The sequence below is a fragment of the Benincasa hispida genome, chromosome 11 (genome assembly GCF_027475165.1).
Source record: "Benincasa hispida cultivar pf3 chromosome 11, pf3_genome.v1.1, whole genome shotgun sequence".
Classification (NCBI taxonomy): domain Eukaryota; kingdom Viridiplantae; phylum Streptophyta; class Magnoliopsida; order Cucurbitales; family Cucurbitaceae; genus Benincasa; species Benincasa hispida.
In genome coordinates, this window is record NC_143488.1 from 26,145,275 (window position 1) to 26,217,363 (window position 72,089).

Below are 72,089 nucleotides of genomic sequence, written 5' to 3' on the forward strand. Positions count from 1 at the left end.
CCGCTCACTTTCGGTGCTAGAGTTCCGCCCTAAAGCGCTTACCATAGGGAAAAGACATATTAGGACAAGAGACTAAGTTACCTTATCCTTTTACAGGAGATCAAATAAAGAAACATGCAAAACTGCCATCTTTTAGGGGGACACTCCCATGGTGCCTCGAGGCGATGTGCAGTAACATTATTCAACCTAACGAGGGAGATCGAGGGATATGTTGTCGCACTTCCCACTCCCCTTACTATGAACACTCTCTCCATCCACCTTAATATTGACCGATCCAAACACCATCAGTTGGGGGGACACGCCAAAGGTGCCGCGAGGCCAAGGATAGATCTCATGGTGTGGACTATTTAGGAGAAAAGTGAAACGTTTAAGTGAAGCATCTCATGCCCCAAGTACCTCCCACTGAATGTTCTACCTAGGGATTCATTAACTTAGACAATCCTGCTACTGATTTTAGTCTAAGTGATCTTTTTAAAGTCTGCTCATAAACAACGTTTGTTTATGAAATATAAACAAGTTCAAGTAGTCACATTTAAACACTTTAATGGACTGTCCTTAACTTGCATGCATGCATCAAATCTATCTATTCACCTTTCCAGGTAAGTTCCCAGTTAAGGGTGTTACGTTTCCGTCAATTTAAATACCCCAGCCTAGACAGAACTCGCCTTAGACAAAAGGTCCCTTATAAATAGATTTGCTATACTTTAACCTTTTATTAGCCAATTTAATCCTATTAAACTGATTAAAAGATTAAAGCCTTAGGGTTGCTAATCATATTAGAACCGTGATCTTAGGTCTATGTGATCCAAGTTTTAAACATTTTAAAACCATGAATTAAACCTAAGTGAGCATGCATGTCTTTCTTATTCTTTTAGTTCTAATTTCTCGTTAACTCTTAAAAAGAAACAACTAAAAAACATTGCGCATAACGAGGCATTTATAACATTTATAAAATTAACCTATGTGTCATGCTTCATGCAATCTCCGGTCATTACTATATATAACTTTTATATAATGCGTAACAACCAAGCAAACATGCTATCATTCACCCTTATACTATAATAATTATAATATAAAGATGATGCATGTCAATGCTTTTTATGCATGCATAAATATAACTCTTATATTATACGATGCATGAGTATGCTCTTACATAATTAAATCATGCTTCTCTAAATTATAACAATTACAATAAAGAGATGATGCATGATTAATGCATAACCTAAGGTGGGATTTACTATATGTACATACCATATGACATATAAAAAATACATCGCATGTATTAAACAAAGAGATTAACAGACTGAGATGAGCCTTTACAAAACCAGAATGAAAAAACCCTATCTATTACATTTTTCATTGAGCAAACCGGTTCACAGGCGAACCAGGTCTTGAACCGCCAGGAGGTCTTCATCGTGTAGCAAACTCCAGCAAGTAGACGATCGTTCAGTGCGCACTAGATGATAGGAACAATAGCAAACAATCGCGTAGACGACGACGAGGCTGCGAAGCCGGATCGTCCATGCGATTGTGTAATGCGACGATAGGTAAACGATTTACCTTGAGTTACTAAGCGGTCGTTTAGTCAGTTACTAAGCGATGAAGCTTGCTAACCTAAACTATCGTCTAGTGCGCTTTAAACGATATGTGAGCATCTCATCGTCTAACCGATGCGTGCAACATGGTAAGCGATTTACCTTGCGATGCTAAGCGATCGTTTAGTTAGTTACTAAGCGATGAAGCTTGTTGACTTAAATGATCGTCTAGTACGCGCGCATTAAATGATACTCAGCGATCGCATGCCCGATCGTCAACCCGATACGACCAACTCTTGATCGCATACCCCATCGTTTAAATGATGCGTTCAACCAGACCATGTACTCTTTCATCTTTATGATGCAATGGACAACGATCGTGTAGAACTTCTTCTACACGATGCGATCAACCCTAAATCATCTCCTTCCTCGAAGAGCCGCAACCTTTACCCATAACTTCGACGAACAACACAAGACTTCAAACACTCTTTGAATATAGACTCGATAATGATTATTTATGCCCAAAAACGCAGGGGCTTTTACAAATAACCGCAAATGTAAAAGGATCTTAAACAAACCAAGGAAAATCATCCCGAAAACATCCACAGCATAGAAATGCACCCACCATGAATGTATATGTCATTTCGTTGCCACAGATAAAATCAGAGTATCAAAAACCTGTCTCTAATACCAATTGAAGGATCACATATCGAGAGTTCCATGAGCGAGCTTAGATCACTCCGATTTCACAATGACCGAAACATAAACGACATACATTCAACACGTACAGTTATGAATATAAATCTAATTATCGGCATGCTCAGAATACAATAAAACACAAGGAAAAAGGGTTCATACCAAATGAAGACTGTCTTCGTATGTCTAAACCCTTAGCAACGGAAAACCTCCCATCGATCTATTGACATCCGGCGAGTACGTCGACTGCAATAGCACGATCCAAACGTACACTAACAATGCCGCGGGACGACACCACCACAAGAGAAACCCGGGTATCCTCGGCATAAAAAATTCAAAGAGTGGGCTTTGGTGAGTTTGGTAGAGGACGAAAGAGAAGGCGTCGTGTAGATGATAAGCAAGTGGGAGATGAACTCTGTTATCGTATAACAGAAATGCTTATCATATAGTAGAGCTATACGATCGTTTAGGAAAAACTGAATGATCGTTTAGGAAAGATGTATACGATCCTTTAGAGATCGCGTGAAGTAGACGATCGTTTAGACGAATGAGCTTCTATCGTATAGGCTCTCGCGATCACTTTCACGGATTCTTTTGGGCGCGGGCAAAAAAGAATGCACGATTGTGAAGAATGAAAATGATTTTCATTTCTTTAACCCACTGGTTATCATAACCATCGCAACCCACTTCCCACGTCCGAACGTGGACAATTAGTTAATTATCATATAATTAATTAATTAATATAATCATATTATATTTATATCCTATAGTTTGATATCACATATCTACTATAGTATTTTCTCCTCTACTTGATATAAATCATATTTATATCTAGTTTCCTCCAAATTAATGTATCTCATACATTTAGCCAATTATATCATATATAAATAACTAGTCCAATTATATCATATATAATTGAACTTCCTCTTATCAATTTGAACATTTCAAATTAACCCAAACACTGGTTCTCGACTTTATCCAAGCTACCCAGGTGACCTAATGGACCTGTGGCTCGAAGCTCCAATGGTACGTGAATAGCTGACTAAACTCTTTATTCACGAGATCCACCATCCGTTAACTGTTAGTGATTCCACTAAAGACCAACAACTGAACTCTTCTTACCACATATATATTTCTGTGTCCATCGGATATAACCAATCATGAGTATGATGACCCTTCACAGATGCTCGTAAGTACAGCTGGGCCAATTTACTGTTTTGCCCCTGTAGTTACATCTCACTCCTTAAGTACCACTGATTCCTCTAATAAACAATACAACATAGTCCAACTATGTGTGAACACCTCTCAGGCCAGGAGAAGGTGTGTGGTGCCACATTGTTCAAGCCCTAGAATCAGCCCTTAAGGGAGCCATCTATCTACTTACCTCTGCCTCGGGAAAGAAGTGAATTCCATCTTGTGTAGCTTAGTTCCCAACTCCCAAATCAGACGAATCCCCAAAATGGTAGGTTTGAATCGGCGACCTGGCCACTTGCATCCATACAAATCAAAGGACCGCCCTCAATGGCAGGAGTTCCCAACTCACTCAGAATTGAGGTCATGTTACCTATGGTCATCCTAGTGAAGTGAAGTCTCTATCATGAACAGTGTTATATAACGAGACGTTAACACTTCGTGGTCAGGTCTAATACCAACTCTTTGTATCAGATGTCCTCGCTCACATGTCCCCAATACAAATGATCAGGATCAGACCATCTGTAACAAGTCACAACACTTGTGACCATTCAACAAAGCGGGCCACATCCGTAGCGTTACCAGGATAAGGTTTTCCTCCTTTATCCATTTACTCTAGACCATTTTGGTTATCACTCAAGAATGAATCACTTGTATGTCACCATATACATGCTTGAGTCACATACAGATAACCAGGGATTTTATGCCGAATAATTTTATTACTGATAATACAGGGTAAAGTAAACATAACTGGGTCATGACACTTTTTAGGCATATTTCATTTTAACAAGGTCGAAACATTTTTACTTACCACCATGCGGTCTTTGTCCTACCTATCCTCTTTTTTGTGCAAAGCTCCTTAAGAAACTTAGCATACCTTGGAATTTGTTGAATTGCATTTAAGAAGGGGATGTTTATCTAAACCTTCTTAAACCCCTTTATCAGTTCTTCATCCTTATTTTCCTGCTTCGGTTTCACCAACATACTAGGAAAAGAAGCCCTTTCCCTAGATTTCTCAAGGATACTTCGTTCAAATCCTATATGCCAGAATTTCCTTAAGTCTTATTCAAATCTCTTCCTAAAATACTTCTAAGACTTGGGGATTGCAAGCTTAACTTTCAAAAGGTCTTTACTAAATTCTAGAACATCGCATGATTTATTTCAAAAAGAAAATTTTCCATCGGGGTGTCAAATGATTTATCCTTGCACAAAAATTTTCTTCATTGCTATTTTTTTCTGACCTTGCGCCAATCCGAGTGCCTTACCTTCATTTTGGCTTGCCCCCACGGGTGTCATGCGGATATCCAACTATGAGTAATGCACTCTTTCTCAGACTAAACTCATACCAACTTGACAGTGAAGTTGCGGTCATTTATTTATGCGTTGATCCTGGTGACTTACTTTCATTTTGGCTTGCCCCCAAGTGTGTCATGCGGACAACCAACTACGAGTAAATTCCTTTCACAACTTACTCTTATCAACATGGGTTTCCTATTGCGTTGACAGTGGAGTTATTATTTAATTTTTTTTTTTGTAGCAAGGTCGGAAACAAATACCTCACGCCCAAATTTAAAATACGACAATGTCCTCATTGCCAAAAGATTAAAATAAGTCATGTGATGGTCATAGAATGCGTTGTAAAGAAATGTTGAAAGAAAGCTAGCAAATCCCTGACTTCGAGAAATATTTCATGAGGTGACTATCCTAATATTTACACTAACTCTAGTATAGACGAAAGAGATAGAAGCATAATTTTCATCATTGAAATCATACTTGGCAAAGAATACATGCAGTAAACTACTAAAGTTATCTACTTGTGATATGTTTGTAGTAGTCAAGGAGGATACGGTGATAAAACTTTGAAAAGTAATATGCAATGCGATAACGCAAAATTTGAAGTAAGGATAAGGAAGAGTACACCACCAAATTTAGTGTTGTCGCCCACATTTTATTGACCCATCCATCTTGTGGCGATCATTCTTCATTGGGTTGCGGTGATGGAATAAGATAAGTGCTGCTTTACATAACATTTTGGCAATTCAGCGCCTCGATCGTTGTAAGGAAAACAAAGGGAGGTTCAATTTATTTTAAACAAAATAAAAGGCCTTTTTTTTTTTTGTAGCAATAGAAGTGAAAAATGAAAAGATTTTCCAAAACTTTGCGTCCCTGATAAATTGCGATTTTCCAAAACTTGAGATTTTCCAAAACTTTGCGTCCCTGATAAATTGCGATCATCTGATAATGTAGGGACCACCTACTTCCTTCTTCATTCAAGTTTCTTAATTCTATGGAGTCGACTTGGCGATGCCAGTCTTCTCCATGGTATGCCTTTAGTCGCTGCCCATTGACCTTGAATATGTTGGTTCCATCATTAATTGATAATTCCACCGTGCCATGTGGAAGTACTTGTCGAATTATGAACGGTCCGGACCAATGAGACTTTAGCTTTCCCAGGAAGAGTTGCAGACGTGAATTGAAAAGAAAGACTTTCTACCTAACTTGGAGGTTCTTGTTACATATGCGTTGATCATGACAGCGCTTGGTGCGCTCTTTATAAATTTTTGCATTTTCATATGCGCTGTTCCTCCATTCTTCTAGCTCGACCAGTTGCACTTTTCACGCTTCCCCTACTTTCTTCAAATCGAAATTCAGTTTCTTGACCACCCACAATGCTTTATATTCCAGCTCCAAAGGCAAGTGACGCACCTTGCCGAATACCAATGCATAAGAGGACATACCTATAGGTGTTTTAAATGCGATCCGGTATGCCCATAACACATCATCAAGCTTCATTGCTCAATCCTTCCGTGAAGGTTTGACTACCTTCTCAAGTATCAATTTAATTTCCCGATTGGACACTTCAGCTTGGCCATTTGTTTACAGATGGTATGTGGTGGCCACTTTGTGGAGGATATTGTACTTGCGCAACAACTTCTTTATATTGTGGTTGAAAAAGTGTGATCCTTCATCACTTATGATGGCACGAGGATTGCCAAAACGCATGAAAATATTTTTCTTCAGGAACTGGGAGACTACTACCGCATCACTTGTGACGCATGCAATTGGCCCTACCCACTTGGAGACATAGTCAACGGCTAATAGAATATAGTGCTTACCATTTGAAGGAGGGAATGGTCCCATGAAATCAATCTCCCATACGTCAAATAGTTCCAATTTCAAGATAGTATTCATTGGCATTGTGTTCTTCTATGAAATATTGCCGGTGCGTTGACATTGATCACATTTCATTGTGTAGTCAGCAGCATCCTTAAATAATGAAGGCCAGAAGAATCCACTTTGTAAAACTTTGGCTGCAGTACGTTGTCCTCCAAAATGCCCTCCATATAGCGAATCATGGCACTGCGATAATATGTGTTGTTGAGCAGCATCTGGGATGCATAATCAAATGATTTGGTCTGCACTCTTTTATACAGATTTGGCTCATCCCAACAATAGTGTCTGTATTCATTCTTGAGCTTTTTCTGTTGATGGTAGGTGTAATCTTCAGGAAATTGTTCACAAACCAAATAATTAACGATGTCCGCATACCAAGGTAGTTCTTCTATGCGAAACAGCTGCTCGTCCGGGAACATGACACTTACTTCAGATTCATTGTGGTCAACCTCAGGATTTTCTAATCTGGACTAGTGATCCACAACTTGATTCTCTATTCCCTTCTGATCAATTATCTCGATATCAAATTCTTTAAGGAGGAGAACCCATCTGATCAACCTCGGCTTTGCGTCCTTCTTTGTCATCAAATATTTGATTGTCGAGTGATTAGTGTGAATGAGTACCTTGGTTCCCAATAGATATGCCAGGAATTTTTCCAATGCAAAAATCACAGTCAGGAGCTCTTTTTCAATGGTGATATAATTAAGTTGAGCAGGGTTCAGATTTTTACTCGCATATGCGATGGGGTGCAAAATAGTTTTCTTCTTTTGCGCTAATGCAGCTCCCATCGCATACCCGCTAGCATCGCACATGAGTTCGAATGGAAGTGTCCAATCCGGCGTAATCAAGACAGGTGGGGTAATCAGCGCATCTTTTAAAATTTTGAATGCGTTGAGGCAATTGTTGTCAAATTCAAACTTCTTATCTGCCTCTAACAACGCACTCAGTGGTCTTACTATTTTAGAAAAGTCCTTGATGAATCGTCTATAGAATCCGACATGCCCTAAGAAGCTTCACACAACCTTCACGTTGGTTGGAGATGGAAGCTTTTCAATTGTGTCAATATTTACTTTGTCCACCTCCAACCTTTCTCGGTAGACCTTGTGTCCCAACACTATTCCCTCCTTCACCATGAAATGACATTTTTCCCAATTGAGCACCAGGTTCGTCTCTTCACATCTTTTCAGAATTTTCTCCAAATTGGCCAGGCAGACTTTATAAGTGTTCCCATAAACAGAGAAGTTATTCATAAATACTTCTACATCATGCACCTCTGGAACATACTTGGCGAAAAGCAGCGAAAAGCAAATGTCCCATATGGGTATGTGAATGTGGTCTTGTCTTGGTCTTCAGGAGCTATCATGATCTGATTATGCCCGGCATATCCATCCAAGAAGCAATAAAAATTGTTCCCTGCTAATTTGTGCAGCATTTGATGGATGAATGGCAAATTGAAGTGATCTTTCTTTATGGTCGCATTCAATTTGCGGTAGTCCATGTAGATGCACCATCCAGTGATGGTCCTTTTCGGTATTAATTCATTGTTCTCATTTGGGACTACCGTCATTCCTCCCTTCTTCGACACACATTGCACGAGGCTGACCCATGTGCTATCTGCAATGGGATAGATAATGCCCACATCCAGCCACTTGATAATCTCCTTTTTTACGACCTCTTTCATCGCAGGGCTAAGTTTGCGTTGATTTTCAATGGTTTTTTTATGGTCGTCCTCAAGACGAATGTGGTGCATGCAGTAGCAGGGCTAATTCCTCTAATATCAGTGAGCGTCCAGCCAATTGCTCGCACATGCTTTTTGAGAATGCTCATCAACGAATTCTCTTGATCTGCGTTAAGTGTGGAGGAAATTATCACTGGCAACTTTTCATTCTGTCCTAGGAATGCGTACTTCAAATGTGTTGGTAGGGTTTTCAATTTAAGTGTTAGTGGTTCCACGAGAGAAGGATCCGTTATTTTTCTTTCTTCTTTCAGCTCTTCTTCTTGTGTTGAGATCAATCCTTCTTCTTTGTTTGTTTTTGCTACGATCACATTGTAGGCAGCTATGGATGCATTGGCATCCTCTTCTTCACACTCTTCATCAGACTTTTCTTCTTCAATCAAATTTAGGTTATCTTCAGAATCTGGCAAGTCTTCTTTATCAAGAAATTTCATGGCACGAATTATGTTAAATTTGAGCTTCTGTCCATTTATGCTCAAAGTGATTTCTCCCTTGTGCACATCAATTTGAGCATGACCCATTGATAGGAAAGGTCTCCCCAAAATGATGGGCATATCTTTATCGGCCTCATAATCCAGGATGATGAAGTCAGCTGGCAAAATAAATTTATCAATCGTGATTAGCATGTTCTTCACCTTACCTTCTGAATGAACCAGAGATCTGTCGGCCAATTGAAGAGTCAAGGATGTGGGCACAAGTTGCCCCACATTTAATTGTCGAAAGATTGACAGCGACATCAAATTTATGTTGGCCCCCAAGTCACACAGGGCTTGCCCAATATAGAGTCCTCCTATGGAAAAAGGAATAGTGAAGCTCCCAGGATCGCTCATCTTCGGTGGGATAATAAATTTAGAACTTTGCGTTAGTACAACCGTGGAAAATTTTCCAACGCCTCTCTTCTTAGTTACCATGTCCTTCAGAAACTTGGGATAGGCAGGCATTTCCTTAATCGCTTCACTGAAAGGAATATTAACATGTAATTGTTTTAGCATAGACAGGAAGCTTGGTACTGTACCTCTTCGTTTTTCTTCTTCCTTAGCCTCTGAGAAAAGGGTGGTAACTGAACTTTCACAGTTCTCGTTTCATTTGACTTTGAGGTTGATGCAACCTCAAGTTCTACTGCTTCATTTTCCTTTTCTTTTTCTTGCATTGCTACTATCTCAGGCTCAGCTACGATCAAAGTTGCTCTACTCTGCTCCTTTCTTTCTCCCTCCATGGTCTTTCCATTGCGCAATGTCACAACCTGACATTGATCCTTATTTGATCCCCCTGGGTTGCGTGGAAGTTTGATTGAACTTGGCAACGCCCCTTGCAGTCTACTTTTGAGCTCATTTGCAATCTGGCCCATTTACAATTCAAGGTTGCGGATGGACATAGCCTGACTTTGAAGTACTGTCTCGTTTTTCTCTATGTATTGCTTCAATATGCTTTCTAGAGAAGAAGATTATCGTGGTTATTGTGAGCTACTTGCTTGGTTGCTCTGTTGACTGTTACTGCATTGAAAGAATCCTAGTGGTCCTTCTTTTTGCGCCACAGATTGAAAATTTTTTCGTTGATTCTTCCAAGCAAAATTGGGGTGGTTTTTCTACCCAGGGTTGTAGGTGTTTGAAAAGGGGTTGTTCTTTACAAAATATACAGACTGTGGATTTTGCGGGCAATCTTCCATTGCATGCCCATCACTGCAAGTCACACACCTTGCATTGTTTTGACTTATTGCGTCAATCTGCCCACCTTGCGGTGTTGGGCTGCTGATCGTCATTCCTTGAATCAAATTCATCATTGCGGTCATTTGGTTTTACAATGAGACAATAGCACTGTTATTTGCGTCAGAATCCTTGAGTCTTAATCTCTGGTCAATCTCCCTCCAGTCTTCATGATTCTTGGAGATGCGGTCTAGGATATTCTTCGCCTCATCATAAGTCTTGTCAAGCAGACCATCAACTGCTGCCACATTGGCAGCAGTCTGCGAAGCAAGGTTCAAACCATGGTAGAAAATTTCCATTTGCAGGCAATCTGGTAGCCTATTATGTGGACAATCTCAGACCAACCTTTTAAATCTCGCCCAAGCATCGTTGAGCGATTCGTCCATATCTTGTTCAAAATTAGTAATAAGCTTTCTTCGTCTCGCATTCTCAGTAGGTGGGAAATACTTCTTCATAAACTTCTCCACCACCTGCTCCTAAGAAGTGATCTCTCCTGGTTCGAGCAAATAAGTCAATTTTCTAGCCTGATCACAGAGAGAAAATGGGAACTACGTTAGTCGAACTTCTTCAGCAGAGATGTTCGGAACACAAAAGTATTGAAGATTTCAATAAAACTTCGGAGATGGGCGTGCGGATCCTCGCCACGCCTTCCTCCGAATTAACCTGCAGCCTGGATCATCTACAGCATCACTAGTTTCATTTCAAATCTACTTCTGTCTAAGGCAGGCCTCATGATTCCCGGAGAGAAATCATAGAGGTTTGGCGATGCATAGTCCCTAATGGGCCTATTGCGATCGTTTGCCAACAAAATCGGATTTGTCATGACATTGTTGTTATTTGGTGCTTCATTCCTAGGCTGCTCCACCATCTCTTCTTTATCGGATTGTGGTTGCTGTTGGTGGTCTCTTAATCTCCTTCGAAATGTTTTCTCAATCTCTGGGTCGTAGCTCGCCAGAGATCGAGAATTTTGCAAAGAAATCACAAAAATTACCGTTATCTATTTTGCCGAAGTCCCCAGCAACGGTGCGAAAAACTTGATGCTTGAATTTTATGAAGTGGAAATTATGGATGATATGTATTGGTGGATTGCATTGTGCACTCAAGTTTCCCCAAAGGAATCCAAGTGTAAATTCCTCTGAGTTTTCTGGTAAGTCTAGGATCGAACACAGGGACTTATGGAAATAGTTGCATTGGAGATTTTTATGAAAACTTGCGGTAACCAGTTGAATAAATAAGTGTTGGGTTGTTGTTGCGTTAATGAAAATAATAACGAATGCGGTAGAGTTTGAAAAGAGTTGGTAAATGAAAAATATGATGAAACAGGTTGAGAAGGGTTTCGGCTAACACTCCCTAGGATGCGTTCATGCCTTGCGATCATGCAACATGCATACAATAGTAAACCACCTCTCAGTGTGAATGCCACGGCTTCTAAGGGTAGAATGCATGCGATAAATATGCGATAAGTCTACAGGGTTTACACATAAACCTCAATCTCTATTTATGCGATGACAACATGACATTCATACAAATATGCGACCACATAATATCATTCCAATTCCTAGGATGCATGCGATGGAGTTGATAAACAGAGCTTATCTCTAAGTCCCTATCTCTTGTTTATGCAAGCCTAATCTTGCTCTTTCGAGTCCAGATTCTAACTTAGCTCTCTCGAGACATTAGGTTCTTTCTTTAGATTCTCTCTTGAGTAACTCTAAAGGGGTATTTTGCACAACATAAAATAAGATAATCACAAGTAATGAACTTCCTAGATCATGTTAAATTAGTTCTTCTCAACCCATTCAACTAGTTTAGCTACTCATGCGTATTAAGAAAGTGAGCAAATGTAGAAATAGAACTTTCATTGAATAGATATAAGATGATGTATAGAATAACAATGCAAGTATAGTAAAGAGCCTGGAGCAATTTCTTGCTACCAAGCGTTACACTGTTTCTACTTGTGCTCTAAAGATATTCTCGCTTTCGCAAGAGTCTGCCCGTTCTCTGCTCTTACGCCTTACACCCCAAGGTTCTCTCTCGAGCTACCTTGGACAATCTCCGGCATCACCACTCTTCTCTTACTCCACTGTAAAATGAAAAAGAAAACTATGAACAAAGGTATGAACTTGTAATGGTGATGAGGTAATTGACTGGTTAACCCTTTATCTGAAGAATGCACTTGGTATTTATAGGGCATCAAAGGTGAAAGGTGGCTTCTCTCTCCTGGTTGTACAGATGGGACAACTTTAATTCCTGACTGGTGCGCCGGATAATTGTCATCGATAAAGTTGGATGTACTTTGTGACTGTTATTGGCTGTCAACTTAATTTGGATCTGACTGCTGTCAGCTTTCTGTCCCATCGACCTTAATTGTCCTTTCGTTCGAATGCGTCCACCATGTTGCGGTGATTCTTCTTGGGTGAATGTTTGCGAGCATGATCAACGCAAGGTTTTATGGTGAAGTTGCGCTCGACCAATGTCTTCCATTGCGTTAACGCATTATTCTGCACAAAAATATAAAGATCAACTGCTCTAATGCATTGGACGCATGCGACCACAATATTATAGAATTTATGCTTAATGGACACTATTTAACATATTTCATCAATGCACTCCAACATTGTTTAAGGATTTAGCACTATGCTAATGTGCATTTCTGCCCGTTATCACACCCCCAAATTTAAACAATGCTTGCCCTCAAGCATAAGCTAAAGATTCCTTTAGCAAGTTAGCTGCAAAGTTCTTTCCCTAGATTTCTCAAAGATACTTCGTTCAAATCCTATATGCCAGAATACTTCTAAGACTTAGGGATTGTAAGCTTAAATTCAAAAGGACTTTACTGAATTCTGGAACATCGCATGATTTATTTCAAAAAGAAAATTTTCCACGGGGTGTCAAATGATTTATCCTTGCATAAAAATTTCCTTCATTGCTATTTTTTTCTGACCTTGCGCCAATCCGAGTGCCTTGCCTTTGTTTTGGCTTGCCCCCACGAGTGTCATGCGGATATCCAACTACGAGCAATGCACTCTTTCTCAAACTAAACTCATACCAACTTGGCAATGGAGTTGCGGTCACCTAATGACTTACTTTCGTTTTGGCTTGCCCCCACGTGTGTCATGCGGACATCCAACTACGGGTAAGTGCCTTTCACAACTTACTCTTATCAACATGGGTTTCCCATTGTGTTTACAGTGGAGTTGTTATTCATTTTTTTTTTTTGTAGCAAGATCGAAAACAAATACCCCACCCTCAAATTTAAAATATGGCAATGTCCTCATTGCCAAAAGATTAAAATAAGTCATGCGATGGTCATAGAATGCATTGTAAAGAAAATTTGAAAGAAAGCTAGCAAACCCCTAACTTCGAGAAATATTTCATGAGATGACTATCCTAAGATTTACGTTGAATTTAGTATATACGAAAGAGATAGAAGCATATTTTTCATCATTGAAATCATACTTGGCAAAGAATACATGCAGTAAATTACTAAAGTTATCTACTTGTGATATGTTTGCGATAGTCAAGGAGGATGCGGTGATAAAACTTTGAAAAGTAATATATAATGTGTAGTGCAAAATTTGAAGTAAGGATAAGGAAGAGTACACCCCCAAATTTAGTGTTGTCGGCAAGTTCTCTGCCGGCATAGTCTCACCGAAATTCTCACTCTTTAGGTAAAAATTTGCATCTGCGAAGTGAGACTCGGCCTCGAAAAACGGATTAGAATCTGCTTCAACCATCTTAATCCCGTCTTGGTAAAACTTGAAACACTGAGGTAGTGTTGATGTAATCACACCATTCCCATGAATCCAAGGCGTCCCAATCGCAGCTTGTAGGTGGTCTTTGAGTCTATCACATGAAACAGCGCGTCTGCCTTCAGATCGTCAATGAGGAGCTCTAAGCATATCATGCTTATCGCCCTTTGGCTACCTTGATTGAAACCCTGAATTACTAATTTGCTGTTTGATAGCTCTTCCATGAGTATGCCCAACTGTTTCATAGTCGTCTTAGGCATTATATTGACGGTGGATCCATTGTCGATGAGGATTCGACCCACTCTCTGTTCTCGAATGTATCCAGAGACGTACAAAGGCCTATTATGCAATTTAGATCCTAGTAGCAGATCTTCATCTGAGAAGCCTATGGATGTGCAACACAAGGCATAAACATGTGCTGTGGAGGTCGATACACCAGAGGCGTTGGATTCTAACAGTGCCTCAATGAGGGTCGTCTTAGCTTCTCGTGGGAATGAAAGCAGGTCGTCTATGTTGAATGGTGACAAACACTTTGGTTCTCCTATCGACTTTAATGGGCCTGTAATGGTATCTTCTTCCTCCCTGATACTGTCAGCATGACATGCAGCAGCCTTTGATATCTCTTTTGAACCCCAACTGCAGAAGTTCTTCGGGAGGAAATCTACTAACGTCATCTGTCGTCTGGGACGAGAAACATCCTCATCTCTCTTATCAACAGCCTTGGGCCTCCAAGCCTTTTTTCTATCCTTCCTTTTTTGTGTCTTGCTCCCTCTCTTGTAGCTTCTATGAGAGCGTAGCTCTTTTTGGGTAGAGTTTAGTCTTTCCTTCTTACGACACACCACAAGGATCCAGCCTTCATTATTGTCATCGTCAGCGCGCTCTCCTCCGTTTTGAGGATTTGTAGTTTGGACCTCCTGCTGAAACCGCACTACCACAGGTTCGAAGGTCCCAAACTGGACCAAACTCTCCTTTACTTCATAATATATGATTAGTGCCGCCACACTTGGAGTTACCGTCAACACAACATGATTCGTTTGGACCACCTCGTCTAGATCTAGCTCTATTTTCCTCTCACGGGCCAATTTGAGGATCAATTCCTTCAGTATAAAACATTTTTTGACTAGGTGGCCAACGACCCTGTGATACTTGCAGTAGTTAGGATCATCCACTTTGCCGGCCTGTTCCGGTCGTTTACATTCTGGTAGCTGGATAAGGTAGTTCTCTAGTAGTTGCTCAAGCATATCCGCAATGTCAAAGTCGGGGAACAGATATACTTTTTCCTGTCGCTCCTTCAAGGTTAAGCGACGTCTTTCGCCTCATTCGTATTTCTTTTCTATCTTCTTTCCTTTTCCTTTCAAGGAGAACTTCAATGGGGTCGTATTAACGACCATTGATTCCTTTGTGGCACCTTTCACAATTTTCTTGGCGCCCTTCACCTCGTTCTTGTCTTTCTTTGGTTCGTGGCTCAAGAAGTCGCTCGTTCCCCTGTTGGCGATACTTAGCTCCATGTCGTGAGTGCGGGTCGTCAATTCTTCAAATGCACGGGGCTTTATTCCCTGCAAGATATAGAGGAGTTCCTAATGCATACCCTGCGTGCATATTTCTACAGTAGATAATTCGGTGAGTCGATCTTTGCAATCCAGACTCAAAGCTCTCCATTGGTTGATATAGTCGACGACCGGCACCCCTTCTCGTTATTTGGCGTTTGTCAGCTCCATCAAGCTGACGGTGCACTTAGTGTTGTAGAAGCAATTCAAGAATTCTCTTTCAAGTTGCTCCCAGCTGTCAATCACCTCAGACTCTAAGTCTGTGTACCAGTCAAAGGCGTTTCTTTGAGGGTTCTGACGAACTGCTTGACTAGTAGATCTCCCCTTGTTCCCGATTTTCGCATGTTTCTACGAAGTGGCCGATATGTTACTTTGGGTTGCCCTTTCCGTCAAATTGCTGAAACTTTGGGGGTTGATACCCTGCAGGAATTCTCAGATTGTCGATCCTCTGGGTGTATGGCTTGGAATACATAAAGGAAGTTTGAGTCGACCCTTCATATTGAGCTCTTATGGAGGTCATGATCATGTCTTGCAGTTGTTGGACTGACGAGAGGCCACCGAGTCTGACTGTTGCCATTGGTTTTCTTGCAGCACGGTCTTCCCCTTGTCAGTTGCTTTGACTGTAGGTGCTTGGCTTGATTCATCAGCCTCTCGAGACTGCATTTGTTCTCTCAGGGTAGCGATCTCATGGTCTTGCTCCTCGACGGCTTTCATCAGAAAGTTAATCTTCCTTTCCATTTCTGCCATGGCCGCTTTTTCCATCACATCTGCCATCATGACAGAGATCACATTTGACAGTGAATCTCTTTTCAGCTTGCTGGAGGCAGAAATAGAGTTGTCAAACAGGGGGGTTTCCTTAATGACAATCCCGCCTTGTGGGGATTCCATCATTTGCCTCAAGATGTTATAGGCGATGAAGGAGCTCTGCTCTTGCTCCTGCATGACTTCTCTTGAGTGGCTGCGAGTGATAGGTCCCATGTATGAGCCGTTTGTGGAGGAACTTTGGATGTCATCTTTTTAGGTGCCATTTGCCTTGTTTGGATGTTGAGAAAGAGATGAGAGGTAGAGAGGTCCCACTGGGCGTGCCAATTTATTCACACGAGGTTTCCTGAGAAACTTGTTTCGTAGAGTTGAACTTGAGTTAATGTTGATGTTGATATTGATTTGATGAGACGTGGTTCGATCTCTAATACTTGATCCTTTGATTCTCTCTTAGTTGGGTGAATGTGCTTGACTTGAAGAAGAAAAACACCGAATGTTCTTGAAGTAGAAGTCTTGGAAGAGTCTTTGTGTCTTCAAGGGTTTTCTGTCTTATAAGAGTGCAGCTTCAGGAGTTTTGGGAGTCTTCTACTTGTTGATGAATTCTCTGTGCTCTCTGAATGTAGAAAAATCCTCCTCTGAAATGAGAAGAGTGCCTCTATTTATAGGGCTTTCTGATGGGCTTCATGGGCTTGGGCCTGGTTAGCCCATGGGTTTGGGCTTGGTTGGTCCATGGGCATGGCCTTTGGGTCCAATTAATTGGATTTAGGCCTGATTTGACAGTTGGGTCAAATTCAACCTATTTTTGGGCTTAGTTGGACTTTGACCCAAATAATAATATCAAATTGGGTCAAATTAATCTTATCTGATTCAACGGTCACGATAAAACCACGTGACGTCACTGAAATTTGTCTTCAACTTCAATTTGGGACATATGTCAATTTTTAATTGGACCCAAATTTAATGATTTAAAATTTCGTCATTAGTTTAGTAAATGACGTGGCAATTTGTGATTGGTCCAAAGTTTCTCATTCAATAGTTACTTTTTTTTAGTAATTATTTATGCTAGCTCGATAGAAAATTTTTCAGTATTAGGGTTTGGACATGATTATATGAATTGTATAGTTTCACATGTCAGTGTATAATTTCACTCAAAATTGAATTGACGTGAGTTTTATTTAATTTACTCCAAAATTTTTATTTTAAAAAAATCACATATTTATTTTTAACTTCATTCAAATATTTGCATTATGTTTTATGGTATGCTTTTTTTATGCCACTTATGTTTAATGGAATGTTGTTTGTATCCCTCTTTATATGCAATTTTTTCATGCCCATTAATTTTATAATTAATTACAAAAATTTGATATGATTTGGTAACTATTTTTCTATTTCCTTTTTAATGTTCTGCTCTTGCACTCACATTTATTTACAATATAATGTAAATGTTATCATTTTTCTTTTTTTTTTTTTTTTTTTATAGAAATCATGATTAAAAATATTCAATTATAATCTAATTAAACCATAATTAAAATTTCATTAACTAACTATTACCATTCCTATCCATTTTCATAAAGTTTTTCCAAATTCTAATCAATATTTGCATAAAACTGGGCCTTTGATATTTAAAGCCTTGATCATCACTTGAAGTTAGATTTTAGATTTAAGTTGGTTATGATTTGATTATATTGTTTGAACAAAAAGTAATTTATCCGTTTATCAAACAAAAGGTCAATATTTTTTTTATTGTTTTTTTTATTTTTATAGACCTTTTCATTTACCTGTCTAACCACTAGTTCAGGTCAAATAATACAGAGTTCTTTATGGAAGAAATGGAAACTTAAATTTCGAATATAATAACCTTTTAATTTTTAATTTTTTTTTAAAAAAAATTATATACTTTTTTTAACAAACATATTCTACTTTTAAAGTAAGGTATCCAACATTTTTAAGGAACAGTATTGGGGAAAAATTTTGAAGGTGGAGGATTCTAACATTCTGAAGCCTTGAACATATCGTTTGAGCTATACTTAGATTAACACATTTAATGAACCTAATGGTAAAAGTAAGAAAAAATAAATGACCCTTAAATTGGTATGGGGATTCTATTATGAATTTAAAGAACAAATGTACTGTATTTTTTTTTTAGTACTTTTTTACATTTGGAAACAAGATATAAGTTAAATGCAAAAAAAGGACAAGAATTTCACTTGGCATTAGCACTGGTTTTCACTTCATCAGAAGGTTCAATATATCTCCAACAAAATCCAAGAGTGCTTCCCATTATGTTCATTATAACAGCTGACATTGCTGGGGGCAATGCCACCATTGCTGAACTGAAATGTGAGGTTGCCAAAATAACTCCTAGTGATGAATTCTGCATCCCAACCTGAAACCAAAATCCAGACCCTCTCATTCATATATATATATATTTATCTTCTCAATAAATGAATGTCGTTTTGATACCTCAATGGATATAGCTCTTCGTTCTCGTTCTCGAAACCCACCGATAGCAGCTGTTATATAGCTGCAAATTAAAGGAAGTCCGTGTCAATTGGCATTAAATTGCTTACAGCATAGGTGTGAAGTGAACCGGTTGACTGATCTCATTTTTTAGAACAATAGTAGACTTCATAGTCTTCTTGAAAACAATGATCAGTATCTACAACACATGAGAAGATTCTGTTTTGGGAGGAAATGCAAAATCTCATTCTTGTTATGTAGTTCATCAGTGACTCTAATTTTCCCTTTCATTTTCCTAGATAAGTATTGTTTTGGTTCATAACTTTCAGTAACATCTCCAATGATTTATACCATAAAGAATTCATTTAGTTTCAGCATTTAAGCAACTAAATTTATTGAGGGGAAGAAAGAGATGCAACTTACCCAACGAAGAAACCAGCAAAGTGTAAACAAAACACCGAAAGTATAACTACTCCCAACTCTCCTGATAATATACTTTGGAGGACCGTCCATAGAGAAGCATCAGAGGCTAATGTGGCAATAACCATTGACGATTTGAAACGAGCGACGTTCTCCGAAAAGACACTATCAACAAAAATAATCAGTAATTGTGTGCGAGAGAGTGAAAAACATTAACGGGCATTTCACTGAGTTTCAATTGGTAAACACAACTAAATAAAGCTAAACAACAGTCATTGATAAAGAACCGAAACCTGCAAGCCAGCAGTGAGGAAGTTAATACAGCAACAAGTGGTGCAAATGGTAACACCAATTTCACCAGCGAAGGAAATGCCTTCTGCAAGCAAGAACCTAACAGAATAGGAGCTACCACCACCTAACCAAAAAGAAGATGATGGCGATGACTTAAGAAAATTACTACGATGGAAAATGAGAACATAATTTCACCTGAAGGGTGCTGAGAGAAAGCTGTGCAGCGTCAACTGGAATGTAAGCTCCTGCTAGTATTTTTGTCAGAAAGGGAGTGAAAATTACAGCTCCTAGCGTTGTGCATACTGTCATTACAATAGACAAAGGAACGTCGCCTTGAGCAATTAAGGTTACCTGAAATACTATTCGAATGGAAAGCTTAATCAATCAATTTATTGAGATTAAGGCTGTTAAGTAGGAAATCTAGTCCAATTGTTGATGATAGCATTCATAAAGTTTTCCATAATGCTTAACTAAGATGAGCACTTTAAACACAGAAGGTTATATTCATTATTCAGCCTTATAGATGAGAACTCAACAAACATCATCTCAAATTGAGTACAAAGATGCAATAAAAATAGATTAGTTAGTTGTCCAATATCAAGATGATTTATCATCAATTGTAATTGAAAACAATAACAATAATAAAAGTGAACTATGCATTATTAGTCCAACATTTGGTGTGTCATTTTTCGCCATATAAACTTCTTTAACATTTATAAGCATTATCTTCTGAAAAGAATTTTCAGTAGGACTAATACAACCCTATCTTTGCCATTACGATGTCTGATATTAGTTTCTTTCCCTTTTTATTCTTTTTTGGTTTTCTAGTTTCTTTCAATCAATATTTACTTTCACAAGAGAATGTTGGAATTAATTTAATAATTAATTCATATGTTAGTAACAAATTAAATAACAATTACATTTGAGTTATTTAATGGGCATATTGTGTGATCTTAATTATGAACCCGTAACTTTCTATATAGAAATGTGGTCTAGTGAGTAGAAACAAACCCATTGGTTCTAGAGAATTATGGGAACCGAAGGATCAAAGGTTATGATCCCAAAATACTATGGCTCTATAGCCTCCCATTCGACAGTAAAGATTTTCCCATTCCGGTTTGAGTTGTATAGTTGAGAAGATCACAAACCACATATCATTGCAGATTAAGATTTAGATTCCAAGTAATTCCACACTTCATAGATTTCGGTTTTTATTCATGTTTAGATCCTATTTATTGATTATTCTATATAGTTATATTAGAATAACGATGAATTAGAGTTTGATGAATCTTCCAAGAGAATTGGCAAAATCAGCTAAGCCAAGTAACCAGACATTGAAATTCAGCATTGAGAAACAGAACAGATAAGAAACAGAGATCATATGCATTACCACATTGGAGGCAGTCCCTCCAGGGCAACATCCAAGCAAGATCAAACCGACCAAAAGTGATGGCGACAGCCCGAAAAATTTTCCGATGAGGGCTGCTGAAGCCGGCATAATCGTGTACTGAGCTACACATCCAAACAATATCTAAAAGAAAACAACAGAGTCAAACCCATCAAGCATTACAAAAATTATCAGCAATCCCCAATTTCATCCCATCAAATCAAAAAACAAAATCCCAAAACCCCCAAAAAATCAACACAATCTACAAAAAATAAGATTCCAAAAACTCACAGAAAGAGGTCTTTGCATGAACAAATTAAACAAATCCTTAAGCTCTAGAGTAAGTCCCATGGCCAACATAATCAAACCAAGAGAAAAGCTATACGAAGCGGGCCCTCTCTGCACAAACCACGAGAAGGTCGACGGTTTCAGACAAGCAACAATGCCGCCGGCCGTCACATAGAGAGGGTAGAGACTCGCGGCCGTGGAAAGAAAATCGTCCAAACCAGTGGATTTTCGCGGATGCGACGGAGATGGGTGTTCGTTATTTCGATGAACCGATCGGACGGGAAGTGATCTGGGGAGCTTGGGCGGCGAGAGACTGGGAATTGGGGGTCTGCGGAGGCTGAGATTGCGGCGGCGGTGGAGTAGTGGGGAAATGAAGGGGGTGAGTTGCAGAGAAATCGGAGCCATTGTACAGAATTCTGCGGCTCCGATTTGTGAAGAAAACAGTAGGAATTTGAAGGAGACGATAGAAATTGGGTGGAATAAGTGCTTGAATCAGTGGTTTTCTGTGGTGCTACTGCTAAATGCTAACGAACATGGCTTGCATAATGTATTCTGTGTAACGACGAGATTGCGTTTGGGAAATTATTAGGAAGCAAGAGAGAGGTCTTTTTTTTTATTATTATTATTATTTTTAAATTGAATGCGTGTTAGCAAATAAGAGGAAGTAGTGGCATATTAGTATTGAACTGGCACTTACTAATGAAAAAAAAATGAAGAAAACTTTTCATTTTTCTTTCTCACTCATCTGACTTACCAAGTCAATCTTAATATTTAATAATTTAAGTGGTGTTCTCCGTGTTATTTGAGAGGGTCTCGTGACTCCTCTCACTTAATAGATGAAAATAGTTATAAATATCACTATTATATTCAGATTCTCAAATATGGGATTGACTATAATAGTCCACCTCACCAACTTCAAGTTGGAGATCTAAATGATTCTTTTGGAATGTTTAAGTCTCCAACTTCAAGTTGGTGTAGTGGGCTATTATAGTTCACACTATATTGGATCTAATTATAATAGTCGTGTTTTCAATTATTATAATGGAAAATTGGGCAAAATGGCCCATTAGAATTGGAAAAATTAAAATAATATGGTAGTTTTAAAAACTATTTATAAAAATATTGTATTTTTCAAACTATTTAGAAAAATATTTTTTTTAATAGGTCGAGGGTTCAAAATTCGATTTAGTGTTTCTTTTTTTTTTTTTCAAAATTCGAATTTTGAACCCTCGACCTTTACCTTTTTTTTTTCTTTTTAATAATTTAGACATTCGACCTGTGTTTCTTTTTTTTCTTTTTTTTTCTTTTTTACCTTTTTCAACATTCGACCTTTGTGTTTCTTTTTTTTTTTTTAAATTTTCTATTTTATAAAAACAATTTCTTAAAATATTTTATTATTTTATTATTTTATTTAAACTCTAAAAAGAATAAATTAAAAAAATAATATCTCATAAAAATAAAAAAGTGTAAATTAAAATATCTCATTTATATAAAAATAATTACAAAAATCAATGTGTTCCACGAGGCAGTTGTCGTCGATTTCGAGCTGGTTGTTGTCGTCGACTTCGAATTTGAGGTTACTCTGGTTCTTCTTGATGTTGCTCTGCTTCTTCTTGATGTTGCTCTAGTACCTCTACAAACGCTTCATGATATAAATATTTATTATACTCTCCACGACCCCGACCATGTCCATGCACGTATGAAGACAAAGGAACAACCTCTAAGTCATAATGTCCTGAACCAAATGCTGGCATCATCATCATCGGACTAATATAATCAGTTTGACTCTGCGTCTGCATCGCAGGGGAAACTCTTCCACATTATGGGCAACCTAATCAAACTCATCCTCTTCCCGTACAGGTCCTCTACGTCTAGGAGCTGATGGAGGAATAATAGGTATATCGTACATATAATGTATCTCTTCTATATAGCTTTGGTTGTCACTACATATAACAAGAACCTGGTTCAGATCATTTGCAACATCACGGAGTCTACTGTTGTTCGATCTCTGTTAATTATAAAACAATTAGATAATATTTAAAATAAATTTAAATTAAAAATAATTAGATAATATTCATTCATTTACAATATGACCCACAGCTGCTCCCGGACGAGTGACGTAGTGCCTTATGATATTATTATACCAATGAATGTAGTCTTAAGTGACATCCCTGTCAAACTGTTCAATAGAAACCCCCATTACAATAAACCTTGCACGATAATGCCATCGCATTATCAAATGTGCAACTTTTTCGGACCAATTTACAGTCCTTAAGTCGATATCATGCAGTAGGGATTCAATATTACAAGGCAATGGGACATCCTATTGAAAACCGAATTGTCTCATCACCCTGTCAGAAAGATGCCACTCACCAATGTGAAAACATATGAGAGGACTCATCGACCCCATATGTTTTGACCATTCGTACAGAAATTGGGCAAAGTATGCATAATAATTTTGTACGACTCCCAAATAACCTGAAACACAAAATATTATAATGGAGAACATTAAAGACAAATACAATAAAAATGTGTATAAAATAATCAATTAGGTTCAGTGTAATGTACCTGATCAGGTTGAAATAGATCAAACATGTGTATGTACTGGCTGACTACATGTGTGGTTGTCCTAGTCACACAAAATTTGTCTCTCCACCTAAATTTTTAAATTGATAATTTAGAATCTAAATTAACTAGATCAGTGATATAAAAATTAAATTGAATTAAAACAACATACCGAGAACCCTAGGCTCGTCCAACTAACTGAGCGTCATTAACATGTTGTAGCTGTGGAGCCATTATTGAAAATCGCTCCCAAGCCCATAGTTGCAAAAGTATGAGAGGCCCAGCTATCTCTCGAACCTCAGGTCTTGTTGCATTGCATAGTTGTCTATACAACCATGCCAAACATGCTCCACCCCACGAATACCGCCCCGCATCATAGAGGTTAGCTAATAGTGGCAGGAACATCAAGTAAACAAAATGACTTGATTTGTCGGAAAACAGACTTCCACCCATCATTTGTAGTATATATGCTCGCGCATATTTTATGACGGTTTCCTCGTCTGCATCATCTGTGAGCTCATGGAATTATGTTCCTAACCATATCAAACTTAACCTCGATCCTTTAATTTTGTCGGCATGTGGGGTCGCACCGAGGTATAGTTGACAAACTTGTGACCAGTCATCATACATCACTCCGGTGAATGGCTCACCATCAACAGGTAACCCCAACAACACTTCTATATGTTAATGCACTCTCCAACAGACATATGAAATTTATGCGTCTCAGGCCTCCGTCTCTCGACCAAGGCTGTGATCAGATGTCAGTCCAACTGAATAAATCCCAATCTGGCAACCCCATAGAATCCAGATATGCGCAGTAGCGGTAATATTCGAGGGTGGAGTGGGATAGTGCGCTAGAGAACTACCTCTCGACGCCTGCAAGATATTTCCCTAGTAGTACGATCTCGTCATACAACAAATGATCGATGAATGGACTGGTCGTATAAAACATTGGGATCAACAGGTCAGGGTTTAAAGCCATTGATCTGAAAGGAAAAAAAATATTTTTTTTCTCAATTAAGAAAATATTTATTTTTAAATTAGAAGAATAATGTACAACTTGATTAACTTAATTAAATAATGTACAACTTAATTAAAAGAATAATGTACAACTTAATTAAAAGAATAATGCAAAACTTAATTAAAAGAATAATGTACAACTTAATTAAAAGAATAATGCAAAACTTAATTAAAAGAATAATGTACAACTTAATTAAAAAAATAATGTACACCTTTATAAATTATTATAAAAAAATTGAATATACAATAAAAGTATCTACACTTAATTAAATATACATGATAAAAGAAGTATTTATTTCTCAATTAAAAGAATAATAAAAAAAATTGAATATACAATAAAAGTATCTATACTTAATTAAATATACATGATAAAAGAAGTATTTATTTATCAATTAAAAGAATAATGTGTAACTTTATAGATTACAATAAAAAAAATTGAATATACAATAAATTATTATAAAAAAAAAATTGAATATACAATAAATTATAATAAAAAATTGAATATACAATAAAATGAATATATAATAAAAAAATATTTATTTTTCAATCCCTAACTATCTGGAGCCCATCTTAGTAATGAAGGACACTTCCTTCGATTATGGCCTAACTGATTACAAAATCCACATCGTTGTCGAGTGGCTGGTTCTGTCCAATCCATCTCGTTGTGATAACGTGAACTTTTCGGTCTACCAAGTTTTCTCAACAACGATGGATCAGGATGTAAGACGAGCATATTAAGGTGTGTGATCTAGTAATCTTCATGCGGTAAAGGTTGAAATTGAGGAGAGTAACATTTAGCATACGTTGACAATTTATAGTAGTCCTCAATATACTTTTCGTAGTTTATGTTAAAATGTGAGCAAACGGCCATAAAATGCGAGCATGGAATGTCGAATGCTTGCCATTTGTTACATGAACAGTACCACTCGGACTTGTTTAACCTCAATATTTGAACATTTCCTCCTTTGGCATTGAGACTATGACGTTCGGTCTTCACATGAAACACACCTTCATACCGATCGTATGATTGTACTTCATGTTTACTAGATCTTGCAGCCCATTTATTTATTTTCTCGTGTGCGTATCTGGATTAAAATATGCTTGAAATAAATTGTTAATAACATATATATATATAATAATAATAATAATAATAATAATAATAATAATAATAATAATATTACCGGTGTATTTATCTTGACGTTCCAATGCATCCCTTATTTCTTCTCTTCTTTTCTCGAAATAATTCACGCATTTAAAGAATGTTATCTGAGTAAGAGCATTTATAGGCAACATTGAGCTCTTTTGAGGACTCCATTTATGCATTCTTATAGATTTGTCGTCATCCACCCATATTTGAATCCTCCATCATATGCTTGAGTCCATTACTCTAAACTAATGTTGTCAAAAAAACTCAGACAGCTTCGATTTATTCCTTTGATATCTTCAATTGCTTTATTAAACTTTCGAATTTGAAACTAATACCCGACACGATAAACATAATTTTTCAATGAATTAAATCTATACTTTTTATTAAAGTTGCTGACGATATGTCGTAAGCAGTAACGATGGTGACATTTTGGTCTCATCCAACCATTTGCTGGATTGTTCACTGCTGCGATTATACTAGCATGTCGATCTGAAATTAAACACACCTCTTTGTGTGTTACAATTTCTCTCAGGTGTTTCAGGAACCATCCCCATGAGTCTGCGGGTGTGAAACCCAGAGCCTATTTCCCCTTATAGTATAAAATAAAAGGAATTAACTAAGAGTTAAATTCTAGGTTGAGCATAGGAAGATCCCTAAATGATGAAAAGAATTTAAGTACTTTGGAAATAAACCCTAATTAGTGAAGATGTGACTAAGTATAACCCTACTATGAAATTGACTAAGTGTTGGACTAGGCATTGCCATGCGTTGGCCATAAAATCATGGAGAGATTACTTGGGTAAAGGGAGAGGGTGAAGTAGGGTCAAAAGTAACGCATGCGGCAGCCGTTGCTCTTAGAGGTTAGACCAACGCATAGGGCTCGACGGATGTGTTGGATACGTTGGATATGGTGGTATGCGTCCATACGGCTGAAGGAAGACAGTTGATAGTGATGCGTTGGAAGGTTGGGGTGGCACGAGGGTCGGCGGTTCAAAGGGTATGCGAGGACGTGAGGAAGGATATGCGCTGAAGGGTGCCATGCGGCCATCCCACACGTCGATGCCGAGCAACCCACGCGTCGATGTCGAGCGACCCATGTGTTAATGCCGAGTGAGCTATGCATTGATGCCGAGCAACCCACGCATCGATGTCGAGCGACCCATGCGTCGATGTCGAGCGACCCATGCATCGATGCCGAGTGACCTATGCGTCGATGCCGTACGATCGTGCTATGCGTTGGAAGTTGACGATGGCATGCACAATGGATACGTTGGATGCGGCAACTCTGCTAAGGCATAGGCCATGCGATGAGCTAGGTTGGACGCATGGTGGTTGGCTCTTGCGGTTGTTAAGGCTTGCGGTGACTAAGTGAGTTGGGTTGCATTATAGAAGATGCAATGGTGCTGAGTTGAAAACCAAGTAAAACCAAGGGTTGTTATGCGTTGATTAGACTATGCGTTGATGGTAAACTATGCGTTGGTATCCGAGGCTAGCAGTATGCATTGAAAAATGGGTGTTGGTCATCACCCTAGTTGAACGCATATTGAGTAGGATGGACGCATATGAAGGATGAGCGCATATGGAGGACGTCATCAGACATATGGCTTGCTAGGAAGGAGTCTTAAACCTTAAGGAATTGAGGTGGGTGCATGAAGAGACATGCAAAATTAAGCCCCATGCGTTGGCTATGTAGGAGAAGGACATCTAAAGTTGCATTGATCAAAAGTTGTGTTGATGGTATAAGGTGAGGACACCTCAAGCAGGAGGTGAAGAAGGCTGGAAGTTGGCAGACGCTAAGGAAAATACTTGGATGAGGAGGTGTCGGACAAAGAGGAGTGTTAGACGCCTATAAAAGGGGAGAATGCTCCACTTCGACCTGCACATCAAGTTAATACTTAAAGATCACAAAGAAAGGGAAAAATAAGAGAAGGGAAAGAAAATTTTGGGTCGGAGGTACAAGCAAAGATGCAAAGGAGGCAGAACTGTACGGACAGATGCGAAAGCCAACTTCCAAACAAGAAGTTCTTCCAAACAAGTACTTAAGGAGGTAGATGTAACTATAGGGGAAAAATGGTATTTTTGGCCCAACTGCACTTACGAGTAATTTGTGAAGGGTTACAGCACTATTGACTGGTTATATCCAATGGACACATAAATATATATGTAGTGCAAAGAGTACAACTATCGGTCTTTAGTAAAATAACAAGCAGTTAATGGAACTTGGGTAATTTAATTAAAGAGTTTAATTAATTATCCAAGTACCATCGAAGCTTCAATCTACAGGTCCATATGGTCCCCTTTGTAGCTCATCAAGGTTTATAATTGATAATTAATTTTTTTAGTTAATTTAATTTGTTCAAATTAATTACATGTGATATAATTAATTAAATTAATTATATGTGATATAATTAATATAGTGTATTTGATACATTATAATATAAAGTATTTTGAGAAGAATTTGAATATGATTCAAATACTAATTATATGAATAAGATTTATATAATTAAATTTAATATAAATATGATTTATATTAAATATTATAAATAGTTGAGAAAAATTAAATATTTGAATATGATTCAATTATTAATTGTATGGATAAGATTCATATAATTGAATTTAATATAAATATGATTTATATTAAATGTCATGCATTATTGAGAGAAAATAAAACTATAGGTTATATGTTATATTTGATATAACATATAGTGTATATATATATAATATTTAAATTAAATTAAATTAATCAAAGGGAGGGAGTTACAACTCTCTCCCCCTAAGTTCTCTGGAAAAATTCTACTCCTTTCTCTTTCCCTTCTTCCAAGAATTCAAGCAACTAAAGAGAATACTAGAGGGTTCTCAAGTGGTGGTGCCCAATTGGTAATATCAAATTGGAAACTAAAGATATCATGATTAAAAGGAAATATGTGAAGAAAATTGGCTTCATGGGTACGTTGTTTTCTTCCCTAATTTATTCCAAAAAAGGATACTGTAAGTTATGTTTGATAATGCATAACTGTTTTGTTTCTGTAATTTAAAGTTATGTAAAAAATTAAAATTGGGAGCGATCCCCGCTTCTGCATAAGGACCTTCATCGTTTTCCTTCACTTGTAACACATAATGTTTAAATTATGGTGATAAAGCATGATAGGAAAGGTACTAATTAATGGGATATTTTATAGGTGTTTTTGGTGTTGGAGTCATATGAAGCAGGTTGCAGTGGTAGGCTGATAAGTAGGCTGGTGGCTTAGAAACACGATTTGATCTTCTAATTGGTGGATGATTATGGATAAGAGGTTCTTGGCTTGTATTAGGATTGATGTTATTCTGAGTGTTGTGGGGTTGATTTGGAGTAATGGTCTCGATCGGCTATACAACAGATTGGTCAACATAAGCAGGATGTGGCATACCAGAAGATTCATTTCTTGCATCATTCTGTTTTTGCATTACAGGACTAGAAATATTCATGTCACTGGTTGAAGAATCTTGTAAAACTGGTTTATGATCATTGAAAACACCGCTTGGGAAACTTATAGGCTGAGAATCAACGTTAACAAACTGATTGGGTTAATGTCCTAAATCTTATGGGTTTCATAGTTTGTAAATCATTTGTACACAAATTATTTATTTAATAAAATAAAGTGTTATTTTATTTGACATTTAGTCTGCATTAACCCAAATGCAATAAGCTAAGATCCTATGTTATTTAATGTACTTAATGTATGTGGTGACATACATTTAAGTAAAAACCTGAATGGTCTGTGGTATATGGATAAGGTTGGGTAATGACACTATGATACGAACCACTTTGTAATTGTTACAATTGTTGTAAAGGGTTAAAAATTATCTGATTATGATCATTCATGTAAAGAGATGTGAGTGGAGGTATCATATACAAAGAGTTTGTATAAGACCAGACCACGAAATGATTAGTCTTTCTATCTAATACCATGAGACTTACATTTCACTAGGATGACTATAGGTAAATTGACCTTAATTGTAATAACCCAATTTTTTTTGGTATTTTCACTTATTCACCTTAAATTATTAGGGTGTTATTTTGAGTATTGAGGCAAAAATTGAATTTTGGGTTAAGATAATTCATTTTAAAATTATATGGGTGTTATTTTGTTAATTAAATGCTGAAATTGAATTTGAGAATGTTGAAATTTTTTTAGGAAAGTTTCATAAATGAATGCGAAGTTTGAGATTTAATTAATTTGCTACAGTAACTCCAATTTAATTATTTCGGAATTAATTGGAGTTATATGAATTTAATTTGGAGTTATTGTCAAAATTAAATTCAATTTGGAGAGAAAGTAGTTAATTTTGAATTGGAATTAAGAGATGGATGGTTATAGATGGATTTAAAGTTATTGTCAAAATTAAACTCAAAATTATGCAGGCTAATTGTCGGATCGTTATAGATGGGAAGAATGTAACATCTCGTGTATTCGTAATTTTGAATTAAATTCACATGAATTTTTGTCATATGGTTTTAAAATTGGAGTATTAAATTCACATGAACTTATCTCTTCCCTCCCTCTCTCTCCCTAATGCACGACACCCCCCTCCCCCCAAATTCTCTTTTTCTCTTTTGTCTTCACGAAGCACTCCCACTATCTGAGATTTTTCCTCCCCGACGTTCGTCCCTCACCCAACAGCCGTGCTGCCGCTCGCCTCCAGCCAGCCGCTGCATCGTCTGCCAGATCTGAGTGCGCCGCTCGTCCACTGCCACTGATCTGCCGCATAGATTTTCTTTCCTTCGTCATTATTCTTATTGGATCTTGGCTTCGAGATTGAATTTGGTGTGGAATTTATTTGCTATTTAACAGGTCAATTTTGTTGGCATTTTTGACACAGTTTGGGAACGTTAAGTTGAGTGTTGCTAGTATTTGATTGCTTGAGCTAGTCTTGGAATTTTGACTCGAGGTAAGTAATCTTACTACTGGAACTGCCTTTGTTTCGGACAAAAAGATTAAGGATAATTTTGTTGGTTCTGAGATTGAATGAACTGTTTAGAAAGAATATATGAGCATGTGATAATATGTTTGAAGCATGTTATATGTATGGGGATGATTTAGAATTTTTATGAGGTATATTAGCAGAACGCTTGAGGTTGGGCCTAAATTATGAGATAAGCGACACTAACATTGAAATTCCATAGCGCTAGATGAAAATTAGATATATGTTGATGTACATGTTTTCATGAGATTTCCTTTTGGATCTATGAATGTATGTCATGCGATTTACCATGAAATTATGAATGATCCATTATGTGAATGTTTTAAGGAGTCTAGTGCATGAAAGAGATGTACTAGGGTCGGTTCATTTTTACGAGATTTCACATAGTTGTCTAGACTGATCCGCGTGATATTATTTACAAGATTTTATAGGACTCATGAAAATGTTACATGTAATATGATCTTGGATGCGATCTTTTATCCTTTCCAACATTTGATTTATTTGAGTGCATGAAAGTGATGCATGTCTAGGGGCACTAGTGGGTGAAAGAGATGTACTATGACCTGTATGTATGAAAGTGATGCATACCTAGAGGAGGTTGAGGTGTACGAAAGAGGTACACATTCCTGCATTTGTAGAGAAGACCTGGGGTGTATGAAAGTGATGCATTCCCAGAGGGTTCAATGTATATGAAAGAGATATACATCAGACCTGATGTATGTGAAAGTAACGCACGTCTAAGGGAAAGGTAAAAGAGTAAGCTAGTTAATAGAAATCTCCTGGTCCTACTAGTATAGAGTTTCAATTCTTGTAGCATTTATTGGATATAATTGCTTAGTTTGACCTTGGTGGTGGGGTTACTTACTGAGTATTTTATACTTATCCTTTTCATGTTTATTTTTCAGGTAAGGGTAAGGACGCGATGGCAAATGACAAGTGGAATCCGTGATCAAGCCACTAGGACCAGTCTTATGCTTCTGCACGTGTTTTCAAGATTTCTTTTCATGTTTTCGATTTTAATCTTGTTGTTTAGAACTCTTCGTTTTGGTATTCATTTTTAGACTTGCAGTTTTCTAGATTAATTTTCATGGTTATGGGTACCCTGTTACTTGGATTTTTATTATCCAGTTTTAATAAAATCTTTTAATTGACTTTATTCATTTGGTATTTATTTCGCTATGAAAAGATGTCATTTTAAACTCCATTCATGCATGTGTATAGTAACGGCCTAGCTTGAGTCCTAGGGAGTCGGGTCGTTACATTAATCTTGAGTGAGTTATAAACTCTTGTCTATGAGAGCGATCCTTTGATCTGTATGAGTGAGAGTGGCTATACCGACTCAATATGCCTACCATTTTGGAGATTCGTCCAAGTGGGGAGCTGGGAATATAGCTACATAAAATGGAATTCACTCCTTCCTAGTCTTAGGGGTAAGTAGATGAATTGCTCCTTTAAGGATTGATTCCTGATCTTGAACAATGAGGCGTCTCACCCTCTCACTGGCCAAAGAGTGGTCCATTTTATAGTTAGACTATAACTAATTGTTTATTAGAGAAATTAGTGGCGTTTAAGAAGTTAGATGTAACTACAGGGTAAACGATAATTTGACCCAACTGTAGTTACGAGCAATTTGTGAAGAGTCAACTTACTATTGATTGGTTATATCAATGCACACAAAAATATATCTACAGTGCGAAGGATGTAGTTGTCAATCTTTAATGGAGTTATGAAAGTTAATGAATGTTGATTAATTTAATTAAATAGTTCAATTAATTAATCTCGTATCATTGAAACTTCTTATCAATAAATCCATGAGGTCCCCTTACTAGCTCATTACAAGAGAAATAAGAATCAATTAATTTTTGGATTTTGTTCAAATTAATTAAGGGAATTAATTGTATGAGATGTAATTGATATAATATATGTGGTTACATTCGAATATAAAGTTTGATTAAAGAAAAAAAATATTTGAATAAGATTCAAATATTAATTACATGAATGAGATTCATATAAAACTATAGGTTAAAATTAATATGAATATGATTCATTGTTAAAATTAATATGAATATGATTAATATTAAAACTACAGGTTACGTGAGATAATAATATTTGAATATGATTCAAACATATAATGTTTATATTAAATATGATTTAATAGAAAATTTTAATTTAATTATATTAATTTTAATATAATTGAATGAAGAGTAACTCGTTTAGGAGTTATTTAACATGCTAATGGGGAGTTATTTTAAATAACTCCTCTCCCTTGCTCTTTACATAATAAATAAATAAATAAATAAGGGGGTTTTTCATAGAACAAGAAGAATGTATATTTGGTTCCCTCTACAACATTCCCTCCTCCAAAGAACTCTCTCAAATTTTATTTTCTTACCAAAATTGAAAAGCCCCCAACTCCTAACTTTTATCCTTAAAAATAGTAAGGAAGAGTTTTATGATGGTATCCTGTGTTTGTGAAGGCACTATTCGTGACTTTTTGGATTGGAAAACCGTGAAGAAAGAAATTCTTCAAAAGTAAGCATTTCTTTTCCCTTCTCTCTCTCCAATTTTACTAAAGCATGCTTATACTTGTTTTATGTTTGTCCTTTCATATGTTTTTTTTTCTCTGATTTTGACAAACATAATACACTAACACATGATGATCACTCGCTTTTGCTGAGGATTCAAATCCTTCAATTGGTATCAGAGCCAAATCGTATCTATAAATTTCCTTTTGGAAACAAAAATTAGAGAAATTGTGGGTATTAATGCATTGTGAATGTTGGTTTGCAAATTGGATAATTTCAAATTTTGGCACTTAAAATTTATTGCTTTAAAGTTGTTTAAAATTGTAAGGGCCCGTTGTTTTTGGTATTTAATTTCACAATCGAGTCTTTAGTCTGTGTTGTTCGTGGTGAGGCGTTTTTCATGAAAATGGCCAAAAATTGGAGTTGAAATGGATGAAAAATGAAAAAGATAAAATATTTCTAGACCAGGGCATCAAGGCGCTAACAAAAAATTTGTGGAGCAATGCAAAGCTCTCCTTGACCGTAGCGGTGCTGTGTGCAATTTTTGCCTAGCGCTGTAGCGCCGGGTTAGCTCTAGAAAGAAGACTAGAGTGCAACGATGCTCTTCAACGACACAATTGTGCTTCGAGGCTATACGCACGTGTTCCCGCAGTTCGATACTCAAGAGCGGTTTTGCAACAATTTTTTTACTTGTTGTCTCTAATATTATTGTAATTTTAATTATTTATTGATTAACTAAATTAATATAAATGTTTTATTGATTTGATTAATTTTATAGGTGCCCAAATTTGGTCCAATTTTTCTATTTATTTAATTTTACATGTGATGTATAATTAAAATTTATATGTTGCATATTGTATGTCATATAGTTTTAAAAATCCTACCTTAGGATAAACATTTATCATGCATCATATTTAATATAAATGTTATATTATATAGTTGCATGATATTATAAGAATGCCCATGCATCATAATGAATATAAATGTTATAATATATGACAGTTTGTATCATAAGCATATCCATGCATCACTATAGTATAAATGTTATGTTATATGGTCGAATGACAGATATGTTATTTACTTTTCATTAGTTAATAATATAAGTGTTATATTAAATAATGAAAATAAAATTGCATTGAGCATGACATTACTTAGTAAATATAAATGTTATATTTAATTAATTTCACTAGATGCATGATTACAGGTTTTAATATTTCATTAATTTATAATTGTTATAAGTTTGGTGAGTTAGAATCAAAATCTATAATAAAAAGTTGCATACAAATATAGGTTTCAATTAATTTTAAATGGTTTAAAATTAATTCACCTAGACCTATGTTAAAGTATTTTTAATATGATTAAAATATGTTAATCTTTTATTTTCTTTTTAATAGGATTAAATTTGAAATATAAAAGACCAAATTTATAAAATAATTGTCTATAAGGGACCTTTGTCTAAAGAAGGTTATGTCTAAGACTGGGGTATTTAAGCAGATGGAAATGGAAAACCCCTACTTGGAAACTACCCAGGAAGGTGAATTAGACAAATATTTTATAAGCATGCAATACATGATTTAGTTTATTAAATTTTTTAATGAAAAAAATAATATATTGTTAAACTATCTAATATAAGAGTTATATTTGACCAATATGACAATAAACTTAGATAAATTATTAGCCAGATTTACCTATGAAAAGAACCCTAGGTTTAAAACATTTAATGGGAGGAAAAATGATACATATGATATATCAATTTTTTTTCACGTTCTCCCTTAAAAGTTCACACCATGAGATCTATGCTCGGCCTCATGGCACTGCTTGCTTGTGTCCCCCTTCGGAAGGTATTTGCATAGGTCAATACCAAGGTGAATGGAGAAGGTGCTTATAGTAGGTGGGAGAGGGACGTGTGTCAACACATCCTACAGTCTCTTTGTTAGTTTGTTGTGAATTTCTTGCTTGGCTTTATGGCACCTTTGCTTGTGTCTCCCTTCGGAAAGTGTTTGCATGAAATTGATCACAAACTCGAGAAATGGATAGAATTTCTTTAGTTTTTGCCCCAATCAGTTTTTCCCTTCGATTGACTCATTGGGGCGAAACTCTAAGATCTAAAATAAAGGGTTACACTTACAAGAAATTGTTAAGCAAGTTAATGATGTCTTGATCGAACAATGGTGACTAATTATTGTAGGAATAAGAGTAATTTTGGTGTAATGATTGGTTGAGAATGTCTCAATTCAGTGAAGGGATAACTAATCACCTTTCGGTGGCTTTTATTCTAACCCACTGAAACATCATTGCAAAATTAGATGTCATGTATAAGTCATTAAAATTTTGCTAAACTTAATTGGTATGTAATGGGTTTTTTCTTATATCTAATATAAATATAAGATATAACCCAGAAGCCAATAAACGAAGATATAAGGTTATTTAATGTAGTCTAAACATGTATGTGGTGATATACAAGTGGATCATGTTTAAGTAATAACCTGAATAGATGGATAAGGCTGGGTACCTTATCCTTGTGACACTATGGATATGACCCACTTTGTAATTATTACAATTATTGTAATGTGTTACAAATGATTTGATTCTAATCATTCATATGGAGACATATGAGGAACCTCACTCTTAAAGACTGATTCCAAGTCTTGAATAATGAGACACCTCACCCTTTCACTGGCTAAAGAGGGGTCTAATTATAGATGGACTATGATTAATTGTTTATTAGAGGGATCAGTTATACTTAAGGAGTTAGATGCAGGCGTAAAATGGTAATTTTGACCCAATTATAGTTATGAGCAAATTTTAAAGGGTCAACTTATTGTTGATTGGTTATATCCAATGGACACATAAATATATTTACAGTGCAAAGAATGCAGTTTTCGGCCTTTAGTGAAGTGATCGACAGTTAATGAATGTTGATTAATAAAATTAAAAAAATTAATTAATTAATCTTATATCATTGAAGCTTCTAATCTATAGGTCTATAAGATCCCCATTACTAGCTTAATAAGGGTTTAATGAGAATCAATTAATTTTGGATTAATTTGAATTGTTCAAATTATTTAAAGGAAATTAATTGTATGAGGTGCAATAAATATAAAGTATATGGATACATTATAATATAAAGTTTAATGAGGGAGATAAATATATGAATATGATTCAAATATTAATTAATTATATGAATGAGATTCATACAAAACTATAGGTTGAAATAAATATAAATATTATTCATATTAAAATTATAGGTTATATGAGAGAATATAAAGTTAGGTTATATTATATATGGTATAATATAAATTATTGTTTATATTATATGAGATATAATATGAAGTTTTATTTAATATAATTAAATGTAAAATGTGATGAAGAGAGTATGAAAATAACTCCCCTCATCTCTCTCATATACAATTTTATAGAGACAGTTGAACGTTGATACATGATACTCAGTTAAACTTTCTTTGCAAGAATTCTTGTTCTTGGCCTCTATGAAAGTTCTCTCTTAAATTCTCCCTTTTCCCTTATCGAAATTATCAAGACAAGCCCATAACTTTATCTCGATTCTCACTTTGAGAATAATGAGGAAGTCACTTGTGGTGGTGTCCAAGATATCATGTTCGTGAGAAGGATAAGTTCTCTGTTTTTGATCACCGGGAGAGGAATACGTGAAGAAGGTTTTCTACAAGGGTATGTATTAATCTTCTCTTTCCTATCTGTTAAATAGAAAGTATGCTTATACTCATGTTTATTCTCTCTGTATTATATGATTTCTCTAATTTAATTGATTTCAAAAACAAATTTACTAACACAAAGACGATCAATCGTTTCGCATCGGGAATTCAATTCCTTCAAGCTTTATTCTGGAAAATCTACCAGAGAGTTTTCTTCAATTCCGTAGTAATGTTGTTATGAACAACCTAGACTACACCCTAACCACCCTCTTTAACGAGCTATAGACCTACCAGTCCTTCATGAAAATCAAGGAACAGAAGGGAGAGGCAAATGTTGCCACTTCTTATAGAAAATTCCACAAAGGTTCGATCTTTGGAGCTAAGTCTGTGCTTTCTTCATCTGGCAGTAAACAGTGGAAGATAAAGGGAGGTAAGGGGAATAAAGCTAACCTCATTGTCGCTCAGAAGGGCAAAAAGGGCAAGGTTAACAAGGAAACATGTTTCCTCCGTAATTAGGAGGGACATTGAAAGAAGAAACTGTCCCAAGTATTTGGTAGAGTAAAAGAAGGCCAAGCAAGGTAAATATGATTTACTAGTTTTGGAAATGTATTTAGTGGAGAAGGATGATTCAGCCTGGATAATTGATTCAGCGGCCACTAATCAGTTTATTCTTCTTTTTCAGGGAATTAGTTTCTGGTAGTAGCTTAGAACCAGTGAGATGATGATGCGGGTTGGAATAGGGCATGTTGACTCAGCGGTTGCAGCGGGAGGTGTGAAATTATTGTTTTTCGGAAATCCTACCTTGTTTCAAACAATGTTTATGTGGTTTCTGATATAGAAAAGAATCTAGTTGTTGTACAAAGTCTGCTTGAACAACATTAATCTATTAATTTTATTATAAATAAAGTTTTTATTTATAGAAATTGAGTTAATATTTGTTTTGCAAACTTAGAAAGTAATTTGCATGTGCTAAGATCGTTAGCATCTAAAGTGCTGTTAAATACTGAAATGTTCAAAACTTCAACTACTCAACATAAAATACAAAAAGAATTCTTCTAAAGAAAATGCCCATCTTTGGCACCTAAGATTAGGTCATATAAATCTCAATAGGATCGAGAGATTGGTTAAGAGTGGACTTCTAAGCGAGTTAGAAGAAAACTCTTTATCGGTATGTGAGTCATACCTTAAAGGAAAAATTACAAAAAGGCCTTTTACTGGTAAAGGTTATAGAGCCAAAAAATCCTTGAAAATTGTACATTCAGACCTCTATGGTCCTATAAATGTCAAGGCAAGAGGAGGGTTTGAATATTTCAACTTCTTCATAGATGATTATTCAAGATATGGGTATGTTTACCTAATGCAACATAAGTTTGAAGCTCTTGAAAAGTTCAAAGAATGTAAAGCTAATGTTGAAAATTCATTATGTAAAACCATTAAAACGGTTCGATCAGATCAAGATGGAGAGTGTTGAATTTTATGCCTTATAACTCCAGATAGTAAATGTAAATAATTGACCATTATCAATAAAGAGCTATCGATGTTATTTCAATAAGTGCTATTAATTGGGTTATATTCTATTTTATCCTAATAACCACAAATCCAATAAACTAACATCCTAGGCTGTCTAGTAATCTTAAAATATATGTAAACACATATAGGAATCAATGTTCAAGATATAGGCTAAAGGGTTTATAGTATGGGGATAAGGTGTGGTACCTCATCTTGGTGACACTATGGATACAACCCACTTTGTATCTGATACAAATGCAACGATCCAATGCGTTCATGTAGGTGACATGCGAGTAAAGGCATCCTATTCAATTTTTTGGGTTGATTCCCTAAATATCGTTGGTCTTGTAGTTTGTAATTGTAATGTACAAACAATTTTATTTAATTAATAAAATATGAGATATTTTATTCAACATTTAGTAGCATTAACCCACGAACCAATAAACTAACATCCAAGGTTATCTTGTGTAGCTTAAATATGTATGTAGAGACATACGGGTGGATCATGTTTAAGTGATAACCTAGATGGTCTGTACTAGATGGATAAGGTTGGCTACCTTATCCTAATGACAATACAAATACGGCCCGCTTTGTAGATGTTACAATTATTCTAAAGTGATACAAATGATCTGATTCTGATCATTCAAGTAGAGATATGTGAGCAAAGGTGTTCTATACAAAGAAGTTTGTATAAAACCAAACCACGAAATGACTAGTCTCATTATATAACACCGTTCATAATAGAGACTTACATTTCACCAAGATGACCATAGGTGACATGACCTGAATCCTGAGTGAGTTGTATACTTCTGCTTATGAAGGCGATCATTTGATTTATATGGGTAAGAGTGGTCAGATTATCGACTTAGTTAGTCTACCATTTTGGGGATTCATTTTATTGGAGAGCTAGGAACACAACTACACAAGATAAAATTTACTTCTTCCCTAATGTCTGGGTGGGTAGATAAATTGCTCTCTTGAGGGCTGACTCCAGGGCTTGAATAATGTGGCGTTACGCCCTCTTTTGACCCGAGAGGGGTTTGATCATAGTTGGACTATGACGTATTGTTCATTAGAGGGATTAGTGGTACTTAAGAAGTTTGATGTAACTACAGGGACAAACGAAAAGTTTAGTCCATTACTTACGAACAATTTGTGAAGGGTCATCGCATTGTTGACTGGTTATATCCAATGGACATAGAAATATATTTGTAGTGCGAAGAGTGCAGTTGTCAGTCTTTAGGGGAGTGACCGACAATTAATAGATGTTGAATGATTTAATTAAAGGAGTTTAATTAATTATTCAAGTATTATTGAAGTTTCAATCTACAGGTCCATAAGGTCCCATTTTTAGCTCAACGAGGATTATTAAGAATCAATTTTGGATTAATTCCAATTATTCAAATTAATTGAGGGAATTAATTAATTAATTTAAATTATTATATTGATATAATTACTATAATGTATTTGGTACATTATAATATAAAGTTTATTTTTAGAAGAATTAAATATTTAAATATGATTCAAATATTAATTATATGAATTGGATTTATATAATTAATTTTAGTATAAATGTGATTTATATTAAATGCTATGCATTATTTAGAGAAATACAAACTATAGGTTATATTATATTTGATACAATTATAAAACTATATATTATGTGTTATATTTTATATAACATATAGTTATATATACATATAATAAGTTAGTTATTATTATTATTATTATATATATAGTTATTATTTTAATTTGAATTTTAAATTTCAAAATTAAATGGAGAGAGCTACAACTCCCTCCCCTTAATTTTCTCTCATCAGACGTGCGCGGTGGATTGATTTAGTTTTTTGGAGTTTTTTCATCATCTTCTTCACCGAAGATTGATAGAGCCCTCTCCCTAATGTGTGCTTCTTTTTCCCCGAGAAAATTCCCTCTCAAATTCACGCCCTCTCCCAAAAAGATCTCAGAGCCCACACACGCTTGAGGATTCTCTTCCCCTACAGAGAATAAGAGGGAACATTTGTGGTAGTGTCCTCTTTCACGACCTTTTGGTTCGTGGTAGATCAACTTAGAAAGGAGGATTTCGTGAACAAAGGTTTTGATTTCTTCAAGGGTAAGAATGATCCAAACTTTTCCTCTATAAATTAGCATGTTGTAATTTTAGTGTTTAATGCATAATTTTTCTGTACTGTAAATTTCTGATTCTAAGAAAAATATAAAATTGGGACAATCTCGCTTCTACTATGAACCTCGGTGTTCTTTCAGCAATGAGTTTACATAAGACCGGACTGCGAAACAATGACCACTAGATGTAACACTGTTGACTAGTTAGGTTTCTATTTCAATAAGATAACCTGGGAAATATAGTCTTAGTCCTGACTATATTATGAACTCCTATTCATGAGGGATTTACCTTGGATTTATATAGGTGAGAGTGGTCAGTTCGCCGACTCAATATGCCTACCATTTTAGAGATAAAATCAATTGGGGGAGTTACGAATATTGTAATACATGATAGATTTCACTTCTTCCCGACTTTATGGTAAGTAGATGAGTGTTCTCTTAAGTGGTGTCTCTGGGACTTGAACAAAGGGTCTTACCCTCTCACTGGCCCGAGAGGGGTTTCTATTTAATGGTTGGACCATAAACGAGTATCATTAGAGGAGCACTGGTACTTAAGGATATAGAGGTAATCTATGGGTAAAATGAAAATCGGATCCAGCTTGTGTTACAAACACTGATGAAGGATTAACTTGCTGTTATTGGTCTATATTGTGGAAACAGAAATATGTCTGCAGTGAGAAGAGTGCAATTGTGGGACTTTAGTAGAGTGTACCCATAATTAACGAATATTGATTAATTTGGTTAATGAGTTTAGTCAATTAAACTCATAATGTTGGAGCTTCTGATCTATAGGTCCATGAGGTCCTCTTCCTAGCTCATAAAGAGAATTGAGGTAACTATGTCTTGAATTGAGTTTAAAATTTTTAAATTCACTAGAAATAATATAATGTATATTGATATATTATAACATAAAGTTATTTAAACTTTATAATATAAATTTGATTTTGGATATGATTCAAAATTAATTATGGAAGAATTAAACATTTGAAGGAACTCAAATATTAATTTAATGTGAATTGAATTCATATTAAACTATAGGTTAAAATTAATGTGTATTTGATGCACATTAAAACTATAGGTTATGAGAGAAATACAATTGAATATGATTCAAATGGAGGTTAACTTAAATATTTGATATTTAATTTAGTAATTATTTACTTTGACAATTAAATAAGTATTTAGTTTGATTTAATTTAATCAAAGTGGGTCATACTCGTAGTGTCACCAGGATAAGGTACCCAGCCTTATCCATATACTACAGACCATTTAGGTTATCACTTAAAAATGATCCACCTATATGTCTCCATTACAACGATAACCTTGGATGTTAGTTTATTGGTTTGTGGTTAATGCAACTAAAATAACACATATTTCATAAACAAAATGAATAAAATATCAAATATTACTAATCACATAAGATTTTGTTCATACAAAGTTTACAAACTATAAGACCCTACGAGATTTAGGGCATCAACTCCAACAAGTTTATATATAGTTCCCAAAATTAAGAGGAACCTTATATCTATTTTTGTCTAATTGAACAATCATATTCCATTACTTATTTAATGAAGCGTTTATTATGAAAAATGGTGTGACTATTTGTTTAGCTAAACTAAAAAACTACTTATATGTGTTAAGACCAATTGAATCAAAAGCACTTTTAAATCATGAGATGTTTAAAACTGCAAATACTCAAACTAAAAGACAAAGAACTTCTCCAAGTAACAATAATACGTATCTTTGGCATTTGAGATTAGGTCACATAAAATCTCGATAGGATCGGGAGACTGGTAAAGAATGGACTTCTAAGCAAGTTAGAAGATGTTTCATTACTTCCATGTGAATCCTGTCTTGAAGGAAAAATGACTAAAAGACCTTTTAGTGGAAAAAGATTATAGAGCCAAAGAGCCCTTAGAACTCATACAATCAAACCTTTGTGATCCAATGAATGTAAAAGCTCGAGAAGGGTACAAATACTTCATCTCTTTCATAGATGATTATTCGAGGTATAATTACTTATACCTAAAAAGTTCAAGGAGTATAAAGCTGAAATTAAAACTGTTAGGCAAAACAATTAAAACACTTCAATCAGTTCGGGGTGGAGAATATATAGATTTAGCATTCCAAGACTATATGATAGAACATGGAATCCAATCCAAACTTCCGGCACCTTGTACGCCTCAGCAAAATGGTGTATCAAAAAGAAGAAATAGAATCTTGTTAGACATGATTCGTTCTATGATGAGCTATGCTTAATTGCCTAGCTCGTTTTTGGGGTATGCAGTAGAGATTTTAGTTCACATTTTGAATAGTGTTCTCTCAAAGAGTGTTTCTGAAACATGTTTCAAGTTATAGATGGGGTGTAAACCTAGTTTACGTTACTTCAGAATCTTAGATTGTCCTACACACGTGCTAGTGACAAATCCTAAGAAGTTGAAACTGAAGGGATCGAATCTCAAGTAGAAGCGTGTGATCGTCTTGCAATTTTATTTTCAATTTTATGTAAAAAAAAGGTATGGTATTAATATAATGGATAAACAATCAAGATTAGCATGCATTTAAAGGGAAGAAAATAGGGAAAAGTTAAACCTTACCTTTGTAGATTCCCAAATTCTTCACAATTCCCTCCACATCTTCTCTGTAATGTCTCTTCAATGATCAAAGGATATCACCGTAAATGAAAACTTGTTATTTTCTAGGATCCCAAGAATTGGATGTGTGGTCTCAAAGACTTGGAAGAGGAGAAAGAAGTAGAGAAAAGAATAAAGATTTTGAAAGAAGTAATAGGATACTAGGATTAAGAATTCCCAATTCAATTGTATCACAAACATGGGCCATGAAGACCTATTTATAGAGAGGAGAGGTGACCCCCTTCTCCTAATCTTTTCTGTTCCTACTCTAGTTCTAATTTTATTAAATAACTTTTATTAATTAATTAGTCCAATAATTATATATATCAAATCCAATTTAATATATATAATTAGTTAATTAATAAATAAACATCACATGTTTATTTATCTCTACTTCTAAAAAATTAATTGATTTATTAATCATTAATTAATCAATTAAACAGCTTAAATCATATTTAATATAGAATTAACCAACATATAATTATCACATATTCATATGTATACATCTCTTTAATATTTGAATCTTATTCAAATATTCTTCTCTCTTAATTATAGATCACATCTATAATTAACCATGTTATATTAATCTCATTAATATGCAACTGATTTGAACAATTCAAACCATTCCTCTCATATATCCTTTACTGAGCTAACAAGAAGACCTAATGGACCTACAGATTAGAAGCTCCAATTATATCAGATTAATTAATTAAACTCTTTAATTAAATTAATCAATTTTCATTAACTATCGGTCACTCCACTAAATAGCGATAGTTGCACTCTTTGTACTATGGATTTATTTCTGTGTCCACGGATATGACCAATCAATAATGAGTCGACCCTTCACAAATTGCTCATAACTATAGTTGCGTCAAAATTTTCATTTTACTCCTATAGTTACATATAACTCCTTAAAGACTACTGATCCTTCTAATGAGAAAACAGTTCAGGGTCCAACTATAAACTAACACCTCTCGGCCAGTGAGAGGTTGAGGCCTCAATGTTCAAGACTCAGGATCAGCTATTAAGGGAGTAAATTATCTACTTTCCCTAAGGTCGGAAAATGAGTGAATTCCATCTTGTGTAGTTGTATTCCCAACTCCTTACTCGAACAAGTCCCCAAAATGGTAAACTTGTTGAGTCGGCTAACAAAGCCACTTTCACTCATACAAATCAAAGGATTACCCTCATTGATAGGAATACACAACTCACTTAGGATTAAGGTCAAGTCACCTATGGTCATCCTAGTGACATGTAAATCTCTTCTAGCAAAGGTGTTATATAGAGAGTCTATTCATTTCACAATCTAGTCTTATACAAACTCTTTATACCTTCGCTCACATGTCTCCACATGGACGATCAAGATCAGATCATCTATAGCATTTTACAATAATTGTAACATTTATAAAGTCGGTCATATTCGTAGTATCACTAGAATAAAGTACCCAACCTTATCTATCTACTACAGACCATTTTGGTTATTACTTAAAAATGATTCACATGTATGTCTCTACATACATGTTTAAGTTGCTTAAAATAACCTTGGATCTTAGTTTATTGGATTCAATTAATGCAGTCTAAACATTTATAAAATAAATCTTATTTTATTAGGTATATAATTGGTCTTAACTACAGACCAAGGTGTTTGTATCAACAAACGTTACATTCGTGGAGGAAGACCACATGAGAGATCATAAACCATCGAGCAAATTAGTATTAAATGAAGCTACCAAAGAATCAACAGTTGTTGATGCAATTGGTCATTCATCAAGAGTTAATGAAAAATCCAACACATCAAGTCAGACTCGTCCTTCTCAATCGTGGAGAGTTCCTCGACGCAGTGGGAGGGTTATATCACAACCTAACCGTTACTTCGGTTTAACTTAAACTCAGGTTGTTGTTCCAGATGATAGCATTGAAGATCTATTGTCCTATAAATAGGCAATGAATGACGTAAACAAAGACCAATGAGTCAAAGCCATGGACCTCAAAATAGAGTCTATATACTTTAATTCAATATGAGAACATGTAGATCTACCTGAAAGGGTTAAACCCATAGAGTGTAAATGGATCTATAAAAGAATGAGAGATGTTACTGGGAAGGTATAGACCTTCAAAGCTAGACTTGTAGAAAGGATTATAGCCAGAAGAAAGGGGTTGAATATAAGGAAAATTTTTCTCCTATTGCTATGCTTAAGTCTATAAGAATTCTCTTATCTATAGCCACATATTATGAATATGAGATATGGCAAATGGATGTCAAGACTACCTTTTTGAATGAAAATCTTGAAGAGAACATCTTTATGTCTCAGTCTGAGGGGTTTATAGCCTAAGATCAGGAGCAAAAAGTTTGCAAGATGAATTGATCCATTTATGGGTTGAAGCAAGCGTCCATATCTTGGAACAATAGATTGGATACTATGATCAAATCTTATGGTTTTAATCAATGTTGATGAACCCTGTTTCTACAAGAAAATCATCAACTGTAAAGTAGCTTTTTTAGTACTTTATGTGGACGGTATCCTACTCATTATGACTAATGTAAAGTACCTTATTGATATTAAGAATTGGCTGGTAGCCCAATTCCAAATGAAAGATTCGAAAGAGGCACAATATGTACTTGGGATCCAAATTATTAGAGATCGCAATAATAGAACGATGGCTTTGTCTCAAGCAACTTATATCGAAAAAATGTTGAGTCAATGTTCTATGCAGAACTCTAAGAATGGTTTATTACCTTTCAGGCACGAAGTTCACTTATCTGAGAAACAATATCCTAAGATGTCTTAAGAAGTTGGGGATATGAGACGTATTCCCTATTCCTCAACTGTGGGCAGCTTAATGTATCATATGCTTTGCACTAGGCTAGACATTTGTTATGCAGTGGGAATAGTCAGTAGGTAGTAGTCCAATCCAGGGTTAGACCACTAGACAGCGGTTAAGAATATCCTCAAGTATCTTAGAAGAATGAAGGACTACAAGCTGGTGTATGGGTCTAAGGATTTGATCTTTATGGGATACACCAACTCTTATTTCCAAACAGACAAGGATTCTAGAAAATCCATGTCAGGATCAGTGGTTACCTCGAACGAGGGAGCTGTAGTATGGCATAGCATCAAGCAATGATGCATTGCAAACTCTACTATGGAGGCTGAATATGTAGTTGCTTGTGAAGCAGCAAAGGAAGCAATTTGGCCAAGGAAGTTCCTAGGTGATTTGGAAGTGATTCCAAACATGGACTTACCTATCACCTTATACTGTGACAACAGTGGGGCAGTAACCAACTCTGGAGAGCCTCGAAGCCACAAAAATGGAAAACATATTGAGAGAAAGTATCATTTGATACGAGAGATTGTGCAATGAGAAGATGTGATCACCACAAAGATCCTTCAGAGTACAACATTGTCGATCCATTTACGAAGGCTCTCTCGGCTGAAACTTTCGAGAGTCATTTAGAAAATCTAGATCTGCGAAACATGTACATTGTATAATCTAGTGCAAGTGGGAGATATGTAATGGGTATATGGATGCCCTAGTTTATTGTATTTGTTTACCATTCCTGTTGTTTTGAATAGTGATGTTAGGTACATCTCCACTAACTAAAGTTTTAGTTTAAGTGAGAGTTTGTTGGGTTTTATGCCCTAAAACTCCTAGATAGTAAATATAAATAATTGACCGTCATCAATAAAGAGTTATCAATGTTATTTCAAAAAGTGTTATTGATTGTGTTGTATTCTATTTTGTCTTCATAAACGTAAATTCAATAAACTAACATCCTATGTTATTTGATGAGTCTTGAATTTTATGTGGAGACATACAGGGATCAATGTTCAAGATACAACCTAAAGGGTCTATAGTATGGGGATAATGTTGGATATCTCATCTTGGTGATACTATGGATACGATTCCCTTTGTATTCGATACAAACACAATGATTCAATGTGTTTGTGTATGTGACATACGAGTCAAGGCATCCTATGCAATGCGTTTGCATAAGATCGGACTGCAAAATAGTGACTACTAGATGTAATATTGTTGACTAGTTGGGTTTCTATTTCAATCGAATAACCTAAACAACTTAATCAGAATCTTGAGTATATTATGAACTCATATTCACGAGGGATTGACCTTTGATTTGTATGGGTATGAGTGGCTAGTTCACTGACTCAATAAGCCTACCATTTTCAGGACAAGACCGTGAGGGGAGCTAAAAACATAATAATACAAGATGAATTTCACTTCTTCCTGACTTTAGAGTTAGTAGACGAGTGTTCCCTTAAGTGATATCTTCGAGACTTGAACAAAAGGCCCTACCCTCTCACTAGCCTGAAAGGGATTTCTGTTGAATGAGTGGACATTGAACAAATTGTTCATTAGAGGAGCACTGATGCTTAGGATACGAAGGTAATCCAAGGGTAAAATAGTAATTTGACCCAATTGGTATTACGAACACTCGTGAAGAACTAAATTATTGTTATTGGTCTATATTTGTGGACACAAAAATATGTTTGCAGTGAGAATAGTGCAGCTATAGACCTTTACTGAAGTGTATCCATAGTTAACGAAGATTGATTAGTTTTGTTGATGAGTTTAGCCAATTAATCTCATATCGTCAGAGCTTTTGATCTTTAGGTCCATAAGGTCTCCTTCCTAGCTCTTAAAGAGTATTGACGTAACTATGTCTTGAATTGAGTTTGAAATGTTCAAATTCATTAAGGAAAATGATATAATGTATAATGATACATTATAATATAAAGTTTATATTTTATTTAAACTTTATAATATAAATTTAATTTGGATATGATTCAAAATTAATTTATGGGAGAATTAAACATTTGAAGGAGTTCAAATATTAATTTAATGTGGATTAGATTAGATTCATATTAAAACTATAGGTTAAAATTAATGTGTATTTAAAGTACATTAAAATTATGGGTTATGAAAGAAATACAATTGAATATGATTCAAATGAGGTTAAATTAAATATTTGATATTTAATTTAGTAATTATTTAATTGGAGAATTAAATAATTATTTGATTTGATTTGATTTAATTAAATCATTGAATTAAAACCATAGGTTATGTGAGAGATGTTTTACTTAAATATGATTTAAATGAAATCATTAATAAATAAGATTTAATTTAATATTAATTTAATTTAATTTAATTTAATTTAATTTTAATTTTAAGTAAACTCTCATGTAGGGAGTAGCAGAAACATGGATTGTCTCCCACATTTCTCTCTCTCTCACTTCTTTGATAATAGACCTGTAAATCGTATGCAAGAGGTGTGGTTGATAAATCTGGAAAAAAAAAAAAAAAACACACACACACACACAAAAAGGTTCTGCGAATTTTACTCTCAAATTTCTTCATCTCTTTTCTCTAATTAATTTTGGTTTCCATAAAGTCACACCTCAAGTTTCTCAGAGGATAGGGAGGTAGCTTCTTGATGGTGTTAATTTCGATCCAAAGGACTTCTACAATTGGTTTTACAAAGGTAAAGGTTCCTCTTCCTTTCTTTGTAGAAATAATTTATGCATACTTAACCTAGGGCAATATTACAGTAGGCTAAACTTTGTTTATTTTGGTCTCTGTAATTTTTTCTACATTTGCCCAGTGTATGGGTATTTCAGAATTCCTAAATTAATAACGAGTTAGGATCTGTGTTTTCCACTATAATTGGGGCTTTCATCCCTACAAAGAGTATATGGATTTAAGTTTTCAGGACTATATGATAGATCATGGATTGCATCCCAACTCTCGACACCTGGTACACCTCAGCAAAATGGTGTATCAGAAAAGAGAAATAGAACCTTGTTGGGCACAGTTCGGTCTATAATGAGTTATGCTCAATTACCTTATTCATTTTGGGATTATGCAGTAGTGACTGCAGCTTATATTTTGAATAATCTTCCGTCCAAGAGTGTTTCTAAAACACCTTTGTAATTATGAAGAGGTTGTAAAGATAGTTTACATCACTTCAAAATTTACGGTTGTCCAGCACATATGCTTGAGACAAATCCTAAGAAATTGGAACCTCGTTCAAAATTGTGCCTATTTGTAGGCTATCCCAAAGAAACGAGGAGTGGTTACTTCTATGATCCTAAAGAAAATAAAGTATTTATGTCGACAAATATTATTTTTTTGGAAAATGACCACATCAGAGAGCATAAGCCACGTAGTAAGATTGTATTGAATGAACTTTCCAATGAAACTACTAAAACTTCAACCAGAGTATTTGAACATAATCGACTCATAAAGAGTTGAGAATAACAATGGCAAGTCAGAAAAGGGCAAGAAAATATGTTAAGTGTGGAATGTTGAGACTCGAGTGAAGTAGGAAGAAGTTAATGCTCAGAGAAACTAGAGGACTCCATGCATTGGAGCTATGAGGCATTATGCAGCCAGCTCTGTCGAACTGTGGGGCAGAAGATTATGCATTGAAAAGAGAAGACTTAAGTGACCACAAAGCCATACGATGAAGTTAAGTTGAGGAATTCAGCTTAATTAACAAGTAAGTAAGCCAGGTGGCAGACTTAACGTCGATGAAAGGATAAGCATGTAAGGTGACAATTAACTAAGCAAATATTCATGCACACTCAAGTATAAATCGGCTTAGCAATGAAAGAGACTCTTTTGCTTAATGTTTTCTAATGCCTAAGTGAGGAGTGTTTCTGCCATCTAAAAATTTTGAAAGTTGAAGAATTCTCAACAAATTAAAGGAAAATTTGAGGAATCTTCGATCAATTCCAGAGGAAAATAATGCTCAAATTCTAAGGTAAGTAAAAGTTAAGGTGTCTTTGAGCAATTTTCTTAAAGGGAGTTTAGTTTTTATGAATTATTGAATTAAGTTAAGAAATCTGGAAGATTAAATTTGAAAATGATGTTGTGGATGAATAAATAGACAACTGTATAAGAAGAACAAGCAAACAGCTGACCCAGTGATGTTATTCGTTGATGCATACAACATAGTCAATCCACAAAGAAGGTGCTTTGACTACGTTGTATAATAGACGTACGTCACATAGGCCAAAAATGTGTTTCAACACTTGTTTGATTGCATAAGGATTTTCAATTATTAGCCAAGTTATAAGGTAAGATGGTTAAGGATAGCTGATGCGGTGAAGATAATTTGATGCATCAAACTTGTTGTGATACGATGACTATTAATATGCAGTGAAGTTAAGTTATGCGTTAAGCTCAAAAGGGAGGTAAGTATACTGACCAAGGGACCTTTCCTTTTCAGGACAATTACAAATAGGAGATACGTACAACCGCTTGGATAAGTAGCTTAAGACAGTGAGTGACAAGTTTTAATAACTGTTTTTTCAATGTTAGATTTATGAATGGTTTTAATGCATAGGAATTTTACATGAGGTTTTTATACCATGATTTTCTTCAATGCATCCTTAAAATGAATGTTGATTGCATGATCCATGCTTTTCAATGATGAACTTATTTATGAGTTCAACATCATTTTTCAATAAGTCTATGCCATGTTTTACCGCATGATGAAATTGATCAAGGAAATGACACAAGTATACTCCATACAAGGCACTATGCATTGATATGAAACCATGAAGTATGATTATTTCAAATATGTATAATGTATATATTTCTATATGTTTAAATATTAGTGCCTTGTACAAACCTTACTCTAATGTTGGTATTGAAGGTATGGTAAGGTGCCCAGACTTCAGTGATGTTAGGGATCCTTGACACCGAAGGTATGGTAAGGTGATCAGCTTTGTGTGCACGTATGACTATATTAACAACGCTGATGAGATCGATTAAAAGAGCCCTCTCTCAACTAAGGTTATTAGAGATTGAGAAAAAAGGCTCTCTCACATGTTCGAGCAGTGGAGTAGTGGGGTTTTTCAAAAAGATGCTAATGAGTTTATTTCGATGTTTTCTTTTTATAAGATATATATATATTTTTAAGATTTCAATTCCATTTCCAAAACCCTAACCATGATTTTATAACTGTTTCCTTAATAAGCAATTTCATGTTATTTATGATTTAAAGTATGTTTTATTTAAGATAGTCACTCAGTAGGCTTTCCAGCTCACTCTTTAAAAATGTTTTCCTCCTCAGGTAGCGGTCGATGTTTCGAGGCCTAGCAGTTCTGCCAGTCAATCAGTTCTCAGACCCACAGAGAGCGGAAATTAGATGGCTCATCATGTTCTGTTATTTAGTTTTATGTCCATGATAGTGGAAAAGGGTAGAGTTGCATTGAACAAATGTTATGTATGGTTGTGGTTTATAAAAACTATTATGTATGTTGATGTTGATATTTCTGATTAACAGTAAATTATATGCTTAAGGTTGTTGCTGAAACTGTGTGTTAAGTTCTAGAGGATTATAAACTGCTAATCAGGTGCAACAAGTGCCAAGGATACAAGTATTCAGGAGTATGTTGGGCAATAGTTGTCATAAGAGGGTTGACAATTGCTATCTTCACATCCCTTCTCGGATTAAGAGGGTAATCTAGGGAGGGGTGAAAAAACACCACTCTCTCTCTCTTCAGATCCTTTGTCGCACCAGCAGCCCGCCACCCATCACGTCTACCTTGTTCCAGTCACCGGTTTGGTGATTTTCTTTTTAGTGAGTTTTGGGTTTTAGTGTTATTTATTTTTTTTTTTTTTTTGTTACCAATTGGGTATGGGTTTAAATTCAAGGTTTTATGGTAATCTTGAAGGTTGGATTAGAAGATTTGAGGTCAAAGGTCTACTGTTCAGCGGTATTGAAGGTTGATTTTTGCAAGATTTGATAAGTTCTATGCCTTGATGACCCTTTTGTAGATTAATTTTGGTTGCTGAAAAATTTGGGTAAAGGCATTTAGAGTGGTTTGGGTGAATTGATACATGAAATTAGGCTCAAATGTCTAACTTAACTTTTTGATCATGGCTTAGGTTTGCGTTCAAAGTTGTGAAGTTAGATAGAGGAGGTTATTTGTTTGCAGAATTATTATTTCAGCTTCATATTGAAGTAAGTGTCTTACTATCGGTTTACCCTTGAGCCACACACCCTAATCAAGTTGTTGATGATAACTAGAGATGTCCAATTTCCCCATGGGGCGGGGAATGGGAGAGAATGTGGGAGAAAAAATTCTTCGTGAGCTAAACGGGGTTCCCTGTCCCCTGCCTCGCCCCGATTTGCCTTTACATATTTATTTAGTATAGTTATTTAATGTTATTTATTATTATTATTATATAAATATTACATTTAAATTTCAAATTTGATTATTTATTGGGAAAGATAATGAATAGGTTTAAATTGAATGTTTAAATTTAGATTTAATATGTAAATAATTTGATTTATATTTATTTCTTTTTACTAAAAAATTAATTAGCTTTTTTAGGCCAAAATTTGAGTAATTTATCTTTAAATTCAAATTGGCATCTAAAACTAACCATAATAAACAATTTAGTGATAAAGTTAATTATTAATTAAAATTTGCTCGCACTAATGATTTAAATTAATTGACTTTTTGTAAAAAAAAAAAAAAAAAAAAAAAAAAAAAAAAGTAACGGGAAAAAATTTCTCGCGGGGAACTCAATCCCTACGAATTTCCTGCAGAAAATCTCCACCCCGATCCCCGTGGGGAATTTCACGGGGATGGAGAATGAAATGGGGAACGAGGACGGGGATGGGGAATGACATCCCCGGCCCTGCCCCGCCCCACCCCATGGACATCTCTAATGATAACATTGAGCATATAAATGTTATGGAATGATTTTCCATGCTTCGATGATGTAAGGATTATGTGGGCATTCTGTTAATCTATGAGCTATGTTGTTATGAACATGACACAAGTTCTTATGTTTACAATCTGCATGCCAGAGGTCTATTGATTGATGCATGCATGCTAGATTAGATGGTGACTGTTAGCTTCCCTATTGGTTGTGTACATCTTATGCTTGTGAACCTTCGGGTTAACCACTAATGAATTATTTGTGTTCCTTCGAGTTCACCACTTATGACTGATTTGTGATCCTTCGGGTTCACCATTTATGACTGATTTGTATTCCTTCGGATTCACCACTCATGACTAACTTGTATTCATTTGGGATTCACCACTTATTGAGTAATTTGTGTTCCTTCAAATTCACCACTTATAACTGATTTGTATTTCTGCAGGTTCGCCAATTATGATTGATTTTTATTCCTTCGAGATCACCACGACTTTCATGTTATAAAATGTATACCGGTGTCCGGATAGGAAGGTTAACATGTTCACCTAGTGGATGCATTAGTGGATCATTTATTGAATATTTAATACTCATCATTTCTTATGATATGTTTTTCAGATTGGCACATGACAGGAAGAATCTATAACCATGCCAAGGGACTGCATATGACATTGGTTTTCCATGGTTATCATGTTTCTTTTAATCCAATTGTCTTTTGGATGAGATTTGTAATTATTATTAATTTTTTATTTCAACTTAAGTTTTTAAAGGGATCCAGAAAAGGTGTTTTTGTTATTGACCTTATGATTTTGGTTCTTTACCGGTACTAATAAAACTTTTGAAAGTTTAGAAGTATTTTTATTTTTATTTTTATTTACAAAGGTATTGTAATTAAAGTGTGGGGTGGGGGAATCAAACCTTTTAACTTTGAGGTTGATAGTACGAGCACTATGCCAATTAAACAAATCATTAACGGTTTTCATAAATAATTAAAGGTAGTTGTATTTTTTTCTATAAAATTTTAAGAGAATTAATAAAACTTTTGAAATTTCAAAACTATTTTTTAAACTTATTTTATATAATTTAGTCTTTCCAAAAGGGTATAATTGAAATATTTCCAAATTCATGGTAATTTGTATATGACCTATTGATTCTTTTTTGAAGATAACTTAGTTTTATTTTTTTAAAAGGAAATTTGTTTTTTTAAAAAAATGTTTAAAATTTTATTTCCTTATTTTATTTCTCACTTTTTTCTGCTTCAAATTTGTCTCCCTTTCTGAAGTTTTTTCACCATTTTTTTTCCATTTCAAGTTCACAAATATTCCGGACTAAATATATATTACAAAAAGAGATATCCAATGCATAGTCTTCTAAAAGTCATTTGTCACTCTTTCATCTCCTCGTGTCATTTTTCGTATTGTCCATGTGCCTTGTAATTATTCATGTTTGGTGTCCATGTAAGACCACATCTTAGTTACCAAATGGCCTATAAATAGTAGCATTTGATGGAATTTAAATAGCACACACATTGGTGAGAAATTTTCATAATTTTCTTTTCTAATTTCCTATAATTATTTTATTTTAGTTATTTATTTTAATATTATATTTTCTCCATATCCATGTTTCTGTTGTGTGCCGCTTTGCTCTCCATTTTTCACAATACATTATTAGCACGAGCTCCTATCATTTCTCCCGCTGAAGGTAAGTCCTTAAGATAGGTCTGGTTTTTTTCTCTTTATTTTAATTAATAAATTAAATGTTATTTTGCATATTTGGTACATGTTAAATTTTAAATATAAATACAATGTTTTGTGATAGTATTACCATGATAAACTTTACAAAATTAAAAGATACAACCCTTGACATTAATGATAATAATTATTTGTCATGGGTACTTGATGCTACAATTCACTAGAATGCTATGAACCTTGGATAGACTATTCAAAAAGGGAATACGACAAGGCAAAGCAAAAACTATGATATTCCTTCGTCATCATCTCCATGAGGGATTAAAAATGGAGTATCTTAAAATAAAAGATCCTCGTATCTTGTGGAATAATTTGAAAGAGAGGTATGATCACAATAATATATATATATATATATATTCTTCCTAAAGCTCGTTATGAATGGATGCACTTGAAGCTATAAGCTTTTAAATCAGTAAGTGATACAATTCCGAATTATTTAAAATCAGTTCAAAATTGTTGTTATACGGAGAAAAAATTATTGATCCCAATATGTTAGAGAAGACATTTTCTATTATTCATGTCTCCAATATGTTAAAAAATATTCTTAACTCATCTCATGTCTTCTTGTAGTCAAACAAAGTAATGAGTTATTGATGAAGAACCAAAAATCTCGATCAACCGGAGCAACATCATTCCCTGAAGTGAATGCTTGAATTTTAATAATCGTGGTCAGGGTCAGGGTCTTGGTCAAAGGTCGTGAAAATGACAAAGGAAGAAATAATTATTATCTTCGTGGTGGTCATTTTAATCATTCAGATTTCAAAAGAACCACTTGAAATGATGATCATAAAGAAAAGACTCCACAAGATAAGAATTCAAAAGATGAAGAACAAAAAATCTTTCAATATGGTATGACTGGGCATTGGTCACATATTTGTATCAAAACACTTAATTGATATCAAGCTTTCTAAATAAATAAAAGAAAAAGTAGGTGATTCAGTTTTGACTTTAGTTGGTGATGGTCTAATGTTAATTTACCTTAAAAGTAAGCATCACATGATAATTCATTAGATGAAGACTCTTATGGCTCTTCAATGGATGTCCATATGAATTCTCAATAATTCTTCTCATTATTATAGATCCTAGATAACCTAATCGACCATGCCAAATTGTAAATATGTATGGATTCATGAACTTTAGTTTCATTGTTTCATATGTTTCATTTACTTGTATATGAGTAACAAAATTTAGAAGATAAAGTAGGTAACTTTTCTACGTTTTTCATGTGAGACTGGAGAGATAATATATAGATATTTCACATTATTCTTACTATCAGTCTCAATATAACTATTGTAATGTATATCTTTAAAACTTAGAGGATTTCTCTTTGATTGACTAGAGTAAAATGCATTATCAATTGTGGATTTTATCCCTCTAGATAAAATAATATTTGCTTTTCCAAAACCTTCAATTAAGTTTGTCGAACCTGATATTGCATTTACTTTTGCTTTCAACATTATCAATTTAGAAAAGTATTTTTTACTTGTAAGTATTGTGTATGTAGTTACAATGTCTGTTAGACATAGATCTTTTTTGCTCATTTTTAATCAAGCGATATATGAAAATGATTCATGTTTCTTCCTTAAAAGAAAATAATTACAATAAGAAAAACAACACTTGGAAACAACATTAATTATAGATATTCTCAAAGTCAAAAGAAACACTTGTTGTTCCATTCACTGTATCGATTTGCAAGATTACTTGCTCAAATAATTAAGTTAAAAGTACAATTTCCTGACTATACAATTAAGACTATTCATCTTGATAATACTGGTGAACATACATCTCAAGCTTTTGATAATTATTATACATTGGGATAAGTGTTGAACATCTTGTAGCTCATATTCATACACAAAATGGTTTTGTAAAACCATTTATAAAACATTTGCAATTAATTATTAGACCATTGCTTATGAGAATTAAGCTTCCTACATCTATATAGGGTCATGCTATTTTGCATGCTGCATCACTTATATGTATTGGCCAGTAGATTATCATAAGTACTCACCATTACAGTTAGCTTATGGTCATGAGCCAAATATTTCCCATCTTAAATTTTTTGGATGTACAGTATATATTCCAATCGCTCCACCACAATGTACTAAGATGGGTCCTCAAAGAAGGTTAAGAATATATATTGGATTTGATTCCTGATCAGTTATTAAATATCTTGAACCCTTGAAAAGGTGATGTATTTACTGCATGATTTGCTGAGCCATTTTAAGGGACAAATTTTCCAACATTAGGAGGAGGAATTAAGAAGTTGGAAAAGAAATTACATGGAATGCATCATTATTATCTCATTTAGATCCTCGTAAATCAATGTAAACTTGAAGGTCAGAAAATAATTCATTTACAAAATATAGAAAATCATTTACCAGATGCATTTATAGATACAAAGAAAGCAAATAAGTCACATATACCAACTGTAAATATTCCATTGAAAATTGATATCTCAACACAGCAAGTTGTCAATAATGAGTCTGAAACACACCAGAAGCATAGTAGACTAGTGAGTTCCAAATATAAAAGTCCTCGAAAAAGTAAAATAACAATGTAAAAAAGACTTGGTTGAGGATGTAAATACTCATAAAGAAATCTTTGACATGACTTATGAGAAGGTGAAATACCTAATGATAATAATGAGATTTCAATAAACTATGTCATGACAAGAAAAAGATTGAACTAAACTAATATAGTTATTAACAATATTTTTGCGTACAATGTTGCTCTTGATATTATATCTGAAAGTGGGGATTCTGAACCAAAATCAGTTAAAATATGTCAACATGGAAAAGTTTTGCCTCAGTGGAAAGAAGCAATCAAGAAAGAATTAAACTCACTTTCAAACCATCAGGTTTTTGTACCAATGGTTCGAACACCAGAAGATGTCAAACTTGTGAGATACAAATGGATATTTGTGTGAAAAAGAAATAAAAATAATGAGGTCACAAGATAAAGCAAGACTAATTGCACAAGATTTTTTACAAAGACCTGTTATTGATTATAAAGAGACATATTCTCCAGTGGTGGACTTGATAATGATATTTATATGAAAATCTCAGAAAGATTTAAGATACTTGAAACATATAAATCAAGTTCTTGAGAATTGTATATTCAATAAAGTTACAGAGATCACTATATGGATTGAAACAATCAGGACGAATGTGGTACAATTGCTTGAGTAGATATTTGTTGAAAAAAGGATATCGAAACAATCCAATATGTTCGTGTGCTTTTTATAAAGAAATCACATTTAGGATTTTCATTATAATTGTATATGTTGATGATTTAAATATAACTGGAACTCATGAAGAGCTTTCAAAAGCAATAGAATATCTTAAAAAGAATTTGAGAAGTGATAGCATCGAAAATGTGCAATCTTCTTCTTCTTAATTCAGGGTCGTTACTATGTTTAATGTGTTTATTTAGTCTTTTTACAAGTTTCAGGTAGCTAGAAGGTAGAATGGACAATTACAAGTTGTTCGGGATTGATTTAGAGCAATTAGGAGCTAAATTGAGCATTCAAATTTCAAATGAAATAAAATGACGAAAATGCCCTTTGAGCCAGCGTAACTACCCTCTACCAAGTGTAAAATTACATTGCAAGGCAGTAGCTTCACATTTCATGCAGCGTAATTGCGCTACACCTAGCATAGTTACGCTACGTATTTTGACAGAAAACACAAAGAAACGCTTGCATCTGCCCAAATCACCTTAGAGTAACTATGTTACCTTACGCTTGAGACTTGTGCTCTGATTGTAGCGTAATTACTCTCCTACCAACGTCGTTACATTGTGATTGTTGTATAAATTCATTTCTTTCTCATTTAGGAAAAGGGGGGAGGGGAGTTAGGCCGATTTCCGAGCTTTAAGCTCGATTTTGGCCATTCTTGGCCAAAACCCATGAGATTTCATTGTATTTTGAAACTTACTTGTATATTTTGGCATCGAGATTCGGATTCGATATATGATTGAAGGCCCAAACGTCGATTTTGAGTTTTGTTGGGCGTTATGGATTTATGAGATTTTGATTAATTGTTTTGGTTTTTTTATGGCTTCTTCTTGTTTTCCTTTCTTCATTTGAATGCCTAGAATGAATGTATGAGTATATTAAATTGACAACTTAATCATTAATACTCATATGTTAATTTTCTTATGCTGTGTTTGTTTTAAATGTCTTGTTTTAAATGTCCGTAATTGCATCCGAAGTATGCTTAATTCAAGTAGCGATAGGTTTTAGTTATAACTGTGGTTCGATTACTAGGATTCTAGGGTTATCCGTAGCGAAAGATAACGAAACCTAAGGAATGGAAATACATTAGGTTAGATTTGGACAATTTAACTTAACGTAATATTCAATCCAAGAGCTTAATGCGATTACCTAAGTAAATAGTCTTGTGTGAGACTACTTAGTTAATTTAGGAATCGATACCATGTTAGTTTTCCCTAGGGAGTTTATCCGGATTTCCGTTCATTCAACTGGGCTTGAGAAGTAGATAATCCATGAATAATGGCATGATTAATCAATGAATTGGTCTATAGATAGCCCGAAAGTCTCTTAATTGGAGAAGGTAATCTCGTATTTGCTCTCTTTCTTTCTCAATTTATCTTACTTTCCACACTTAAAATTTCCGCATTTAGTTTTCCTGCCGAACCAAACAACCAACCCCCCCTCCCTCCCCGCGCATTTTTACTTCTTTCCAAAGACTAATTTAGCTTATGGAGATTTTATCTTAGGCTTCTTGTGGTTCGACCCCGCTTTTACTACTGATTACTTGTTAGTTGAAGTTCTTGATTAGTGAGATTATAAATTTATTTGATTTGTGGTCTTTCAGGAGCGATACCAAAAAGTCTGCTATTAAGATGAAAGATCTCAGGAAAACAAAATTTTGTTTTGACTTGCAAACTAAGCATTTAGTATATGGGATATTTGTTCATCAGTTAACTTACACAAGAAAAGTTTTGAAAAGATTCTATATGGACAAAACATATCCATTAAACATTCCAATGGACGTTCGTTCACGGGATATAAAGAAAGATATATTTCGACCTCAAAATGATAATGAAAAACTTCTTGATCTCAAAGTACCATATTTTAGTGCAATTGATGCACTTATATATCTTGTTTTAATACTAAAATATCAGATATTGCATTTTCAGTAAATTTATTAGCTAGATACAGTTCTTCTCCAACAAAAAGATATTGGAATGAAATTAAGTATATTCTCTGTTATCTCTGAGCAATCATTGATATGGGTTTATTTTATTCAAATAAATCAGATTTTTATCTAGTTGGTTATGTAGATTTTGGATATTTATCTTATCTAAAAAATGCTAGATCTCAAACATGTTATTTATTCACATGCAGAGGAATTGTTATATCCTGGCAATCAATAAAACAAATCATAACCACTTACTCAATTCATGTTGAAATTCTTGTAATTCACAAGACTAGTCGAGAATTTGTATGGTTAAGATCAATGATTCAACATATTTGTGATACATGTGGCTTGTCTTCTAGTAAAAATATTCCAACGATATCATACGCAACATGTATAGCCCAAATCAAAAGAGGATATATATGAAAAAAAATAGAACAAAACATATTTCACAAAAGTTTTTCTACACTCATGATCTCGAAGAAAATCGTGACATCATTGTGCAATAAATTTGTTTGAATGATAACCTAGCTGACTTATTTACAAAGTCATTACCTACCGCAACCTTTGAAAAATTGGTACATAAAATTGGAATGTGGCGATTCAAAGATCTCAAGTGATATTTCCATAAGAGGAGAAAATATATTGTATTCTTTTAGGATTATTAAATTATATGAAATATGTACTTTTTTTCCTTCACTAGGATTTTTTCCATTGAAAATTTTCCTATTAAAATTTTAATGAGGCATATTTCATATATAATGAGCATCTAAAGGGGAGTATTATATATATATATATATTACAAAAATAGATGTTTAAGCTTAGTATCTTAAAAGCCATTTGTCACTCTTCCATCTCCCCATATATCATTCTTCATATTGTCCATGTGTTTTGTAATTTTTCATGTTTGATGTCCATGTAAGACCACATCCTAGTTACCAAATGGCCTATAAATAGTGACATTTGGTGGAATTTAAATAGCACACCAATTGATGAGAAATTTCCATAAATTTCATAATTTTCCTTACTTATTTTATTTTAATTATTTATTCTAATATTATATTTTTCTATATTCATCTTTTATAACATTGTGAACATTTAAATTGATATTCTATAGATTTTTTGTTTTTTTAAAATTGAGTTGTCACTTTCAAACCTTTTATTTCTCTAATATATTTGTCTATATTCTCTTATTTTGTCCCTGTCCCAATGCACTAGGCTGCTATAATTGAAGGTTATATATAATTTAACTAAAGTATTATTTGTCTCTCTTTGTCTCTTTTTCATTACCATTAGAATTCAAAGAAAAAGATCAGGCATATAGTGGCGATCCAGGAATTTCATATAGAGGCACACTGTCCGATATATATGCTGACCACTAATAAAAATATTTTTACAAGTACATGAACTTCATCTTGAATATTATAATTATAATAAGAAGTTTTAGTTTTTAGGCCAAGTCCTAAATTGATTTTTTTATATGACAATTCTATAGTCTTTATAGATTCTTGGTTTTTCTTCTGAAATATATCTCTATATTGATTTAAAGTACTCACAATAAAAATATTAGAATTTATTATATGGATTTAAAAATATAAAAACTAAAAGACTTAAAAATATAAAAAACTATTATAAATATTATAGAAAATAGATGCTCATTAAATGCTCATATTTAGTGTCCATTGACCATGTGTGATGCCCTCATTTTCCAAAGTATTACCCATGTGTCTTGCAAATACTCATTCTTAGTGTCCATAAAATCCATCTCCTACTTGGTATAAATAGTGGCCTTTGGTGGGTTTTGAAAGACACACATTGGGAAATTCCATACAAATTGGATAAAGTGGAGAAATTTGAGATTTTCTCATTTCTTATTTTGTTAATTTATTTATTTATTTTATTTATATATTATGTTTTATTTATTTTAATATTTAATTATGATATTATTATATTATATTTATTTTAATATTATATTGTATTATCATCCGTGTTCTCGTTGTACTCCTCAAATTCACAACACGTTATCAGCATGAGCTCCTGTCGTCTTCTCCGCTAAAGTTAGGTCCTAAAGAAACCTGGATCATTTTCATATGTTGGATGATTCAAAAATGAGTAAAGAAGATCTATGTCTAGCAGACAGTGCAACTATACATACAATACTTACAAGTAAAAAAATATTTTAACAAACAGACAATACTGGAAGCAAAAGTCAATACAATATCAGTTCTACAAACCTGATCGATGGTTTTGGAAAAGAAAATATTATTTTGCCTAGAGGAATAAAATTTACAATTGACGATGCATTGTTCTCTAGTCAATCAAGGAGAAATCTTCTAAGTTTTAAAGATATACATTGCAATGGTTATCATATTGAGACTGATAGTAAGAATAATGTGGAATATCTATATATTACATCCACCGTCCCAAATGAAAAACATATATTGGAAAAGTTGTCTGTTTTATCTTATGGATTATATTATACTCATATACGAATAATTGAAACATATGTAACACTGAACCTAAAGTTCATGAATCCAAACATATTTACAATTTTGTATGACCGATTGAGTCATCCAGGATCTATAATGATGAGAAGATTTATTGAGAATTCAAATGGACATCCATTGAAAAGCCAGCAGATTCTTCAATTTAATGAATTATCATGTAATGCTTGCTCTCAAGGAAAATTGATAATTAGACCATCACCAGCTAAAGTGGGGACTGAATCACCTGCATTTTTTTGAAAGAATTTATGGTGATATATATGGACCTATTAACCCACAAAGTGGACCACTTAGATATTTTATAGTATTAATAGATGCATCCAGTAGATGGTCACACGTATGCCTATTATCAAGTCGAAATCTTGCATTTGCAAGATTACTTGCTCAAATAATTAAATTAAGAGCATAATTTTCTAATTATACAATTAAGACCATTCTTCTTAATAATACTGGTGAATTTACATCCCAAACTTTTGATAATTATTGTATGTCAAGTGGGATAACTATTAAACATCCTATAGCTCATGGTCATACACAAAATGGTTTAGCATAATCATTTATAAAACATTTGCAATTAATTAGAAGACCATTATTTATGAGAGCTAAGCTTCCTTCATCTGTACGAGGATATGCTCTTTTGCATGCAGCATCACTTGTACACATTAGGTCAATAGCTTATCTTAAGTACTCGCCATTAAAATTAGCTTATGGTCATGAGCCAAATATTTTCCATCTGAGAATTTTTGTATGTGTGGTATATGTTCCAATTTATCCACCATAACGCACTAAGGTGGGTCTTCAAAGGAGGTTAGGAATTGTTGGATATGATTCCCCATCAATTATTACATATCTTGAATCCCTGACGGGTGATGTATTTACTGCATGATTTGCTGATTGTCATTTTAATGAGACAAAATTTTCAAATGAGACAAATTTTCCAACTTTAGGGGGAGGAATTAAGAAATTGGAAAAAGAAATTACATGGAATGCATCGGTATTGTCTCATTTAGATACCCATACAGATCATTGTGAACTTAAAGTTCAGAAAATAATCATTAGCAAAATATAGCAAATCAATTACCAGATGCATTTATAGATGCAAAGAAAATAACTAAGTCAAATATATCAACTGCAAATATTCAATCAAAAATTGATATCCCAATACAAGAAGTTGTCATTAATGAGTCTGGAACATGCTAGAAGCGTGGTAGACCAGTGGGTTCCAAAGATAAAAATCTTAAAAAACAAAAAATAATTAATAGTGAAAAAAACTTGGTTGAGGATGTAAATACACATGAAGAAATCCTCGACATGACTAGTGAGGAAGGTGAAATACCTAAAGATAATAATGAGATTTCAATAAACTATGTCATGACAGGAAAAAGATGGAATCGAACTAATGTAATTATGACAAAATTTTTGCATATAATGTTGCTCTTGATATTATATATGAAAATGAGGATCCTAAACCGAAATTTGTTGAAGAATGTCGACATAGAAAAGATCGACTTCAGTGAAAAGAAGCAATCGAGGTAGAATTAAACTCGCTTTCAAAACTTCAGATTTTTGGACAATAGTCCGAACACCAGAAGATGTTAAACCTGTGGGATACAAATGGGTATTTGTGAGGAAAAGAAATGAAAATAATGAGATCACAAGATATAAAGCAAGACTAGTTGCACAAGGTTTTTCACAAAGGCCTGGTATTGTTATGAGGAGACGTATTTTCTGGTGGTGGATGTAATTACATTTGGATGTAATTACATTAAGATATTTAATTGGTTTGACTATGTATGAAAGTCGGATATGCATCTTATAGACGTAGTCACAACATATTTATATGGATCTCTTCATAATGATATTTATATAAGAATCCCAGAAGGATGTAAGGTACCTGAAACATATACATCAAATTCTCGAGAATGGTATTCAATAAAGTTACATAGATCACTATATGGATTAAAACAATCAGGACGGATGTGCTACAATTACCTGAGTGGATATTTATTGAAAGAAGGATATCAAAATAATCCTTCTGTATTTTTATAAAAAAAAAAAATCACAATCAGGATTTGCTTTTATAACTGTATATCTTGATGACTTGAATATAATTAGAACTCTTGAAGATCTTTCTGATAAGCACCCGCGATGCTTGTTGGATGCAAAGCTAGAGGTCATTCTAGGATCATTGCAAACACTCACAAAGAAAGCTACTTAGATCGAACTTAGAATCTATGATGGTCACTCTTAGATCCTAAGACAACTCACTCCAGAATTAGCTTGATCAAGACTAATCCAATGAATTGATTTAAATATCAAATTTAAAGCAAGATTTGAAAGAAAAAGACAACACCAAAGGGTTGAATAAGCACAAGCTTTTTACTATTCATAATATGAGTTTTGAAGAATATTAAAAGCCATTTTATAGGCCAAATGGTCGTGGATAAACCAAGAAACTCAAAAGTCATTCAAATACAATTAATTGTAAATTGTAGAAAATAACACCTAGAAACTTGAAACTTAATTGCATACTAAATTATAAGTCAAAATGCAAAACTAGGAATGTAGAAAGTCTTCAAATTGCCTTAAATATATCCTCTAGAAGGCGGCAAAGTAGTTATGCATGTTTGACAAGGTTTGACATCACATTTTCCCATGCAGTGCATACTTGAAAGCATTTTCTTCACAAAATCTGCACACTTTTTTTTACCACCATGTCATCTTCCAAACTATAGGGCTTTTCCCTTGCCATCTTCATGTCATTCTCTTCTTTACTCATCGAATTGATATAAAACTTTGGTCTTAAAATTATTTGTCGGTTCTTGTGAATTTGCTAGTTTTTGAAGATGTAATGTGAATGCCTCTTGAATCTTCTTTGTTTTGCTTCTTGTAATTAGTCCTTTAGGTACATGCAATGGTTCAATGGTTGAATTCACATCATCCCCCCTTTCTTTAAAAGGATTTGTCCTCAAATCAAGGTCTTCATTCCCTACATCAAAAGGAGTCAAATCAGCCACATTGAATGTAGAACTTACGTTGTACTCACCTCGAAGATCCAATTTGTAGACATTATCATTGATCCGCTCTATCATTTGAAATGGACCATCTCCTCTTGGTTGAAGTTTAGACATCCTTTGATCTGGAAACCTTTCCTTTTGTAGATGAACCCAAACCCAATCACCGGGTAAAAAAAATCATTTTCTTTCTCCCTTGGTTCTTGCTATTGATAAGCTTTTGATTCTTCTTTTCAATCCTTTCTTTGACTTCTTTATGCAAATTTTTTATTTATTCTACTCTTGAAACAGCTGCGTCACTAGTAAACATATTAGGTGGCAAGGGTGACAAATCTAACGGAGTTAATGGATTAAAGCCATACACAACCTCAAAAGGTGAACAATGAGTGGTGTTATGTATTGCTCTATTGTACAAGCAAACTCTACAAAAGGTAGAGTATCCTCCCAAGACTTGAGATTTTTAGACATTAATGACCTAAGCAAAGTTCCCAAGGTTCTATTAACCACCTCAGTTTGCCCATCGGTTTTTGGGTGACAAGTTGTTGAAAACAAAAGCTTAGTTCCCAATTTACCCCTCAAAACTTTCCAAAAATGACTTAGGGTGTGTTTGGTGCGTGATAAAAGTAGAAAGTTGAGTTGAGTTGAGTTGGTAATTATTATCTGGAGAGTAAATTATTTGGGAGTTAGATTGTCTGTGTTTGTTTGCAGAGTTGAGTTGAGTTGATAATTATTGTCTGCGTTTGTTGTGCAGAGTTGAGTTGAGTTAAGTTGGGGATCTGATGCAGTTTTTTATGAATGGGATTAGTTCTATTTTTTTCTGTTTGTTTTTTATTTCAGTTCTATTTTTTTCAGTTTGTTTTTTGTTTCATTCTTTTATTTTTTTTAGTTTTATGCTTTGCTATTGTTGATTAATTTTCAAATATACACGTATTTTCTCAAATCATTTATGACATAAACTAGACAATCTCAATTTTTTCTCAATTTGTAGAACATAATAGATTATTTTTCATATATTCTTTTCAAAAACTGTAATAATTCTAATTCTCTTCAATCGGTAAAATATACCAACAAAATATATTTCATCTTGCTGCTCAATTAATTGGTATATTGTATATTATATGTATATATATTGAATGTATGTATATATATTGAAGGTAATTATCCCAATTACTAATTGGTATATTGTATGTATATATATTGAATCTTGCTAACTTAACATTATTATTTCACATATCATACAATTTATTTTTATATAATATGGATAGTATATTTGTAATTGAAATTGTACATAGGATAATTACCTTTCATTTGATTATGATGGTGAGAATGTAATGTAGTACAGTAACATTTTTCATAAGATCACAAAAATAATATGAACTGACCAAATATGTGGCCATTTCCAAAAAAAATTCACAAAATATATGTTCTTTTTGATACTTATAATATCCGTGTCATAATATAAACACAAAAATTGCATGTCATGACGTATGCAAAAGTTATCATTCTTTTCGACATGATAGTCCATTGTCCATTTGCTGTTATCCAAAAGAACTATAAATAAAATACAGGGGTGTGATCAGTCTACATGTTTCTTCCTAATAGACGGAGGCAGTACCTCTTCCGTGCATGTTCTGGTACTACAAGGAAGCAATCTGTCTTTTGAATGTCTATGACAAGGAGGTCAATAAGGGTGACCTGATCATCCTCATCCAAGCCATCAATGTTGTATATGGAATTTACTACTTCCTTCTGACACCCAAACTCCAGCTCATACTTCTCCTTTTGCTACGATACAAGTCTACCCATGTGTGTGTTCTGCATTTCAACAGTCGATCTCATGATGTCGACCATTTCAGCTTGGAATGATGACCTCATCTTCTTGCTACCTCAAGATGACTCGGCAGGTACACTCGTTCTGCCTGTAGATTGCTCTGCTGGCTCTTCATCTATTCCATCTTGATTTAATGGTGATTCTGTCTGGCGAACCTTAGGTGTGTGACAGTCCTGTGATCCAAGTCGAATCTCATTTTCAAACTCTCTGAATGCATTCGTCGCTATCACGTATGGGTCCTCATTTGATTGTCCTACTACTCTGTCTTTCTCAAATACAGTGGAGAGGTCCTCATAATGTGGGAATGGCTTGTTCCACATTCCTTTCATATTGGGATGACTCTGCATTGATACACATACACATTATTAATATTTATATTATAACATGTACCCGCAAATTTTTTTTTCTAGAATCTTACCCGAACCCAAAGATAAAAAATCTCCCTCTCGAGCTGGACACATTTGAACTCCTCTTTCCAGCAGAACCCCGACTGACTTAACATCTCTAATACTGCGTTGTATTGTTTCTTCAGACTCCTCATCTTGCACTCAATGGTGTTCTGATTCAGTGCGCACCCGAGCACTTTCTCATACAGAATTCACTCCAAGTGTTGTAGGTATCCTGGTCGAAACGTCCCATTATCGGACCTCCAACCGGTCTCCACCAAATACAATAGGGCTTCCACCAACTTAGTTTCCTCACCTTCGACCATACGTGTTTAGACCTCTTATCATTACCTGTCATTATGTTGCATGCATACGTTTGTTGAATGAAAAGATGCTATAAATTAAACACACGCACAAATGAAGGATAAACTGCTGAAATTATATGTTCCAATTTAACTTGTTCACACAGAGTCTTGGCACAAAACATTTTCACAACATACTTGAAATGTTCCATAATTAAATTCCATTCAGTAGTAAAAGAAAAGTAAGCAATGAACATTGAATAATCAGGCTCTTTGCCATTGAGTAAACATTTCGACCGCTAAGTCATTCCTGGACTTGGTCCATTCCTCCGATGATTCAACAAATTCGATATAATCCCCATCAAGACCAACTGATGCAGAATTCTCCTCATCGGGCACGTCAAGCATTGCACCGATTCCCATCTCCCTTGTGATCAAGTTGTGAATAAGGCAACATGCAGTTATTGTTCGACATTGGACTTGTATTGGGTAGAATGATTTTCCCCTAAGAATAGCCCACCGCCCCTTTAGCACCCAAACGCTCGCTCGATAACATTCCTTGCTAAAGAATGTTTCATGTTGAAAAATTCTCTTGCAGTTGTCAGTGTGTTTCCTGCTCCACGCAAATCGGAGAAATGGTATCGTTCCCCTCTGTACGACATCAATAATCCTTCAGCGTTGGGGTATCCAGCATCACATAGGTAATAGTATCCTGTACACGTTTCGAAATGTCATGCACATGTGTTGTGGCATGTACGCATATTTAAATAATGTATAAGGTTATTATAATACCCTTTGGAACCCTCAATCTATATGGTCGCGAAACCACATCCCTAAGAACCCTTGAATCGGCTGCAGACTCTTCCCACCCTGGCAAAACGAAGACGAACTCCCCATTTTGATCACACACCGCAAGAACATTTGTGGCAATCTCTCCCTTTCTCTTCCTATATCGAGGTCGATCGACAACACTAATATTCACTTTAATGTATGTGTCGTCTAGTGCACCTAGATAATTCTATTTCTCTCAAGTGATCAGAATGAATTAAAAAAAATCTATCGTTGCATGCATATTTATGACGTATTCATATAAAAAACTGAGTACATTTTGTACCTGAAACCACTTCCATCTTCCATCGGTGCATGTATTTGTGATCGGTTCTGGGTTTCTTAACAAAACAGTGTGAAGTTGTAAGACTGCCCTAAGAACTGCGTTGAAATATCTCGAAACTGTCTCATCAGACCTCGAAAAGTTTCTATGTACCACTCGATTCTTGATATCGTGTGCAAGAATGTGTAGGAATATCACAACCATCTCTTCGATGACCATACATCTTGTTGGTTCCAAACAACTTATCGACTGTAGAATATTACATAGAATCATAAAGGTACGTCTATCCATTCGTGTGCTTTCACAACATGCCAAGCCACTCTCGTAAATGAGGCGAAAGAAGGTCAACTGTCTAATGCAGTGCCTAGCATATGTCGGTTGTCTCTCTATCCTTCGGTAGTTGTTCAATAACGTGGTTAGTGTTATGAACAACTGTATTTGAGAGTGCAAAATAATTCTCATGATCGAAAAGAGGTTTTCAACAGTATCCATCTTTATAGGGAAAGGGATACACAAGTTGTTCCTAAAAGGATAAGGTACTTGGCGGATTATGTTTCATGATTAAGAAAGAATAGCAAATGATGTCAAGCATCGGTACTGGGTATATTGGGTTATAATTTAGATTTATGGTGTTATTTCCCAATGTACCTATAATAATCTAAAAATACATGTTTTCAAGGGCTTAATGGGTTTTTTTTCCCCTAAGGATAGGGTTAAGGGTATTTTAGTTAAGTCTTTTTAAGGGCTTAATGGGATTTTTTTTTCCTCTCTTTCTTATTCTTCTTATTTTTTTTTCCTAGATTGGTTTATGAACAATTTGTATCAGCTTCTAAAAACATTGTTGTCATACTCCTAGTTCTTAGGACAACAAATTTTCACCGAAAGATGTGTTAAAACGATGTATATAGAAAGAAATCTGCATTTTTCCATACTTTCAAAACTTGGTGAACCGATTGTATGAATATTGGTACAATATTTTTTTAATTCTTATGTCACTAATTAGAAACTATATTTTTCAAAAATTAAACATTGGTTATAATATTAATACCATCGTTTTATTACAGTTACATAATTTCAAAAAAAATTCAATTTTGATTGTGAAACGATAGTAAGACGTACTAAAATTAATCCTGAAACTAGCTTGATAATAACACACAAAAATGTATAGAATATGTTCTTATTGAAGCTGAAAAAAAAAAAGAATTGAAATGAACATATTATTAGATAAAAAAAATTACATAACAGTACTATTTCACCAATAATTCATCAAAAATTTGAGAAGTATCAGATTAAAAAATATAATGTCGCCAACAATTAATAAAAAATTTGTGAACTAATATTCCAAAAAAATGTGACTAACAATTAACAAATAACATATTTTCATAAAAAAAAAAAAAAAAAAAAAAAAAAAAAAGTCCCCAACTTCAGTAAAAAAAAAGGAGATACTCTAAACGTCAAAATAACAAACCTCCTCAAACTAATTAGGAATGATTTGTGCAACTAGTTTGGACCCTACAAGAAACACAAAATAATGATAGTTAGATTAGAAATAAAATAAAATAAATTGAACTAAGGAGTAATCAACAAAAAATAAATTGAACTAAAGAGTAACCTACAAAAGCATACATTTTTTTAAGGTTTAGCATCAACACACTATATCAAAGAAAGACAGTGGAGAGAGAAAGATAGTGGAAAAATATAAAAAGTATGAGTGGAGAAGTCGTCTATAAATAGAAGAGGGAGAAAGAAGTGATTGTTGGAGAGAGTTGGGTGCATTTAACTGCACCTAACCTCATTAATTAAAGAGTGAAATTAATTAAAATAAATGTCAGTTGAAAGTAAGTAGCAGTCATAGTAAAGTCAGGGTGGTTCAGCCAGAGTAAAGTCAAGGTGGTTCAGCCAGAATAAAGTCAAGTAAATACAAATACTAAAAAAACAATGAACCAAATATGACAAATATGACAGTAGAATGAACCAAATCAATGAACCAAATATGACAGTAGAATGAACCAACAAAAATGACAGTAGAATGAATTTGAACATAACATAAGATAAGATCGGTCCTTGGAAGAAATCCAACAAAAACAATGAACCAAATCATCATATCAAATTTTTGTAAAACTAAAAAGTAAACTATGAACCGAAAAAAAATATTTATATAATATAACAAAAAAACTATATTAAATTGGCTACCAAATTTGAAATGAAAATCATATTAGGATGTATAAAGAAAAAATACATGTAAACAAAGGACAAGATAAATATGAAAACATGAGGGAAGAAATCAAAAAATAGAACAAAAATCCGAAAAAAAAAATAGTAGCAGAAAGAAAATGGAAGAAGATAAGAAACCGAACAGCAGGGAATGGCGTAAAAAAACACCCGAACGGCGAATCCAAACTGATCTGGGCGAATCCTCTAAACTGATCTGAGCGAAACCTTAACACCCGAATGGCGAATCCAAACTGATCTGGGCAAATCCAAAGGTTTGACGATAAAAAAAAAAAAAAAAAAAAAAAAAAAAAAAAGAAAAAGAATCAAATCTGGATCTAAACAACAAAGATGAGGGAAGAGAGAAAGAAATGAAAATAGAAACCAAAGGTTTAAAAAAAAAATTAGACCTGGATCCAAACGACAAAGATGAGGAAAGAGAAAAAAAAATGAAAATATATTGATTTTTAAGGTTAGTTTTGAGTGGGTAAAAAAGGGAGTTTTAAGTGGGTAAAAAAGGGTCTTAATAACCCATAGGTTTTCTTTATGGGTTTAACAAACATGGGTAATAAATACCCACCCAACCCAACAACTCATACCCATTTATCAAACACCTCCTTAAAAATTTTGCATCTCTATCACTAACAATGATCTTAGGAATTTCATGTAATCTAACCACGTCCCTAAAGAAAAGATTAGCTATATTAATAGCATCATCTGTTTTATTACATGGCATGAAATGTGTCATTTTACTAAACCTATCAACTACCACAAAAATGCTATCATGATGTCTCCTAGTCTTTGGTAGTCCTAAAATAAAATCCATGCTAATGTCAACCCAAGGTTCACTAGAAACATCTAAAGGTGTATAAAGACCATGTGGTTGTGTCTTAGACTTAGCCTCCTTACATTTGAAACATTGTTTGCACACTTTATTCACATCCTTTCTCATTTTCAACCAATAAAAATGTTCAGCCAACATGTTATATGTTTTAAATTCCCCAAAATGCCCCATTAATCCTCCCCCAGG

At 34.5% G+C, this 72,089-nt stretch overlaps 1 protein-coding gene and 1 non-coding gene across 2 annotated transcripts; one reads left to right on the plus strand and one right to left on the minus strand.

Annotated features, from left to right (window-relative positions):
• The first annotated feature begins 10,349 nt into the window (after nucleotides 1-10,349).
• LOC120092261 (small nucleolar RNA R71) lies at nucleotides 10,350-10,456 on the plus strand. The gene has a single exon (XR_005485971.1). It is a non-coding gene; the product is annotated as a small nucleolar RNA R71 (small nucleolar RNA).
• A 7,716-nt stretch (nucleotides 10,457-18,172) lies between these two features.
• LOC120089809 (putative sodium/metabolite cotransporter BASS1, chloroplastic) lies at nucleotides 18,173-21,590 on the minus strand. The gene is made up of 7 exons (XM_039047211.2): nucleotides 20,945-21,590; nucleotides 20,657-20,797; nucleotides 19,462-19,617; nucleotides 19,269-19,390; nucleotides 18,979-19,140; nucleotides 18,559-18,619; nucleotides 18,173-18,481 (listed from the first exon to the last, which is right to left on the minus strand). The coding sequence occupies exons 1-7, from the start codon at nucleotides 21,344-21,346 to the stop codon at nucleotides 18,299-18,301; spliced, it is 1,227 nt and encodes a 408-aa protein (XP_038903139.1). The 5' UTR covers nucleotides 21,347-21,590; the 3' UTR covers nucleotides 18,173-18,298.
• Between the last annotated feature and the right edge of the window lie 50,499 nt (nucleotides 21,591-72,089).

Bases quoted from the DNA above. Each gene is read 5' to 3' on its own strand.
- LOC120089809 (XM_039047211.2), bottom strand. From the start codon at position 21,346: ATGGCTCCGATTTCTCTGCAACTCACCCCCTTCATTTCCCCACTACTC. The intron at 20,798-20,944 runs GTGAGTTTTTGG...GTTTTCTTTTAG, and splicing joins TCATGCAAAGACCTCTTTCT to ATATTGTTTGGATGTGTAGC. The intron at 19,618-20,656 runs GTAATGCATATG...ATAGTATTTCAG, and splicing joins GAGGGACTGCCTCCAATGTG to GTAACCTTAATTGCTCAAGG.